The sequence below is a fragment of the Oreochromis niloticus genome, unplaced genomic scaffold (assembly GCF_001858045.2).
Source record: "Oreochromis niloticus isolate F11D_XX unplaced genomic scaffold, O_niloticus_UMD_NMBU tig00002517_pilon, whole genome shotgun sequence".
Classification (NCBI taxonomy): Eukaryota; Metazoa; Chordata; class Actinopteri; order Cichliformes; family Cichlidae; genus Oreochromis; species Oreochromis niloticus.
Window position 1 is genome coordinate 15501 of NW_020327652.1, and position 72089 is coordinate 87589.

A 72089-nucleotide genomic window follows, 5' to 3' on the forward strand; every position below is an offset into this window, starting at 1 on the left:
AGTAGTTAGACGGCAAAAAACGTACGGAAGTCCCAAGAATAATAAAGAACTAGAAAAATTTGCATTTCCTGCGAAAATGCTGTGTGGATGCCTTAACGGTGAAGCTGTCTGCTGAAAAAGCTGAAAAAGTTGAAAAGTTGCAAAAAGTTGTATGGTGGTGAAAAAAAAATTTCACCCTGAGCAGGATTCGAACCTGGCCCTCCTGATCTCAAGGCAGCTACTCATCTCACTGAGCCAAACTTATTCTCACAAAGAGAAGGTGGACAGACTGACCATTCTGCTGAAATGAGCAGAAGCTGCTGAGAATTGTGCTGATAAGAGGTTAAAAGGCTGAAAATTTTGCAGAAGAGGTGAATAAGCAGAATTTGGGCTGAAAAGAGGTGAAAATTCTGCTGAAAAGAGTTCAATCAGCAGAATTTCTGCTGAAAAGAGTTCAATCAGCAGAATTTCTGCTGAAAAGAGTTCTGCAGAACTCTTTTCAGAATTCTGCTGAAAAGATGTTTTTGCTGAAAATAGCTGAAAAAGCTGGGATTTGTGCTGAAAAATGGTGAAAAAACTGAAAATTTTGCTGAAAAGGGGTGAAAAAGCTGAAATTGAGTTAAAAAAGTTTAACTGTTAACTGAAAGAAATGTTGCCATAAGCGGGATTTGAACCCGGGTCTCCCAGTCTGAGAACGGCTGCTTATCTCACTGAGCTAAAACACGGCTCAACCGGGCAAGGAAAACTAGTGAGGCCACTGATAGGCTGAAAAGGCTGAAAAGTTTGCAGAAAAGAGGTAAATCAGCAGAATTTCCGCAGAAAAGAGGCAGAACAAAAGAGAAAAATGAAAACAGGTTTTGCCATGACCGGGATTTGAACCTGGCCCTTCTCATCTCAAGGCATCTGCTCATCTCACTGAACCAAACTCTTTCTCTCAAAAAGAAGAGATGGAGAAACTGACAATTTTGCTAAATGAGCAGAAGCTGCTGAGAATTGTGCTGAGAAGAAGTGAAAAGGCTGAAAATTTTGCAGAAAAGAGGTGAATCAGCAGAATTTCTGCAGAAAAGAGGTAAAGAAGCAATAAGTTGCGCTGAAAAGAGATGAATCAGCAGAATTTCTGCTCAAAGGTGGCTATTCATTTCCCTGAGCCAAAGTCATTCTTACAAAGAAGAAGTGGAGAGACGGACAATTCTGCTGAAATGAGCAGAAGCTGCTGACAATTGTGCTGATAAGAGGTGAAAAGGCTGAAATTTTGCAGAAAAGAGGTGAATCAGCAGAATTTCTGCAGAAAAGAGGCAAAGAAGCAGAAACTTGCGCTGAAAAGAGATGAATCAGCAGAGTTTCTGCTCAAAAGAGTTGTCTTTTTTCTGAATACAGCCAAAAAAGCTGGAATTTGTGCTGAAAAGGGGTGAAAAAAATGAAAATTTTGCTGAAAAGGGGTGAAGAAGCTAAAGTATACTAAATCAAAGTATTTGTGCCAAAACATAGTGTTTCTGCCATATTGTGGTACTACTACATTACAACATGAATACGGATTAAAGATGAAAGAAACTGGCAACAAATTCCTCCACTACAAACCAGTCTGATACCACTTCTTTGCAGTGTTCACGTTTACTAAGGCACTACCCAAAAGGCGCCACAAGAGGGCACTCCAGCACAAGAGATGAGGTGAATGAGCAGAATTTCTGCTGAAAAGAGGCAGAAGGTTCTGTATGTAGAAAAAGAAACACTGTTGAACCATGTGTGAAATAAATAAAGAAATGAAATGAAAGAACAACCTGGTTCTGCTCAAATTCACCAATCAGAGGTACTGCCTCAGTCTGCTTCATCAGGCTGTGTACTTGTTTCTGCCATGGAGCGTTAACAAGAATCTGAGGTCCATATTAGAAAAGCTGCTAAAATCATAAAACTTTGCAGAACTGTAATAAATTAGCAATATAAATTACAGGTCTGTGATAGTGTATAAATTTGTAGTGAAAAAAAAAAACGTGGACCAAGGTGGGATTGAACCCACGACCTTTGAGCTGCAGAGCCGTGTCATTACTGATTGCGCCACCTGGAAAGGGGGCAGTGGTCTGAAAGACAGATACTTGGGCAGTCAGAAAATAGATCGCGGTGAGAGGCGAAAAACGCCGTTTTTTGGAGTTACAAAACGTCGTGTAACTCAAAAACTAGGAGGGCTAGCAGCATAATTCTTGTACTGGGTGAATCAGCGGACTTTGGTGTATTTTGACTGCGATTTTCATAGCTCGTTCTACCTCCGTCGCGGAGATATGACGAGAGAAGAAACGGCTTCATTTCCAGAGTTTGAAGACTGAGAGGAGGACAGATTTCCACCCCTCAAACAAACGTAATTCATTGCTCAACGGTAAGATAATTGTAAAAACTGCTTCCACTGTGAGTGTCAGCAGTGTCTGAAGATATATTGGCACAAGCCTCATGTCCTAACTTTGCTTTGTTAAAGAGATATGGCGATTTGAAAATGCCTCCCGTTACAGAATTTCAGCTCTGAATTGCAAAACCTCCCCATAGACTTTGAATGGGGAGTTTTCAGACCTTGTGTCACTTCGAGGCAAATTGCGACAAAACGGTAAATCTCACAATAAAGATAGTGACATTTTCTGAAAGCCAGCAAAAATACCTACGTTTTGATGTATAATTTGTGGGGGTTGAGTGCAAATTGAGCGAGTAGCAAGAAGTTGTTTAGACATGAAGAGAAAATTCAGAACGGACCAGCACTCACTCTGACTTAATTGCATAGCAACCATAGCAACGCATGTATTTTCTGAAAAATCACAATTTTGCAACTGAAAACTTAAAGAGAGATAAGATTAAAACGGTAGAAGATCTGAAAAAGCTGAATCAGACAGGAATAGCCCAATAAGTTGAGAACATTTTAAAGTTTGAATGGAGTTTCTAGGTGAAAGTATGACAAAGTAGTTAAGTTTGAAAAGCGAGCAAGTTTTAGCAGAATTGTGGAAGTTTCCCATTCATTTCAATGGGACAAATTAAAGGAAAAAAGTGTAATATTTTAAAAAGTATAAGAGTAATAAACACCAAAAGATATAGCAGTCGAAAGCAGAAGTAGCAGAACAGTTTAGAGTTTGAACGGTGAAAATCGGCTGAAAACTGAAGGAGTAGTTAAGCGGCAAAAAAACGGAGCAACTAGAATAATAAAGGATAAAGAATAAAGAGAAACAGGAACTCAGTAGTGTGGAAGCCCTTTAGGGCATCCACACAACTAGAAAAAGTTTGCATTTCCTGCGAAAATGCTGTGTGGATGCCTTAACGCCGAAGCTGTCTGCTGAAAATAGCTGAAAAAGATGAAAAGTTGCAAAAAATTGTATGGCGGTGAAGAACTGAAAATTCTGCTGAAAACAGGTGAAGAAGCACAAATTTTTGCTGGAAAGTGGTGAAAAGCCAAATATTCTACTGAAAAGTGGTAAAGATGGAGAAATTTTTGCAGAAAAGTGGTGAAAAGAAATTTTGCCATGAGCAGGATTTGAACCTGGCCCTCCTGGTCTCAAGGCAGCTACTCAGCTCACTGAACCGAACTCATTCTCACAAAAAAAGAGGTGGATAGACTGACAATTCTGCTGAAATTATCAGAAGCTGCTGATAATTGTGCTGATAAGAGGCGAAAAGGATGAAAAGTTTGCAGAAAAGAGGTGAATCAGCAGAATTTCTGCAGAAAAGAGGCAAAGAAGCAGAACGTTGCGCTGAAAAGAGGTGAATCAGCAGAGTTTCTGCTGAAAAGAGTTTATTTTCTGAAAACAGCCAAAAAAGCTGGAATTTTTGCTGAAAAGGGGTGAAAAAAATGAAAATTTTGCTGAAAAGGGGTGAAGAAGCTAAAGTATACCAAATCAAAGTATTTGTGCCAAAACATAGTATTCCTGCCATATTGTGGTATTTGTGCCACAAAAGTTACTACATTACAACATGAATACGGATTAAAGATGAAAGAAACTGGCAACAAATTCCTCCACTACAAACCAGTCTGATACCACTTCTTTGCAGTGTTCACGTTTACTAAGGCACTACCCAAAAGGCGCCACAAGAGGGCACTCCAACACAAGAGATGACCTATGTACACTGATGCACTTAGTAACGGTCAGCCTCCTACTTAGCCATTACGTAATACAGCGATATTACAGTGTACAAATTCACATAAATTTGCAGGGGGAAAAAAACAAAGCAGGAACAAGCCCAAAACAATCAAATAACTGGGCTGCCATAGCTATTGCTAACTAGCACATACGCTAAAGGTAACTAAAACCAATACCAACCAATGTTTTTGCAGAAACACTGTAATTTCACTCAAATACTATGAAATAGCAGTAATACTATGATTTGGCAGAAATACTATGTTTCAGTACAAATACTATGACAAAGCAGAAATACTATGACTTAGAAGTAATACTATAACAAAAGGGATTCCTCAAAATTACTATGAAATTGCAGTAATTCTATGATTTTGCAGAAATACTATACTTCGTACAAATATAGTGCTTTGGTACAAATACTATATTTTGATTTGAATACTATGATTTGGCACGAGTAGTATGATTTAGTACGAATACTACGAATTGGCAGAAATACTGTGACTTAGTAGTAATACTATAACATAACAGATATACTGTGATGTTGCAGACATAGTATGTTTTTGCACTACTCATTTGTAGTGAAAAAAAAACATGTGGACCAAGATGGGATTGAACCCACGACCTTTGAGCTGCAGAGCCGTGTCATTACTGATTGCGCCACCTGGAAAGGGGGCGGGCGTCTAAAACACAGAGACTTGAGGAGTCAGAATTAGATCGTGGTGAGAGGCGAAAAACGCCGTTTTTTGGAATTACAAAACGTCGTGTAACTCAAAATTTAGGTGGGATAGAAGCACAATTCTTGTACTGGGCGAATCAGCGGACTTTGGTGTACTTTGACTGCGATTTTCATTGCTCTTTGTACCTCCGTCGCGGAGATATGACGAGAGAAGACTGAGGGAGTAGTTAAGTGCCGAAAAACGTACGGAAGCAACCAGAATAATAAAGAACTAGAAAAATTTGCATTTCCTGCGAAAATGCTGTGTGGATGCCTTAACGCTGAAGCTGTCTGCTGAAAAGCTGAAAAAGATGAAAAGTTGCAAAAAGTTGTATGGTGGTGAAAAAAACAAAATGCCGCCCTGAGCAGGATTCGAACCTGGCCCTCTTGGTCTCAAGGCGGCTATTCACTTCACTGAGCCAAAGTCATTCTGACAAATAATAGGTGGAGAGACTGACAATTTTGCTGAAATGAGCAGAAGCTGCTGAGAATTGTGCTGAGAAGAAGTGAAAAGGCTGAAAATTTTGCAGCAAAGAGGTGAATCAGCAGAATTTCTGCAGAAAAGAGGTAAAGACTATGCAAGCAGAGGCAGCGAGCACACAGAAAGAGATGGAGAAGTCCCTGAGTGATACGACTGACAGGCTGACAACATTGGAAAAGTCCTATATGTCTCTAAAGGCAGACTACAAGAAGCTACAAGAAAAATGTACTGACTTAGAAGATAGAAGTCGCAGACAGAATATCAGAATAGTTGGCGTTGCAGAAGGTGCAGAGTCAAATAACATCACCACTTTTGCTGCAAAATTTCTGGCGGAGGTCATTGGAGCAGACAATTTTGATTCCCCTATTGTTATTGATCGAGCTCACAGAAGCCTCATCTCTAAACCACGTACGGGCCTCGGGAACGACCGAGGCCCATCATTGTCCGATTGCATTACTTCACAGAAAAGGAGAAGATCCTGAGATTATCTCGTAATAAAGGAAACTTACACTTTGACGGGTCTCCAGTTTATATTTTCCCTGACATAAGTCCTGAGGTTGGGCGGATGCGAGCAACCTTCAGTCAACTGAAGCAGAAACTCCGCAGCGCCAATATCCAATACAGCCTGTATTATCCAGCCAAATTGGTGATTACGGCAAATGGCTCCAGATACACGTTTACCGATGCACAAGCGGCGGAGAAATTTATCTTGTCCAACAAGCTGATCACATCGGAAGAAGAAACTGAATAGGAGGCGTTGGCCAGCTGATCGAGAAAGACATTACTGGACGGTAACACTCACTGACTGAGTTGACAAGTTTTTCATTCAGGTAAAATATGTTATTATGTTGTTGAGGATATTCTTATATCTTTTTCCTTTCTTTGGTCTGTTTTGAGAAAATGAATAAATCTATAGAAGGAGAATGAATTAGTATGCGTTTGCAAGTAAATTCACAGTTAATATTTAAATTGATTAATATTAAGGTAATTTAAGTTACAAGATGATACTTATTCTCTTACCAATGTAATCTTTCCTTGTATGTAAACCATCATAAGAGGGATTAAGGTCAATCGCAGAGCCTGAATTACTTCTTTTTTCTTTTTCCTTTTATTTATTATTATTATTACTGTGAGTGTACTTTATCAAAAATTTATCAAAATTAATCTAGATATGAATAATTTTTTTTCTTTTTTTAGGAGCTTAGTGGTAAGTCAGATGTTCATATCTCTCTCTGAGTTGAGACTTAAATACTTTTGTTGTATGGAGTCCCCTCTCTGTCCAAGTTCTGTTGGACTGTTTTGGTCAGGGAGGAGCAGAGAGGGAGCAGGGACTGTTTTTGAGGGGGGTTTTGTTTTTGTTTGGGTTTTCACCTGCATTTTTGTTTGTATTTTGTTTGGAGGCCATCTTATTAAAAAAGGAGGTAAAAAAGGGTTTATCTGGGTCGCAAATCTTTATTTATAAGTTAAATAATGGTTATTGATAATTATAAAAACCTAGTAAATTTTGTGTCACGGAATTGTAAAGGACTCAATGGTGCTGTTAAGCGGGGCAACATTTTAGCACACCTTAAAAAACTGGGGACAGATATAGGATATTTGCAAGAAACTCACTTGAAAAAACAGGATCATCAGAAGCTACGTGGAGGATGGATTGGGCAGGTATTTCATTCTAACTTTACAGCTAAGAATAGAGGTGCCGCCATAATTATCAAAAAAGGGATCCCCTTCATAAAGTCAAAAGTATTATCAGACCTTTATGGACGTTATATCATAGTTACAGGGAAACTTTATAACAATCAGGTTACACTAGCAAATATTTATGCCCCTAATGTTGATGATGCAGATTTTATTAAATCATTTATATCTTCTTTACCTAATATGGATACCCACAAATTGATAATTGGCGGTGATTTTAATTTCGTTTTGGATTCTAGTCTTGATAGATCATCACAAAGATCAGTATCTAAATCAAAATCTGTGAAAATTATCCAGGAATTTATGAAGACATATAAATTGACAGATCCATTTAGAGCCATTTCCCCAAACTCTAAGCAATTCTCATTTTTCTCTTCTGTTCATCACACTTATTCTAGAATAGACTTTTTCTTAATAGATCATGGATTTCTTACACAGATCCAAAGCTGTGACTATAAGGCAATAGTTTTATCTGACCATAGTCCAGTATTGCTACAATTAGCAATAGGAGATAGACCTAACGCATCAAAATGGCGATTTAATAATGGTTTGCTGTTAGATAACATTATAGTAAATGAAATAAGGGATCAAATTAAGCTATTTATTTCAATAAACGACACACTTGAAGTTACGAGATCCACACTATGGGACACATTAAAAGCCTACTTGAGAGGCCAAATTATCTCATTGACTAGCTATAGGAATAAGCAAAGAAAAGAAAGAGAGTTAAATATAACAACGGAACTTTTAGAAATAGATAAAGAATATGCCATTTCTCCTTCATCCAAACTTTATAAAAAGAAGATCTCATTGCAGACAGAACTTAAATTGCTTTATACAAATGACACAATAAGATTACTTACACAACTTCGACATAAGTACTATGAACACGGGGAAAAAACAGGTAGTTTATTAAGATAAGATAAGATAAGATGGCCTTTATTAGTCCCACAGGTGGGAAATTTGTTTTGTTACAGCAAAAGTGCAAAGTTATGTAGCAGAAATTAGAAAACACTGGAATGCAATAAAATACAATAAAATAAAATAAAATAAAATACTATATACAATAGAATAAAATAGAATAGAATAATATATACAATAGAATAAAATAGAAATACAAATACTATATACAACTGAGTAGGAAAATACAAAAACACAACTTCGTCAGAAGAAGAATTAGCAAGGCAAATTAAAGAAGTTGCAGCATCAAGACTGATTACAGAAATAAGAACTAGTACAGGACAATTAACAACTGACCCAAAGAGAATTAATGATGTATTTCGAGAATATTATAAAGCACTTTACTCTTTAGACTTAAAAAAAGATCCAGACAAAATCGAAAGTTTTTTCGATTCCATTCAAGTTCCATCTATTAATATAGAACACAAACTATTGTTAGAACAACCAATAACATTAAGGGAGATAAATCAAGCCATTCAAAGTATGCAGTGCTCAAAAAGCCCCGGTCCAGACGGGTATAGTATTGAATTCTATAAGACCTTTAGCGAACAGATTTCACCCGTTCTTTTGGAGGTATATAACGAAGCTTTAACTAAAGGATGCTTACCCTTAACCATGTATGATAGCACTATCTCTCTAATTCACAAACCTGGTAAGGATCCTTTGGAACCTGGTTCGTACAGACCAATAAGCCTATTGAACGTAGATAATAAAATATTGGCAAAAATTTTGGCCATGCGATTAGAGATAGTTCTCCCAACTGTTGTGTCGGAGGACCAAACGGGTTTTGTAAAAAATAGACAGTTATTTTTTAATATTAGAAGGCTATTCAATATTATATATACACAGAATACTTATGATCAATCTGAATCTGAAATACTACTCTCACTAGATGCAGAGAAGGCCTTTGACAGGGTTGAGTGGGATTTCCTCTTCTCGACCCTATCAAAGTATGGCATAGGCCCTAATTATATCTCCTTTGTTAGACTGCTTTACACAAAACCTCAAGCCTCGGTTAATACAAATAATATAATTTCTAGCCCTTTTCTCCTTCACCGTTCTACAAGACAAGGGTGCCCTTTGTCCCCATTGCTATTTGCACTCGTTATAGAACCCCTCGCCATTCAATTACGCTCAATAAAGGATTATAAAGGAATAAGGAGATTTGGTGTAGAACATAAGGTGTCTCTCTATGCAGATGATTTGTTGTTATATATTGCTGACCCTACTAAATCATTGCCAAAAATTATGACAGTTTTAACTGAATTTGGGAAAATTTCTGGATACAAAATCAACTTAACAAAAAGTATATTGTTTCCTATTAGTTCTTTAGAAAAATTAGATAGTGCCACATTGACCTCGTTTCCTCTTACAATCTCAAACACCTTCAAATATCTTGGAATAACTGTAACCCGTGAATTCTCTGGCCTGTTCAAACATAATTTTATTAATTTATACCATCAAACTGAACAGAACTTGGAAAGACTGTCTAAACTGCCCATCTCACTTGCTGGCCGAATAAATATCATTAGGATGAGTACTTTACCCAAATTTTTATTTTTGTTTCAATGTATTCCAATATTGATAACAAAAACTTTTTTTAAGAAAATAGATCAGTTAATTTCTCAGTTTATCTGGAACAAGAAGACACCCAGAATAAAAAAGGTTTTTCTTCAAAGACCTAAGATTACAGGAGGGATGGGGTTGCCCTGCTTTCAGTTCTATTATTGGGCCTGCAATATACGTTGTATGTCATTCTGGGATGGGGAAAATAGACCTGATTGGGAACAGATGGAAAGTATGACTTTTTTCCCTAATACTCTTAAATCGTTGGTTCATTCAAACTCAGATACGAGTAAACATAAATATAAAAACTCGGTAGTATCTAACTCACTAAAAATTTGGTCTCAAATTAGAAGGCACTTCCATTGGCATCAATGTTCAATCTCTACACCATTAATTCATAATCAAGCATATACATTGCTCTCAGGATCAACATTCCAGCTATGGAATTCCAAAGGGATACACACAATCAAGGATTTGTTTATTGATAACCTTTTTCCTTCGTTTCAACAACTCCAGAAAAATTTTTCCATAGAAAACAGAGATTTTTTCAAGTATTTACAAATACGTCATTTTATTAAAGAAACATTTCCATCTTTTCCCAATGAACCACAAAAACCAGTCTCAGATGATCTGTTCCTAATGAACCCACTAAAGAAAGGAGCTATTTCTAAGATCTATAACCAACTTTTGCAAATAGACAGTACAACTACATTGGACCACTTGAGAAACGCTTGGAATGAAGAACTGGGTATTAACATCACCGAAGAACAATGGACTAAGGCACAAGAATTGGTTCACTCTACTTCCGTCTGCTGCAGGCACGGATTATTACAATTTAAGGTCCTACATAGGCTCCATCTGTCTAAATTGAAGGTTTCAAGGATGTTTCCAGGAGCAGACTCAAGATGTGATCGATGCGGCCAGAATTCTGCCTCATTGTCACATATGTTTTGGACATGTCCTAATATTGCTATATACTGGTGTAAAATATTTAAAACTTTGTCTGATATTTTTAAAAAACAGCTCCCCCCAGACCCAGTAATGGCACTTTTTGGTGTAGCTACAGTCAAATACTTAAATAATAAACAAGTTTGTGTTTTGAGTTTTATAACATTGCTAGCAAGACGCCTTATACTTCTAAACTGGAAAAATAAAGCCCCCCCAACTCACTCTGCTTTATTAAGAGATACAATGTATCATTTACAGTTGGAGAAAATTAAATTTTCATTGAGAGATAACGTTAAACAGTTTTACCAAATTTGGCAACCCTTTATAGACTACTTTAATAAGTAAAACTGGGAGGGATGGCCTCCTCCCATATCGGCTTTAAGATTATATATATTGGTTTGAGCAGGTGTATTGTTCTTTTCAGGGGGGGAAGGGGGTTGTTGTTTTTTTTGTTTGTTTTTTTGTTTGTTTTTGTTTGTTTTTTGTTTGTTTTTTTGTTTTGTTTTGTTTTTTGTTTTGTTTTTTCTTCTATCCCCTCCTTTGTATATACTTATTTAGGTATCTAAATGTAAATGTACAGACATATGTGTATGTATATATATATATATATATATATATATATATATATATATGTATATATGTATGATTGTTTATATAATGGTAATTATACTTTATGCAAAAAAGGAGGGGGAGAGGAAGGAGGGGGAAGGGAAGGGGAGGGAGAGGGAGGGAGGGAAGGGGAAGAAAAAAAAAGCGCATGTATTTAGTGCATGTGTTTTTCTAAAACATATGGGTTGTACAGCACTTGTTTCCTGAACTGAACAGCCAGGTTGTGTTTTTTATTTTTTATTTTCGCAGGGTATTTGTTTCTAGGATATAAAGCTTTGTTAAACAATGAAAAAAAAACGAAAAAAAAAGAGGCAAGCAATAAGTTGCGCTGAAAAGAGATGAATCAGCAGAATTTCTGCTCAAAGGCGGCTATTCATTTCCCTGAGCCAAAGTCATTCTTACAAAGAAGAGGTGGAGAGACGGACAATTCTGCTGAAATGAGTAGAAGCTGCTGACAATTGTGCTGATAAGAGGTGAAAAGGCTGAAAATTTTGCAGAAAAGAGGTGAATCAGCAGAATTTCTGCAGAAAAGAGGCAAAGAAGCAGAAACTTGCGCTGAAAAGAGATGAATCAGCAGAGTTTCTGCTCAAAAGAGTTGTCTTTTTTCTGAATACAGCCAAAAAAGCTGGAATTTGTGCTGAAAAGGGGTGAAAAAAATGAAAATTTTGCTGAAAAGGGGTGAAGAAGATGAAGAAGCTAAAGTATACTAAATCAAAGTATTTGTGCCAAAACATGGTATTTCTGCCATATTGTGGTATTTGTGCCACAAAAGTTACTACATTACAACATGAATACGGATTAAAGATGAAAGAAACTGGCAACAAATTCCTCCACTACAAACCAGTCTGATACCACTTCTTTGCAGTGTTCACGTTTACTAAGGCACTACCCAAAAGACGCCACAAGAGGGCACTCCAACACAAGAGATGAGGTGAATGAGCAGAATTTCTGCTGAAAAGAGGCAGAAGGTTCTGTATGTAGAAAAAGAAACACTGTTGAACCATGTGTGAAATAAATAAAGAAATGAAATGAAAGAACAACCTGGTTCTGCTCAAATTCACCAATCAGAGGTACTGCCTCAGTCTGCTTCATCAGGCTGTGTACTTGTTTCTGCCATGGAGCGTTAACAAGAATCTGAGGTCCATATTAGAAAAGCTGCTAAAATCATAAAACTTTGCAGAATTGTAATAAATTAGCAATATAAATTACAGGTCTGTGATAGTGTATAAATTTGTAGTGAAAAAAAAAACGTGGACCAAGGTGGGATTGAACCCACGACCTTTGAGCTGCAGAGCCGTGTCATTACTGATTGCGCCACCTGGAAAGGGGGCAGTGGTCTGAAAGACAGATACTTGGGCAGTCAGAAAATAGATCGCGGTGAGAGGCGAAAAACGCCGTTTTTTGGAGTTACAAAACGTCGTGTAACTCAAAATCTAGGAGGGCTAGCAGCATAATTCTTGTACTGGGTGAATCAGCGGACTTTGATGTATTTTGACTGCGATTTTCATAGCTCGTTCTACCTCCGTCGCGGAGATATGACGAGAGAAGAAACGGCTTCATTTCCAGAGTTTGAAGATTGAGAGGAGGACAGATTTCCACCCCTCAAACAAACGTAATTCATTGCTCAACGGTAAGATAATTGTAAAAACTGCTTCCACTGTGAGTGTCAGCAGTGTCTGAAGATATATTGGCACAAGCCTCATGTCCTAACTTTGCTTTGTTAAAGAGATATGACGATTTGAAAATGCCTCTCATTAGAGAATTTCAGCTCTGAATTTCAAAACCTCCACATAGACTTTGAATGGGGAGTTTTCAGACCTTGTGTCACTTCGAGGCAAATTGCGAAAAAACAGTAAATCTCACAATAAAGATAGTGACATTGTCTGAAAGCCAGCAAAAATACCTACGTTTTGATGTATAATTTGTGGGGGTTGAGTGGAAATTGAGCGAGTAGCAAGAAGTTGTTCAGACATGAAGAGAAAATTCAGAACAGACCAGCGCTCACTCTGAGTTAATTGCATAGCAACCATAGCAACGCATGTGTTTTCTGAAAAATCACAATTTTGCAACTGAACACTTAAAGAGAGATAAGATTAAAACGGTAGAAGGTCTGAAAAAGCTGAATCAGACAGGAATAGCCCAATACTTTGAGAACATTTTAAAGTTTGAATGGAGTTTCTAGGTGAAAGTATGAGGAAGTAGTTAAGTTTCAAAAACAAGCAAGTTTTAGCAGAATTGTGGAAGTTTTCCATTCATTTCAATGGGACAAATTAAAGGAAAAAAGTGTAATATTTTAATAAGTATAATAGTAATAAACACCAAAAGATATAGCTGGAATTAGCAGAAATAGCAGAACAGTTTAGAGTTTGAACGGAGAAAATCGGCTGAAAACTGAGGGAGTAGTTAAGTGCCGAAAAACGCGAGCAACTTGAAAAAGAATAAAGTTTAAAGAGAAACAGGAACTCAATACAGAGAAACAGGAAAACAATTGTGTGGAAGCCCTTTAGGGCATCCACACAATAAAGAATAAAGAGAAACAGGAAAACAATAGTGTGGATGCCTTTGAAGGCATCCACACAATAAAGATTAGAAGAACAATACTGTGAATGCTTTTTCAAGCATTCACACTAATTAGAAGAACAATACTGTGAATGCTTTTACAAGCATTAACACTAATAATTGTACTTTGTGTGAAGTAGTTTCAATAAAACAGAAAAAAATAGTATCTTTGTTTTTTATTCTTGATCTGTTCACAAGTACATAAAAATGAAATGCAAACTATTTACATGGCAACACACAGCTGGCATCAATCTTGAACCACAAAATGAAACATTACAGGCTATTTAGAGCAGCACGTTGTTTGGAGAAGTATTTCCCAACAAGTTCAGGAAGACACACTTTAAGAAAGAAGTCTTGTGCTTGCTTTAAACGTGGTTCCCAGAAATCCACTTCAGGGAAGATGCGTATCACAGCAAGGTCTCTCTGTGTCCACTCAACGAGGTCACAGTGGTTGGTGCCAGTAACAAAGATTTGTGTTTGTACCTGACAGTAGTGTATCCAGTAATGGTGACAAATTCTCCAGCGTTGCAATAGGAATCTGCCTCTCAAAGGCAAAAGGAGGGTGTGTTTATGTTTTCATCAAGACCACGTTTTTGGGCAGCTGCTGAGGAGAAGTCAATGTTATGTGCAACCTCGGGCTGTATCTTGGTCATATTTCCGGGCAATACCCAATATGCTGGCTCGTCTATTACAGTTCTGGTGCCTCTGATACACACTGTAGCCTCGACTTTAAACAAAAGAGCAGCGACATGGGTGCAGGTCTCTGCAACTCCGGCCATGCATGTGCAGTGAGCAGCCTCAACCCTCTCATTGGTGCTCACAATGACCCATGGCTGTAATGCAGTTTCATTCAGTCGTTGTGAGTGCAGTACCTGAAACACACAAAAACCACTTTTAATAAAAGGTCTGTAATGAACCAAGGCTAATATAGATGGGTTGACTGTACGTGCAAATCAAAAACTGTAACAAGGAAGTTGTTTAGAAAGTTCAAACCGACTTACCTATGTCCTAACGACAACGTACTCGCAGCGTGGAGGCTTAAAGACGGACAAATCTTGCACCCAGCCATTCGTGAATTGGATGTGGGCCTCCAGGGATTTATAATTAAACTGGTTTGCTGTGTATGCGCTGACTCCACAGACAAGGTATGTGAAGATCGGGATAGGACAAAGGCGGTAGGTCGTCTGGGTTTCCACTCTACTTCCTTATTTCATACGGGTCCACATTACCGATGCACGCAATTTTTTCAAAGTACCATCTCTTGGCGTCTGGGCGCAATCGGTCGCGATACAGCCCTTTGTCTTTTGCGCTGATTTTAAGCATGGTTTTGGCAGTAACGCTTCCAACACAGTGTGTTTGTTTTGATTTGTTACCTTCTGACATGGCGCCGCGATCCCACAATGCACTGCGGCGTGACATCAACTCCAAACCCCTATAGAGATTGAAAATGTGACTCATTCTAGGGTAAAACCGCAAAGGATTCTGGGAACACGTGGCAAGCAGTACTAGCGCACACAGGCTTTCACATGAAAACAGTCGCACAGCGATAAAAAGAAACACAAAAAATGGCAAGAAGGTGTTGTATTATTAACTGCAATAGCGGGTCGCATGACAGCTATGGGAAGCCGACGGGTAAAGAGATCGGTTTTTATCGGATTACGTCGTGGAAGAGAAATTGTTCAAGCCATGTTTCCGAAGTAACAAAGAGCCAACGGATGGCCTGGATTGCAGCCATTCGAAGACCAAATATAATGTCCCAGAACACTCCAGCTCACATGTTAGTCTGCTCCAAGCATTTCCACAAAGGTACGTCTTCTGTTGTAGTTATTACATAATTTATCATAACATAATTGTTGATGTAGGTAGGTTACAAATAAATCTTATATTGATTTGAATTGAATTCGTTGCGCTATGCTGCTTTGTTCACTGTGGTTTTGTGGGCTAATATTTGTTGTGTTTTGTAGGAAAACCAGCCTACAAAATGCTGGAATGCGATCCAGACTGGGCACCCTCTATCAACCTGGGTCATACAGAGTTTAAAGCTCCTACCACAGCGAGATTTGATCGCTTAAGAGAGAGAGCGATATCAAAACAGCCACGAAACGTCCCGCATATATGTGCCCAAGGGTTGCATTGAAGCAATCAAGTGATGAATAACTGTTTTCCAGTATGTTGTTTTGCAATGTTTTTTTGTTTTTTTTTGGTTGCATTGTTGATTTGTTTTTTACCGAAGCAGCTAATAAAGCACAATGGAATACAATTTTGCCTCTTTCTTGTAAGATTCTATAATAGAATGAAACAATAATGCCAGTTATAAATAAAGACAATAAATTAAATGAATTACGAAACACTCATTTTATTTCTATTAGATCGGAAAATGTTGTGTAATACTACAACCTGAAACGACAAATAGATTATTTCCTGTACAGGCCAACGCAAAGGAAAAAAATTTAACAACAGCTGTGAAATGGAACAGTCCAAATCACCAAAGTAAACTGGACCTGGGCTTGTTGCAGGGATCTGAAGTTAATAAACATTTTGTGAGTGTATGCACTCACACTTAGGACCATATAATAATAAATATGTGCGTGATGAAAGTTGGGCAGCACGCTAACGTCCTTACTCCACTCTGTATGCTCGTATGGGTCTAACCCAGGGGTCTGCAACCTTTTACACCCAAAGAGCCATTTGGACCCGGTTTCCACGCAAAAGAAAACACTGGGAGCCGCAAATAGTTTTTGACATCTAAAATGAAGATAACACTGTATATATTGTTTTTTATCTTTATGCTTTGTGTGAACAACTAAGGTGTGTTGCTTATGAAATCCATGAAGTGCTACAGAGAAAATTAAATTATATTTATGTAATCAACACATTTTGAACTCTTAAAGAAATATAACAAAAGGAAAGACACCCAGCTGAACTAAAATGATCCATGTAGCAAACAAAAACTGTTATCAGCCGCCACCCTTATATCGCCTTTGGGCTGTTGGAGCCTTGACCTGACTCTTAAAAAATAATTGGAAAAAAGCACTATGCTGCTGAAAAATGAAAAATAGATATTTGCAAAATTCTGCCTAAATATGTATTTTACCTGGTTAATGCGTGCGGCGGGGCGTGGTTTGCAGCGCCGCTGCAGGGGAGGCGGACGCACCTGAGCGACACCCGCAATCACGCCTCGCTGCCTTAACATCTGTGCTATCTGTGCTGTTGTGTTGTTGGTGGTGTATGTCGGGCTGTGAGCTGAAAAGCTACAGCCGGCTGTATGCGTACAGGAACCGTGTGTGAAAAGTGCTCAATAAAGAGATGCTCAAAAGCATGCTCATGGAAACATCGTTGGGTCTGCCGTGATTTGTTTACAATGGGACTTCTGCTCCTGAACCTCTGCGCACAGTCCGCAAATCGGGGCTATACAAGTCAGTTTACGCAGGACTGTAAGCTGTCATCTGTCAGGCGTGAGCGGTGTTTGTCTTTAACATAGTTCATGGTGGAGAACAGCTGCTGACATAATGTGGATCCGAAGATCCATAATTGGCCTACCTGGGGTTGAAAGTCTCGATAAATGCACGGCGTTTCAGCGGGTAAACCGGCTTCCGCGAGTGTGACTCTTATTTTGAGCGATGAAAAAATAATAGAATATAATTTTATTTTTATATTTCAATATCACAATAATCTTCCAATTTAGAACTACGAGTTAAAAAGAACTAACATAAATAAAATACACTTCAGCTAAATACTTCTAATTTATTTGCCCAAACCACGCGGAGCCGCACTATAAGGACTAAAGAGCCGCATGCGGCTCCGGAGCCGCAGGTTGCCGACCCCTGCACTAGCCCCTCATGACATGGGCGTCACTTAGCCAGCCTGTAAGGGCTGGCGTAATGGTATTTGAGCTTCTGATGAGGTCACGCAGGAGGCGTTCCCATAGTGAGACACTCACTCATGCTACTCAGAGAACCGGGGTTATATACATAACCTTAAGTTTTTAGCTGAGCTGGAAGCAGAAGAGAGTGGGCTCTTGGACCAACATCTCTAAAGATGTTTCCAGAGCCTTGTTCAATCAATGCCACAATGAATTAAGGCTGAAGGCAAAAGGGGTTCCAACTTGGTACTCAAATGTACTATCCTCACAAATACAGCTGGGACCTATTTTTATTTTATCTCTTAAGTTTTGCACGTTGTTGGCAGGTTTCACTTCTTGCCAGTCGGACTGCAAAGCACTTGATGCAGTGCTAATGAAGTGGCTTGTGAGTGAAAAACTGACACATCTCCAAAGGTCTTTGTGAAATGGCTTGTTGCCCTCTCTCTCTCTCCTCTCTTTAGAAGCAGAAGAATCAGCTCCAACAGTTGACATCCAGTGTCAACTGTTGGAGGATGAGCAAGGATGAGCCTCTCTCTGCGTCACAGCAGTCAGCTTGTGTAGAGGCAGGAGGAAGCTTCTGTGTCAGTAAACATTCGTCTGAGTAATGTCTAGTACTGAAAGGTTACAAATAAACAAATTTTTACATTAAACTACATGTAAAAACATTTATTCTTGGGCAGCAGTGACCTACATTTCATGTACGGCTCTTGCTGTAGGCATAATGAGTGATAAACCAGTGGGTTAGGCCACAGAGGACGTGTTTATCTTTGGTCTTCATCACTCACATTCAATTCAAATCTATTTATGCAGGACCAAATCAGGACCACTTCAAGGTGCTTTATATTGTAAGGTAACAACCCTACAATAAAAAAAACAACAACCCAACAGTCATACCAACCTCCATTGAGAAAGCACTTTGGTGAAAGTGGGAAGGAAAAACTCCCTTTTATCAGGAAGAAACTTCTGACAGAACCAGGTTCAAGGAGGGAGAGTCATCTGTCACAAACAACTGAGGGTAGGGGAAGAGAGACAGGACAAAAGACCCACTGTGGAAATGCAGTGTGGTGTAGTTAAAGACATAAAGCGTGTTTCTGTGTCTTTTGGAACGTGCAGGCTTCTTCAGCTGTGACTGTGTGTTAAACACAAAACATAAAAGAGCTGTAACTTATTTGGTCTTAAAAAGGGACTCTGTCTGAGGCGAGGATATGAAAATCTGCACACACTTTTATTAAATCAACAAATTTTATCTGTACAGCAAAATCAAATCTCACAATGATAGATGTTACATTTTCATAATACATGGCATATTCCAAAAAGAACAAAACTGCACAGCGATGAAATTTGTCCACATGGAGACTTCCGTACAAAACTGGTTTTGATAGCGGTCTTTAGTTTTCTGTCAAATCTCTTATTCAACATCTGACTTCAGACACATGGAAACAAAAAGGTTGTTTAGAAACGCTCAAAGCAGCGATCTGTTGTCTCCTGCCAAAAGATATTTTTCCTATTTCTCAGAGTGTGTTCACTTTTTGTTAATGAGCAGAAATCTTGTGCATTTGTTGCACAATATTCATCTTTGTGACTGCTTTCATATCACTCATGGGAAATAATTCACCACAAAAAGCTGCAAAGGATTTGTTTAAAAACAAATTTGGTTAATGATGAAAAATATTTTCAGAAATTAATAAATGAAGCTCTGTAGATGTGACTTAGATCAGATAAAGTGCAAAAGTTAACATTTGTTACCGTTTTTAAGAAGAAAAAGGCTAAATGTTTGAATCTTTTCATGTTATTTAACTGCAAAGCAATAATTTGCATGGCTCAAATTAAAAAAAGACTCATAATGATTCATAGTCATGGGATTTTGATGTAACCTCAACATTATTTAGTTTTGATCGAGCTCTTTAATGCAAAATCTATGTTAGGAGAACTACATAAAACTGTCATGCTGCTCATCAGTTGTCGTTTGGGTGGAAAAGTTACTGGACGTCTCCTTTACCTGGTAGGAATGACCCAGTTCTGAGGTTCTATGATACAAAGGACACACCCACTGCAGCCATGACCAATACACTTTTAAATCACTACCACTTTTAAATGTATCAGTTTTAGACAGTTCTGGTTCATGTTTTAAGTTTAAGACATGACCCAGCACCGGAAACCACTGTGGTTTTGATAGACTGTAGATAAAAGACGGTCTCAAAGGGAAGCCCATGTAGAAACATTCTTTGTAGATGTAGTTTTTTTTTTTTTAGACCAATACCAATTCTGATAATTGTCAATTTAAAAATCTGATATTCCGATATACCTGCTGATATTTTTCTTTCAGATAAACAAAGCATAAACAAATTTCCCTAACATTTGCTGCATGTAGCTTATTTATTTACTTGTTTACACTCCCGACTCTTCTCAGAGCAGCAGGTTGTTGTGTTTGTGGTGCTCCAAACACATGCTGTCAACACCAAAGTTGCAGACTGCCCTCTGGTGGACAAACTACAGAATGTCAACACTCAAAAGACTCACTAGTTAAATGGTTGAAGGGTTTCTCTCCTGTTGGTTCTTTACTTTTTAAAACATTTAATTTATCGGGCATTATAAGTGCCAATACCAATACATCGGTAAATAGTTAATATTGACTGATATTATCAGTTAATATTAGCTCTAATACTTTGCTAATAGTCCAAAGGGGATGACGTCTCATGATGTCTGGTTTCAAATTGCCAAGACGATGAGGATGTTTAAAATACTCCAGTCAAAACAGGATTTCACAAAACGAAGGGTGACATCACCACAGCGACATCCATCTTTAGTGGTTTTAATGGAAGTGAGTAACTAATGGTGTTCTCTGGTACATCACCAATGCCATTCAACCACATCCCAAATTTTGAAAAACATTTCTTTGACCACAACAGGGCAGTGCTTTACCAGCAGGTCTGCTGAAATGTGGAATTGACGGGTTCTGTTGTTGAAGTTTAGATTTTAGTGGGGGAATGGTTCCTGTATGTTGCTGTCACTATATGAAATTGGTAGTAAAGAGGCATACAGTGCTGTACAGTTTGTACCAAAGTCTGTAAACACTCCCCAACTAGTCACTATTTTTTTTTTTAAAGATTACATTTTATTTATATAGTGCCAAATCACAACAACGGTCACCTCGAGGATCTTTATATTATTGTAGGGTCTTTACCTTACAGTATAGAGTAAAACCCCAAAAATCAGGCAACTCCTTATGAGCAAGCACTTGGCGACAGTGGGAAGTAAAAACTCCCTAAACTAAGTGGCTGTAAAATGTAAAAGAGTGCGATGCAGACCATAGACAGAAATCAATCGCCTTCAAGACGTAAATGTTGCGTCTTGAAAAGTGTTGGTTTCAATGGTTACGCACAACTTTTACTTTGAAGATAAATGGGTTCCGTTTCCTGTTTGTGTTACACTTTTCCAAGTTTCACTACCACTTTGTGGTTAGCTATCAAGAGTTTGCAGACAAGTTGGCAAACACTCTGGGCAATCGCAGCATTCTGCTAGTGACCGCAACACAAAGTAAGCTTTTGGACCAGGACCTCATTGTGACTGCCGGCAACCTATAGAAACCATTCACCAACCAGTTACCAGAAAGTTTTTGACTGGTGTTGAGGCCTATGACAAAGGCCTTAGTTACCCGCTCATTTCCTGAAGAGGTTTTGCTTTTTGCCTCGCTACCATGGTTTAACAAAAGTAGCATCATATGGTGCAAATGAGTATTACATGAAAAGTACAGTCCAGTCCTAGTTCAGCTCTAGCTGACATCTCTAAGTCATAGCAGTTCTTTCTTTGCATTCTTCTCAACCTTTTAGTTAACTTTGGAAGGTTTTAAACCTTTTACAATTAGTACTTTTAAAGCTCCATCATACACAGCTGTACTTCTCTGCATGTCTCACTGTAGACTACAGAATCTGTATTTAGCTGGATTTCCAGGAAAAAAACATAAAAGATCAATCAAACTCAAAAGAAACTAAAACATCATCGGACAATAAATAAGGCATAATGTTAAAAAACAAACAAACAAAAGTGCAATGAAGTCAGCATTTAAATTAAGTTTTAAAAACCATGTATGCAGGACAATCCAGTTAATGACAATATTGAGAGCAGCTGGACCTTCATTTTCAGTCAGTAACAAGCGAGATGGATCTGAACTGGAAGAGAGGATGGGACTTTGTGACTGATGAGAAAATGTTTCAAAGCAACAGGAAATTCAACCACAAAGTTTGCACACAATATTTTCATGTGTGACTCAGGCTGCTGCAGTCACTTCCAAAGAAACGGTTTCCTGTTGCGCCGCATGCTCCAGTCTCCATTAAATATCACAAAAATAAAAGCGTCAGGACTGAACGAGGGGGGTAAAAAAGCAATTCTAGCCCCAAAAGCGACAGCCCTCAGTCACATCAAGAACAGCGGGGGTCTAGAGGTGGGCACTGGTGTTGGCACTGTGCAGGCTGGCTGGTTACAGATCGGGCATCTGAGAGAGGAGGACAAGGAAGGTAGGGGGAGAGGTGCAAAGACTCAGTTCTTTCTGAAGCATCGGGCCACTCTGTCCTCTATCGGTCCTTCAGTTCTCTCGTCACTCGCTTGGTGATTCGACCGCACAGCAGCCCCACCAGGAACAGGACGCACACGCTCAGTGCGATCATGAACAGGATGTAGTTCTTGGAGGGTGATGTCATTACCTGCACGGCCAGGTCTGAGAAGCCTTCTGCTGGTGCTACCTATAGCACAGAGGGAGGGGGCTAGCATCAGCGTTTGCCTGGTTAGAGTGAAGTATCTTTACGCTAATAGAATGATTAGTGCACAAATGTTTTGAGGTATTTACGGCAACTAGATTACACAACCCAACAACTCTTCCTCGGATGCTACCTGTGTGTTGGCATCAGGGCGGAAGCTCTAGTCCCAACTGTCACTGTAATCTAACTCTTGACGTTTACCTTTGCAGCATAGCTCCACATGTCGATGCGGTCTTGAAGCCTCTTCTTACACTCAGGCTGAAGGCGAACTCTCTTGTCCTGTAACGCCTCCATCAGACACGACATCTCTGCATGGAGAGGGACAGAAAAATCTAGTTTTGGTGACCAAACAGTGAAAAGAATCTAAGTGAAAGACATTCAAACCCCTCAGCCTCCTAGTAGAAGCACCTATGGTACCAATTTGAAAATCCTAGGTGACCTCCGTCTTAATTTAACGCATTCACACTATTTTCAAAAAAACCTTGACCTCTGAGGTCGATGTTAAAGTTGAGGTCACTGAGATATAAACTTGTTCCCTTAAGGTATCAATTTGAAAATCCTATGTTGCCTGATTCTTGAGTTTTTGTTGGCATGGCAACAATAATACCCCATGAGCCTTTCAGGCTGAGGTAAAGATGGACAAGCAAACTTTATTAGTAAACAGTCATTGATTGGGGAGTGGACTCTGACTAGAATCCTTTCATGGCTCCATCTTAACCAGCCTGACAGTTCTGCACAAGAAGAAAGATTCTGTGTGAAAGCACCCACGTCGTCCTCTGCCTGGCGTGATGGCGGCACAGTGGTGTTTCAGGTCCAGAGCACAGGCTGTGTGGAGGACCGGGTCCACAAAGATGTCTGCCTTACTCTCCTTTAGCATGTTCAGGACTTCCTGCAAACACAAACAAATAAGCGAAATCTGAGTTTTCACATTAAGATTCAGTGAGCATTTTTTGTTGTTGCTGTGAATCTTAAACAAACAAAAACAAAAAACATACAAGGTTACCTGAAAGTGTAACCAGTGGCTTTTGGTGGCTAATGTTAGACTTTTTTTGCTAAACTTTTTAAGTGTCCCAAATTAGCTAATGAGAGTTTTCAGCCATTTTTCCTCCTTCTTCTATGATACTATGAATGAAAATAATGAGATCATCTAGAAGCAACAGTCACAGTGACGGTAATGTTTCTCATTTGTGTGTTCAGACTTTGGCTCCTTTCATATTTTGAAGCCTTCTGAAACACACTGTACCAGTACAGTAATCTACACACTGTAAAATGTCCATGATATTTTTAAACCAACAGAAATATGCTAATAATCAAGTTCATCTAATGTTGTACTGTGGAAATGTACCTTTTTACAGGCTTCCTGTCTGATTTTAAGCAGGTTGACTTTCAGACACTCTTCCACCTGACCAGTCTGCTCCTGGGCAGCCGCCTCCTCTGCACACAATCTGGAGATCTGCAGAGGCAAAAAAAAAAAAAAAGGAGGAGAGAATTGTTAATTTGTTTGTCTTTGTGTGTGTGTGTGTGTGTGTGTGTGTGTGTCTGTGTGTGTGGGTGTGTAAGCACGGACTTCTTCTGAGCAGTGCATCTGCAGCTGTCGGTCCAGTCTGTAGTCGAGCGCAGACTCCTGGAGAATCACTCTGATCTGGTCTTCGCAGTCTGAAGACAATCTCTAAACCAAACCCCGGTCAGAAAACACACAATTTAACAACAATCAATCACAATGTTTTAGATTTTCCTCTTTCACACTGTTGAAATGCATACACTACAATTTACAGCAAAAACAATGTCTGCCTGTATCTTTGAAACCAACATGACCGTAGTGTACTTTTCAGCAGAGTTGTGCTTTAACCTGGTCAGCATATTTGAGTTTGAGGCAGGCGATGACCTGACCCTCCAGTTCGCCGTCCTCGCTCGCTTTGTTCAGGATGGACTGGCAGAACTTTGGGATGTCGGCTCGACACGCCTTCCTCAGCACTGGGTTCAGACGGTAGTCTGAAGGGGGAGGAAGAGAAGGATGAGGACAGAGGACACTACGGTCTTTTTTACGGGACTCTGTGTGGTTCTGTGTGCACACCTGTGTTCTGTGTGATCTGCCTCTTGGTGATCATCTGTTTACACTTGGGATCCATCAGCTCGCTGTTCTTATTCTGCTTTAGACACTGGAGCACATTCCTGGCATCTGCTTCAGTACAGAAGCGCTGCAGGAGAGAGTAATGGTGTTTGTACAGATAATGAGATCTAGGAACACGCTGACAATTTCTCCAAAAAGACCATAAAGCCATAGTTTAGTCACACTGTGTTAAACAGTTAATGTGAGGCTGTAAAACTGTACATATAAAAGTAAATATGCAGAAAAAGTAACTAAAAGGTAAACATGTGTGCAAAATAACATGAAGTCCAGAACGTGGGTCATCTGTGAAGAGGAATTAAGTCCATTTACTCATTTCAGGTTGTAAAACACTCAAGTTTTTACTCCTTTAAATCTTTCTTAAACATATAGCTACTTTTTGGTTTACAATTTATATAAAGAATATGTGCTAAGATTATAAAATGTAAACCACTGCTAAAATTAAACCAGTAGAAGTTTCCTATCAAAGTATCTCAGCAGGTTTTGCAGCACAACAAAGGTATAGATGAGAAAAAACTTTAATAAAAGAGTGAGGTTTCACAACTCTCAGTCAAAAACACAGCACCACAATTCAATCCCAGTGCTTTTCCCCACAATCTCCTCTCCCTTCTCCCTGCCTCGATCACCTTGATCATCTGTTTGCAGACTCTCATGAGCTGGTAGTCGAGCTCGGGGTCGCTCATCTCCACCTCCTGCAGTCTGAAGATCCGCTGGTGGCAGCGCTGGCTGAGCTGCTTCTTCTGCTCCTTCAGACACTCAATCATCTGAGTAGCAGCAGAGGGGCAGGACGAGTGAAGATGAGAATGATAAAGAGTGGAGGCAAACAGCAGAAAAGAACAATACAATGCTTCTATTCTTACACAACACTCGGCATTCCCTACCTGAGCATTACCAAATGCTACGTTGGGACACAGACGACTGATGTCTGACTTACAGGGCTCGTACAACTCTGGTTCCAACCGAATATCCTCGGACTGAATGAGAGCGGAAAAAAAAGGAAACTTTTGTGTTTTTCTTACAAACACTTTTACAAAACTGATTTTTGACAAAAGGAAACCAGATTTTTTTACAGATTAAATGTCCTGTGATGCTTTTCTGCATCACAGTTCACACAGAAGTGTGTTATTGTCTAGTTTTAGAAATCCTAAAAGAGCTTATGCAAACTTACACTGCTGATTAGCTTAGGCTCCAAATACAGTGGTGTAAATAATACTAAAACATGAAAAAGAAAACACTAAATTTAATGCTGGTCTATAAACTGTAGGACTTAAACATTACTTGGTGGTTCTATAGCAGGGGTCCCCAATCCCAGTCCACGAGGGCCGGTGTCCCTGCAGGTTTTAGATCTTACCCTGGGTCAACACACCTGAATCACATGATTAGTTCATTACCAGGCCTCTGGAGAACTTCAAGACATGTTGAGAAGGTAATTTATCCATTTAAATCAGCTGTGATGGATCAAGGACACATCTAAAACCTGCAGGGACACCGGCCCTCGTGGACTGGGAGGTCATAGAGACCTCCCAGTCATAGAGACCTCTTCTCCTCTGCCTTTGGTGTAAAACGTATGCGGCTGGTCTCTAGACACATACATAAAACATCTGTTCAAGATGATGGAGCGCCCACCTGCCACTAATGCATTAAGTCTAAGTTTATAAGAATGCGTCTGTTTGTTGGAACAGTAACTCTGTCCCTCATTAGCAGGTCATCTAAACTAGGAATGGAAATTGGTTTTGACTAGATTAGGTCAATATCATATGAAATTTGATATTGATACTCTGTCAGTACTGGCACAGAAGGTCTACAGTTAGCTATTTAGCTAACGTTAGCTAATAGGTGTCACCACTGTTTTGACAATAAGGAGGCTTTTGACTTTTTCCCACACTGCAAGTTTATTGACCCATCCATCAAAAATACCTTTTTACACTTTGATGTTGGCAACAGTGTGAGGAGCATTCATTAGCTAATGACTTGTGAATAAACAAGTCATTAACCAAATTTAAAGATAATGCCAGCTGAAGACACTTACATGTTGGCTTCACTTTTCATACCTGGATGCTATGTCCATCTTTTATATACAGTCTAAAATGAAGTTTAAAGTGCTGAGATCAAATGACATAAGCAAAACATTGTGTTGTCATGGATACGTTAAGGGTTAGGTAACACTGTGGCTGTGAGGCTGTCTGAAAGAAGTCTGAGTGTGTGTGTGTGTGTGTGTGTGTGTGTGTGTGTGTGTGGTACCATCTCCAGCTCCTCCACCCGCAGCTGTTTACGACATTTCAGAGACACCCTCTGCTCCCTTGCCTCCTGCAGTGTGTCATTCCTCACTGTGGTGCTGAGGCAGATGACAACATCCACTCTGCAGGGTCACACAGAGAGTCACTTATGTCCAATTAAATCAGTTAAAATGTTAAAACAAAGCTCAACCTCAAGGAGACTTTGCACTATTCTCATTGGTTAGCAGTCATAGAGTCTCACTTTTTCTTGATGTTTGGACACAAGCGTAGAACATCCTCCTTGCAGGCCATTTTGAACTTATAGGAAAACCGGAAATCTTTCATTTGAATCTGAGAGAGAAGCACAGGGATACTACGGTGATAGTATTATCCTTTTTTCGTTTTTACTATTATTTGCATTTATCCTTGTTGTCACTATTGTGTAACTCAAAAACAATATTCAGATATTAAAGCTTCTCTGAGTCTACCGGCTGTTTGAAGATAAATTTCAAAATCAAAGACAAGAACAACAAGAAAAAGAAACTGGTATCAGAGAGTAAAGAGAGAAACAGAAACAGAAAACAGAATTTCATGATCACTCACCAGCTGGAAGTGTGTAACCCCAACTGCACATTTGTCATTCATCTCCTTCTGGTGTTTATTCTGAACCAAACACTCCATCAGATCGCCTGTGTCGATCTGGTTATCAGCTACATCCTGCACACACAAACAACAATGCAAACATCCAAAATGTTTCTATTTACGTGACATTCAGGGACAAGAACGCACAACACCACCACGGTGTCATTGTTCAGTGAAATAAATGAAAATACTCCGGCTATACTCCGGAAAATTAAAAAAAATGTTCGGTGCGTTCACACTGAATGCGATAGATGCGACCAGAGCTTCAGGTTTACATGTAAGGTCAATGGAGGAGCGCGATGAAGCGCGACTGGGGGTCGCGTGAAACTTCAGAAGCAGATTTGCGTCGCGAAAACGCTTCTCTGCCTGATTCGCGCAACCAAGTAGCGCAACTGACACGTTTGAAGTGCAAAGTAAAATACGCGCTGCAGTTTGTGTGGTGCATTTTGTGCATTCGCGCTTACTGCGTCTACCGCTCGAGTTGGAAAAACCTGAACTCCAGCGTCAAGTCGCGCCACAACAACCAATCAGGAGCATGGTGACATGATGCTCTGACCTAGTTTAAAGGGGCAGGTCCAGCCAAAGCCATTCATTCTAGCAATCAGTAGTTTTCTGATGAGGCAGCAGGCTCTCCAGGGCAGAAACAATGTTCTTATTTTTCTCCTCCCTCCTTCTCCCTGAGGCTCTTCCACTTTAAGCTGGGTCCTTTTTATTCCTGTCTTTCTGTAAATAGTTATATTTTATATATTTATGTTTAATGTTTTTCTGTTTGAGCATCTTAATATTATTTCAAATAAATTTTTGTAATGACTAATGTGTAAAGCATCCTTTACACCCCTGCTCTGCTCTCCACAGTGAATAGAGAAGGGAGACTCTCTCTTCAAACGCTAGATCGACAGCTGCCGTCTTGCGAACATACCATCTAGCACTACTTCCTCCCACATTTTCCGCTTCACGCGGGGGAAAATTGGATATTTTAAAGCGCGACCAGTTTGCTTTGGACGCGCTTCGAGGTGAAAATGTGCACGCGACCAGCTAGGGGCGTGTGGCGCTTTTTGGTCGCGTCTATCGCGTTTGGTGTGAACGCACCGTTACACAAAAGAACAGATACTGATCCTGTTGATGGGTTAAGGACCTCGTACAGTCTTGTCCAGCTCTCTAAAGTAATTGTCTCTCTCCTGGATTAACAACCCTCTGAGCTATTAAACTAACCAGATCAATATTCTAGAGTTTTCAGTGACTTGATGCTTTAGTCTAAATAAAAAGTGTTCCTTCGATTATTTTAACGAGTATATTCTCTGAGGTACCACATTGAATAACATTTATTTTAGTGCAGGCAACAGAAAAGAATGCATTAGTGTTGGCCAATGCATGTGTAGGCGTGAACACAGTATGCAAAAAAAAGACCAAAAGCACTGTGAGCAACTGAAACACATCTTTACGTACCCTGCACATCTTTAGGATTTGAGGATTGAAGACAAAATGTTTTAAAGTCTCTCTGACACCATGCCCACTCTACATAACTTAGGTAATGTAACTTAGGTAACTTTACTTAAGGTAAAGTCAAATATGCTCACGTGGCAGTGTGCCTGGATGACGGGCTCACAGGCTCTGATGAGGAGAGCGTCGATCTGGATGTCCTGAACAACGAAACAGACAGCGACGGGTCACAAATGTGAAGGTTAGACAAGAATCGCTTGTGTCAACACTGTTTCTCTAACAGCTCCCGCCTGCTTTCGGTTTAGCTTTGCTAACCTCTGACTCCAGCTCTGTCAGGTTGCCCACGACGTCCTTGCAGCCAGAAACTAAGTCCTCCAAATGATCCTGCAGACACTCCAGCTCCTGGACAGAGGCACACATTCAGCAGCAAGAACAAAAGTAAGCATTTCAACCATTACTGTACTTGCGGCAGCCCCTAATGGGTGAACCTCTGCATCTATAGGCCTGTTTACATGTGAACTAGACTAGTCCCAGTATTTTCCAACCGCAGGATTAACGACACTGTGTGCACATCAAAGGCCACAGGCTGGCAGAATGGCGTCAGAGAACTCTAGCAGATATCAGCAGCAGTAACAGCCGCTGTGTAGCTCACCTGTCCAGCATCCGTCTTCTCGCTGCACCACTTGCCGAGGTCGGTCATGCAGCGTTTCTGCAGCTCCGGGTCCAGCTTCACATCCAGCGCCCTCTGGTGGAGAATCCTCTGAACTTCCACCTTACAGTCCCGAGATAACTAAAAACAAACACATACATCACCAGTCACAAGTTTGAAACACACACCCATTCAGAGTTTTCTTCTGTGAGGACCCATGGTGATGTGTTGATGTGTATTAAGTAGTTTAGTAAGTGCCAGGTTCTGATTTATATTGAACATCATTGTCACAATCATTTGTCTTTTTTCCCCAACAGAACTGCAAGGACCCTGCTGGCAGAGAACGCCTTTTACAGGGTTTTATGTTTGTCGCTGTAGCTGGTTTGTTATTTGTTTGCTTACATTCTCAGTCTGCTCAGTTAGTCTCTCTCTGGTTGGGACCTTAACCGGACTTCGAGGTTTTATCACTATCATGTTATTTTGGATGGAGGAAATGGATAGCTAGTTAATTAAATTAAATGTAGATTAAATGTGTTTCAAAGAGGTATAAATTGTAAACTATATGTAGCTGACTAGATTGAAAGGGGGGTATTATGCATGATTCATAGTTAAAAACATGGTTACCTTACACTAGGTGTTGATGTAGCCTCTCAGTTCATCGTCTACCTGATGCCTCTCGCAAACAGAAGATTTAAACAGCGGGTGGTTGCTCTGAGATCATACAGAGCCGGTACTGTGCCAAAGTCCTGAGCCACCCCTCATTTCTTTGTATTTTGCATCCAGAGTGAGTTTCTTCTACTATTTTTTAAAGTGGTCCGGCGCAACAGTTCTCCAGCCTTTCAGAAGATCTTTCAAAGTTTTTTGTTTGACTTTTGCTGTTTTTCCCTAATTTTTCATCCAGTTTTTGTACAGTCTGTTTTCAGAGGATTGTTTTTACACCTAACTCCAGGGATGATGCAGTGTTCTGTCTATACAAAACAGACAACTTAGCAAGGGGCCAATTTGAATTTGTCTTGGAATGGTGTGAAACTTGTCCCTCAAAAATCTGAGGAAACTAGTGGCAGACCTAAAAAAACAGACAAGCAATATAAGAAAGTCATGTCCTTAAACAAGGAAAAAAAACAAACAGCAAAGCACCTGAGAGAACTGTCCACAAAGACTAGACTGACTGACTGACTGAAGAAGCTGGCCATGAATTTCCATTTATGTTTATAATACTTTAGTTGACCAGTTTCCCATTCCCAACTGTGTGAAGAAATAAGGGCTGCTCGAGGCTTTTGCATAGTACTCTATAGTAGCAGTCTGAACCCTGAGCTTGAGATTGTTTGTACTGATCTAATTTTTTGGGGAACTTTTGAACTATACAACACAAAATAAGGAAAACCATATGACAGTGCTGTGTTGCAGGGCTACCTGGTGACCAAGGGATTAAAGCCCAGACTGGCTATACCAGCTAGGAAGCCTTAGGATGCACCTGCTGCTTGTCTGCCCTCGTTTATCACGAATTACCTTTCAGAGCTGATATAAGCTGGAGGAGAGCAGCTTGGAGGGTGGGAGAGGCTTCTGGTGGATTTCCTCCGTGTGTTTCTGTGCTGGTCTAGCCTAGGTGTTGGAAAAGGCCCATTGTGTGTGTTTGACCAGCCCACCGTGCGTGGCTCCTTGTGAGTAGCTCCCAACTAACCATTTTAAAAATCTATAAAAACCTGAATTCTCCCTGCTACTATACTGATTTACAATAACACAGCCTGCATTGATTGAGGTCACCATCCCCATTCAGTGCAGACTCTGAATGTACCATGACACATTACTTAAACCTCAACTAAGGTTGTTTACTCGTGTGGCTTTTTATCTCTGTGGATCTGTTCATGCTGCCTACAGTAAAACTCCATCACGAAGCAGAACTTATCTGCATTTGTAGAAAAAACGCATCATGCATGACAGCAATTTCAGGGCAGTGCTTTCAACCTGCAATGAGCCACGTGGCAATCTGGATGAACTGCTTTTAAAGCGCGAGGGATTTTAGATGTATAAGTTAAACAGAACCTCACAACATGGACTGAATATGAAGCACGATTTGAAGCATTTTCTTACGAGCCAAGTTATTTTTCAACTTCTGTTTTTTCGGGGGGTTTTTTAACTATGATTAATTTCATGACAAGTATTCATCTTTAGTGTTTGTATCTGTTTAGTGGTACCTCTTGTATCACATACATTTGTTTTCCTGCAGCTGCTCAACAGTTTCAAGTTTTAATCCAAGCGTGTTTAGCTTGCCAGATGGCTGTGCATTTACACACATAGTAAAGGCTTTTTTTGTGTGGATGAAACAGCTAAAATGCCCCACCTTTCCGAACTGGCGCTCACACTCAAGGTTTGTGACACATGCATACACCATGATTACTGAGACCATATAATTATATCAAATCAAGCTGTCAAGGGTCTTCTTTATAATCAGTGTAATTACCCAAAATCAGGGCGAAGTGGACCTTCCAACTCATTAATTTTTGGGAAAGGGAGAGAAACTGATTATATTAACTGATTTCAAAGCCAAGCAGAGCAGTCAGGGTTCATCATTTGAACCGAAACTGTGACATAGAAGAAGGGTACAAGCCAGCGCTACAGTAGCAATTTGTGTCACGAGAGTGAACAACTAAATTGAATCCTGCTCCTAGATTAGCTTTCATAGTTTTAATGATGGATTTTAAAATGTGTTCCTGTCCTCTGAAGGACTTGCTTTTACCATCTATATACCAAAATTAAGAGCACTTTTGCATTAGTTTAGGTGTCTTTTAATTTTAGGTTCCTGTAGTGTCGGCAAGATGCGTAAGACCAAAAATCCAGATACTTTTCATAACTTAATGCAGACACATCATCATTCACACTTTTAAACATTTGAAGTTCCATAGAAGTAAAATTTGACATTAGACTGACTCTGATCATGCCCCAAGTTGTTCTAGCGCCACCACAGGGTTAGCAGTTTTATTCAGCCTTGCTCCAACCAGCACCATTACTATCATCATCATTATCATCATCATCATCGAGTTAACTCCTCACCAGGATCAGCATGAGCTGATTTAGGTAAAATTAGAGTTCTTACCTGCTTTTCCGATTTCACCTGTTAAATTTAAAAAACAGAGTTATGCCTGCTGCTATGACCAAATATAACCCTAAACCAACCAAAATATTATACCTAAACAGCTTAGTGTGGTCTAAAGTGTTTGCTTCTGCTGTCAACATACCCGTCTTCCCTGCTCCTCTGTGCGGTAGGCATGGCGATAGAGGCAGGAAAAGACGGCGCCCGGTGGCATCACCTCATTGGTCTCGTTCCAGCCATGTGTGTGGCAGAGGCGGGCGGCGTCAGCCTGGCATTTCTTGTAAAGGATGGGGTCCAGTCTGGAACACAAAGACTTAATGAATACTAAAACACACCCACAAAACAGACCTCCTTCCAGTCCTGTTTCCTGCTGATTCAAGTCATTCTATTGTACAGTTTCAACTGTTTCTTTCTCATGTTACCCATCACTACTCCCAAAATCATCTGCCTGCCAAATTTTCTGATACACTACATGGATAAAGTTACTGGGCCACCTGCACATTACACCTACAGGAGCTGCTTGGGCATGGAAACCCACACCACAAAGCTCCCAGCACTCAGTTTTTGCGCTGACGTTAATGCCAGAGGAGGTTTGCAACGCTATAGTTCTTCGTTAGCAGAGCAGTGGCGATTTTTACCCACTGTGCACTTCAGCACTCTTTACCTTACAATATAAAGCACCTTGAGGTGAATGCGGCTGTAATTTGGTGCTATATAAATAAAACTGAATTGATAAAAATCACATGAATTCAAAGGTTAAGAGGTGTGGCCCAATACTTTTGTCCATAAGGTGTATATAAATGGAAAAAGTTTTACCCCTTCTGCTATAACAGTGCTACACAAACTGTATCATCAACCCTGTTGCATTTTGCGATGTGAAAACTCTTGAACTTCTGAAAATTCCTCTTGGTATTCATGCTAAATGTCCAAGATAAGACAGGATACAACACAATGCTGAGATTAAAATGAATAAACCTCTTCTGTTTTCTTCAGACCACCTGAAACTAAATCTCATAACTAAATTAATTACCTTCACAAAGCCCTAATACCCTTATACAGGATGTGGGGAATGAAATGTAGTGGCAGGGGACATACTAATAGCATTGGCTCCTGCGTCACGAGTAGAGCGAGTGTGTGAGTCACCCTCATGATAATTTCTACCAGGTCACGAGGTCTTTTGCGTGCTGATGAAAAAAAAAAGAGGCTAACTATCTAGCTGGACTTAATATAAACCAGGAAAACAAGCTTGAACACCAGAGAAGGTTCTACTGCTGAACAATGTCGATTTGTCGCATTCCCATCAGCATCAGCGGGCACACTCACTTCCAGTCTCTGGATATGAAATACTGAAGCTCTAACAGGCGGTGTTCACAGTCCTCCACCATCTTCTCTGTATACAGATGCTCCATCAGGCATGAAAGGATCCTGCACACCGACACACACAGACATACCAGCGCATGAACCGGTGTTTACCAGGGAATCCGAAGAATGAAAAAAAGGCAGATTTTGAAAGCAGACGTCCTTCTCCTGCAGGTCTCCCTTGCTGTTTTAAGCCCCTTCCATCAGATAAGCGTTAACATTTACATGTGATGCCTATGGGATAAACATATGCTGGGTTTTTTTTGGGGGGGGGATCAAACCCCAATCTCCCAGGTCAAAGTCCTACGTTTGAGCTATCACCGCACTGCATCTTACCTGCGACGTGGATATTTTCAATCTTTCATGCTACAGTTTCTAAAGCCGAAAAGCAGGAGCCAGAGAAGGTGCAGGAGTCTAAGCTCCCTCTAGACTACTTGAATTACAATTTGCTGAATGGTAATTACGCAATTTTCAACACAGTGCGGCTCCCCTTAACTTCAAGCACATACCCGATTAAATCGTGGTCGTGGTAATTAAGACAATTAATTTTAGCACTTGTGTCTGTTTTGGTTCCTTTTTTTAATATTATCATTATGACAAAAAAGCAGCGTGTCACTGTTGTACTCGGTCATGATAACTGCAGCGGTGAAAATATGAATGCTTATGTACTTATGTAAGTCTTAATCAAAACTAAATTTAAAAAGGATCATCTGATTATCATTTAAAATTCCAACTAAGCTTAACCTAAAAGCAGTTGCATGTGTCTGCACGTGTGTAACCAACTCACATTGGGTCTCCATTGCGGATGTGTTTGCAGGCAGTCTGGATAACGGACTCGCAGGCCTCGTTGAGTGCCCGGTCGATCCGATAGTCGCCTCCTGGATCAGCGGACTGGATCAGAGTCTGGAGCTGCAGTGAGGAAAAAGAATATTCAGGAAAAAATTTAATGGCAAGAAGCTGGATTTTATTTATGTCTTTATTTTATTGACAACCTATCAACCCCCAGTAACTGCAAATCTGATCAAACAAAATTCTGCCCGACATGACATGACAACTCAGAGGACCAGTCACAGTGTCTGCTGTTTGTGAAGTATTTAACCATTACAAAATCTGAATGTTCTTCACTGACAACAACATCTTTGATAACTAAATTTGCAGTTTTATTTCATGATGACTGATTGAATGAAGGACTGATTATTTCATTGCAATGGTCTTACAGCGTTCTGGCAGACGCTGTCGATCGCATTGCTCCGGTCACTGCGACCTATTCTCATCAGACAGTGCAGTGTGCGGCCTTTGCGGTGCAGGCCAGAGCACTGAGCCTCGATCTCCGTCCGGCAGTGAAGCACGATCTCCGGACTGAGAGAGAAATCCTCCATCAGCATCCGCCGGTAGTCCAGCATCTCCCCCTGGCATTCTCCACTGACCGGATGCCCTGCACAGCACAAGAACCAACTATTACTAACACAATTAACAATGAATGCACATGAAATGTAGATAACTTAACACCCTATTCATTATGTTTGCAATTATATTTATAAAAAAAGAAATACTCTTAACTTAAAGCTGTGTTCATTTACTTTTTGGCTACTCTGGGATTTCAAGGTCTCATTTAACAATATATTCTAAATAAATTCTACATAGAGAGTTTAAGTCCACCACATAAGGGTTAAGTCCAATCTTTACTTGTTAGATACAGGAGATTGATATTAAGAAGATTTTTGCAACCCAGAGTTAATGACCAGTTTGTCTCTAAACACATCCCCCACCACCACCACCAACAACACCACTCACCACGGTGCACAGCAGCTTCGAGGCACAGGAGCAGGTATGACAGTCGGGCTTCACGAGCACGCGGCAGGCTGGTGTCCAGGCTGCAGCGCTGCTTCCTCAGGTCCAGCTTGCAGGCTTTAGCCAACGAGTAACTAACTCTGTAGTCCTGAGAGATGAGCTTCTGACGGGTGGTGAGAGCATCACGGCACTTTGAAGGCGAAGGAGGGGAGAAAGGTTATCAGAGACCAAACAAGTTCACTAAAGCTTACTCAAAAGCCCTACAGAGTTTCTTCAATCACGATCGTGCAGCCCTGTCAGCCACGCCAAGGAACAAGATGAATAAATTAGATGTTTGTACCTTTTCCGACATGGCCTCTTCAAACTTGTGATTGAACAGACACTTGTAGACTTTCCCTTCTCCTGCCTGAATCTGTGGAGAAAAGCAGAAAAGGGTTTCCGCTCTGAGATGTTAAAGGGATGTGCCAGCCCCACACAGCTTGTGTTTCTACAGTTGGAAACCAAGAGAAACCAATTAATGTATAATTTCCATATTTTCTGAATGCATTAACTGTTTGTGGCTGATCACTGGAAGCATGAACATCATGCAAGCAGCGGTAGAGCCTCCTTACGTTCTGGCAGAACCTCTCGCGGTCGTCTCGGCAGGAGAAGTAAAGGTGTCTGTCAAGGTGAAAGTCGTCCGAGGACAGTTCCGCCACCCGCAGGATCGCTTTCTGACACTCCTCTTTGATTGGATGAGCACGATCCTGTTGCTCCACCTCCCTCACTAACGCTTTCTCCAGGCAAGCGATCACTTCACCCTGGGAGTGGATGTCCTGTAAAGAGACATCAGGGATTCAGAGAGAGGGCGATGACACTCTGAATATGCTGATGATCTATAGCAGGGGTGTCGAACTCCAGGCCTTGAGGGCCGGTGTCCTGCAGGTTTTAGATATCACCCTGTTTCAACACACCTGAATCAAATGATTAGTTCATTACCAGGCTTCTGGAGAACTTCAAGACATGTTGAGGAGGTTGTTTAGCCATTTAAATCAGCTGTGTTGCATCTAAAACCTGCAGGACAGCGGCCTTTGAGGCCTGGAGTTCAACATCTGTGATCTATAGGCATGGTGTCATAATGTAGTGGTTTACACATTCCATTGGCAAGCAAAGGGTTGCTGGTTTGATTCCAGCTGACTTACAAAATTCTTGCAGACCAAAGAGTGGGTTGACTTTCACCTCCATACAACGAGAAAGAAATTAATGGGATTTGCAAAAACGTCCAACTATATTTTACCAAATGGAACTTAACAATGTAATGTGGGTACAGTACAAGACTCGACACTATTCATATGTTCGAAAATAACAGTAACAAGTGTTGCAAGTGCATAACTGCTAAAAATCTTAGGATTAGTTTAGCCCGTTTCCTGGTGGTTACTAGGCAACATGGTTACAATATAATATGTAATATAGATAAGAACCTTTGTAGGCCTAAGATGTACTTTGGACTTTGTAGGAGGACATCATAGACAAATGGAAATTTTGTGTATTATAATAAGCACTAAATATCCTGCACTTGCCACTTGGAGAGGTGGGTTTCCTCTGGTTACTCCACCTTATTATTTTTTTGGTTTAACCCAAAAAGCCGGTAAATGAACTTTTCCAGATTTATGGACTCCTTTTTATGATTTATTAACTTCTGCATATATTTGCACAGTCCTGACCTTGTGTCCTATGTTGATGCTGCCACAGCGCAGGCTGTTGATATCTTCTTTGCATTTGTCCATGAAGCCACAGATCAACCTGTAGTCGCTGAAGATGATGCTGGTCATCTTGGTGATGTACTGGTTACACTGGTACTCACTGATGTTAACACGGTGATCCACCAGGCAGGACACCAGGTAGCCCCTCCCTCGCTCCACCTCATTACACTCCTTTATCTGAAGGTGCGGAACATTTGACAGGTCAGAGCAGAGCAAAGGACAGACTGAATGAGAAACACCTAGAACTTCCCTGTAGAGTCAAAGGCAGACTGACCTCAGTGATGGTGCTCTTACAAATCTCCATGGCCACAGATTCAAATTTTGGATCTGTGGTTAGATTGAGTTTGTAGTTCCACAGAAGCTGATTGAGGGGAAAAAAAAGTTAGGATTTCAATTTCAATCCAATGTATACGTTAATTAGAAATGAACATGACTAAAATACAAATTTAAAAAAAAAAAAAAGCCAACTCATTAACTACAACTAATAGCAAAGAGTTTGTGGTGGTCGTATAAAGCATTGCATTTAATTAGATAATATCTCTTCTTTATTTTGGGGGGAGGCACAACTGTTAAAAGTTTCTCTTGAGAAAGCCGCTTCTAAACTCACACAGTTTCTTTGTGAATGTGATGTTGAAATAGTCCAAATCTAAGTAATCTATCCTGAACACTTTTACAAAAGAATAGTTTATTCAGAGAGAACTACACCTCCCACGATCAGACAGTCCCCATCCTGAAGACTGATGATTTTTTTAAGGATTTTAATGATAGAAATAAAACCTTCCAATGTGCTCTTTTTATTGTTTTCTGATACTCTGTGTATCACTTTCTTATCAGAGTGGTTCCAGCTGCAGCATCCACAAACAACAGTCGGACCACCCAGAAAATAAGACTGCTTTCCATGCTGTAATAAAGACAGTCCAAGTGCTCCATTAGCCTTGTGAGGGTTTCATAAAACTGTCTGCTGTTAGCAGCCCTGAACTCTGACTATTGGAGGTTTATCATCCAGAAGACACGGAGACGAGCTTTAGGAAGCTCTTAACGCAAAAAGAGGTGAAACTCCTAATTTAAAGTTAAATGGTGGTGATGTCAGTGACGGTCATCAGCTGGCTGTGTGGAAGCTGAGGGTTCTTCAAAGCTAGTATTTAGAAAATGTGAAAGGACCTTTTTAATGTTAAACAGAGGAAAATGTTAAACAGTTTATTCATGGTCAGCAGTCGCTGCTAATTAGACTGCTTTATCTTAAATTCTCTAAATGTATCCAACAATCTCTCCAATTATACAGTGCATTAAAATATGCAGGTCTGTGACACCACTCAAAAAATATACTGAATTGAATTGGTATGCACAGACTGCTTTTCAGACAGATATTGCATTAGATTCTACATTTCTACTTGTTTACTATTTATGGCACTAAGACATATTTCTAAGATAATATAATCCAGTTTACAGTAGTGGTTGTGGCCCTGAGTCAATAAACATACTAACATACTTGCAGAACGTTTACCATGTTCACTCCTTTATATGCATATTAATATTATATAAATACATTTCATGCAAGCAGTCATCTCATTGGACTTTATATTGTAAGGTAAAACCTCTAAAATATTAGAGCGAGAACTACAACGATCCCCTATAAGGAAAACACTATAAGGAAAACACTTGGCAACATGGTGAGGAAGAACTTCCATTTATCAGGAAGAGATGTCCAGAATCAGGTTCAGGCAGGGGCAGACCTCTACCATGACTGATTAAGGAGTGAGAGGAAAGAGCAGACAGAAAAGTATAGAGATAAGCAACAAATAGGACAAAACTAAAACCAATTATATCTGCTCTAGTTGGGGATGACATAAATGTTACAAATATTTGTTATGAATAAATTAAAGGCATAACGCAGTGATCACAAGACATGGATGGAAAAGAGTCGTCAGGTGACAAAGGTTCGTAAACTCAGATTGCCAGAAATTTGAGTGTAAACTTTTCAGCAGTTGGTACATCACAGCTCAACAGTAAGTTGTGAAACTAACAGTGAAAAGTTGATCTCTGTGTGTGTTAGGATGTTCTGTCAACCTTTGAAATGACATATTTCAATATGTTTGGTTTAAATTCTTTAACAGCAGGGGCAAATAACAGTAACTTTGACTTAAAAATCTGTCAGGTGCAGTGAAATAATTCCAGCAGTCCAAGCAGGACAGGTATGTACCACCCTGCATATCCAAAAGGCTAATTATCACATTTGATTTCTTGGTGAGTTAACTTTAAGCCAAACAGACTTGGTTAAAATTTTGATTTGGCCTGACAGCATTAGCCGAGTATGAAGGCATGCCTCTGTTATATCTTTCTTTCTCTCACACTTGTACTGTTTGATTAAAAAGTTCTGTGTGAATTTGTGTGTTTTAAAAGAACTACTCACATGGTTGCAGTCAGGAGCAATATCAATTTCCTGCAGAAAGACAGAAAGAGCGAGAAATGTGAATTTTCAGTAGATTTAAACATCTTTCAACACTCTAGTTTAATCTATGCTTCCATCAATGAGACACAAATACTCATTTGTACTTTAAGGGCTACCTTGGTATTTTTACTACCATGTTTTGTCAACATGCTGCAACAATGAGATTTCCAAGTTCGGCAACACCCTAACCTAAACATGCATCAGAACCAAAAACCAACTCTTAAAAAAAACTCCAACTTTCAACCAGCACCATAGCCAGAGATAAAAGAAAAAGCTCCAGCACCTGCTTGTATTTCTTTGTGCACTTGTTGAACAAACTAGATTATAATAAGATAATAAGTGTGTTCAGAGGTGTCGGAAGGTTTTTTGTTTTATTAGTTCTATGTATATGCTAAACCTACTGTAGCATGCGTTGGTTAATAAACCAACAACAAGACTCAGCAAAGGCACGGTTAGTTACACTGAAACCCATTAAAATTGTTGAGCTTGTTGGCAAGCAGCCCATTTTGCTAAAGCCATGTGAGTATAGGCAGAGTTTCCAGTTAAATGTTGCTAATTTTCATTATTTATATGATGATTGTTAAGACTGATACCAAGATTTGATGATTTAAAAATCTGATATACTGGGAAATGCTTTTTTCATTAAGACACATAAAAACAGATTTCCCTAAAATTAGTTTATGTGCAGTTATTTAAGAGTTTAAGACAGTTTGAATTAATATATGCATTTTTAAAATAAAGTTTGTTTTACTATCAAAAGTTGTCGACTACTGCTTTACACTATGCTCAACTATGCTTGGACTTGTTTCCAGTAGAGAATAGTGCCCTCTGATGGAAAACTATGCAACATGAACACAATAATATTGTGGCGTGTTGGGGAGCAGCTAGTTCTCTCCCATCATGCCTTGGGACATGTGCTGCTGTTTAGATGTTCTTGTTTTATTTTTTATGGTTACGTTACTTTTAACTGTCATCTTTAATGTTGTGTTTATACTACGGTACAAAGTCACTGACAGTTATTGTTTTATAGAAAGAATGCAGTACCATAAGTGAGTTCTGTTATGCTGTTATTGACCCTTGAAGCACATTGTAGCACAAGCGAGTGTTTAATAAAGAGCTCCCCCTACCAGCTTGGGGTTGAAAGGCAAGCTCCAACTTACTGTAGAGCTTCTTTGCTAAGATTTCTCTGCATGCCACAGTGGTGTCAGAAGTGGGATTCCAAGAGCATGGCCACTATTCTGAAAGAGGAAGAGGAGCTGAGGAAGATTGAGGAGTTTATCACCCGTCTGGAAGCGGTGAATGGAGCACGACCGAAGAAGCGGGGAGACCCCAAGGCAGTAGCAAGTCAGCCAGGGGAAGTTCTGTTGGGCTTCCCAGATGGAGCCTCACACCCCCACCCACTGGGAAGCTGTCGGAGCCGCCAAGGCATGCTGCAGGCTCCAAGACCACGAGCAGCCAGCCAGCCTCCACTCATGGTGATGCCTGGGAGCGGCACACCCTCATTGCTGGCAGCTGAGGGGGACAACGCCAACTGCCTCCTGGACCAAGTACAGCCAGCACTGCCATCAGGGGCTCCTGTCCGGGGGAGCATGAAGCTACCACGCTATAATAGGGAGGCACCTCCAGAGACCTACCTTATCCAGGTACAGCTGGCTGCTCAGCTAAATGGATGGTCAACAGAGGAGACAGCTGTCCAAGTCGCTCTCGCCTTGGAAGGCAGGGCCCTGCAGATCCTCACAGATCTTCAGCCAGAAGAGCGTTTAAGTTGGCCTGCTGTCGCCAGAGCAATGCAGAGTAGGTTTGGCCTCCGTACCCATGCAGATGATGCCCGAGATAAACTTGCCAGCCACCCACGGAGACAAGAGGAGAGTCTGGGTGCCTATGCTGCAGACCCTCGTCTTAACGCACGAAGAGGGTACCCTGCTTTTGATGCTGCAGCACAGGAAGAGCTTGCTCTCCAGGCTTTTGTTTGGGGTCTCCAGCCAAAACGACTACAAGAGCACATCCGTCTGCATGCACCAGAAACCCTGGCAGCAGCTCTAACTGAGGCAGAAAGAGTGGAGCATGTGCTGTGCTCAGCTGCATGCAGCCCTGGCACAAGTCACCGAGTGCGTCAAACGGACTACGAAAGGAGTGACCAGGAGGAGAAGGCCCTCCAAACCACCCTCACACCACCTTGGCGATCTCGGCGAGGGAATAGACGAGCAAGTGGCCAATCCAGGGACAACTGCCATCGATGCGGAGAACCAGGGCACATCGCACGCTACTGTCCAGCACTGAGCCCATGAAGCCTGGCACCCCAGCTGCTGTTAAACTAAGGCGAGGTGGCACAACGGAGGAACTGCCCCCCCACCACCAATCTGTCCACTGAATCACACTTGCGGGTTGGCCTGCTGGGCCAGACACGGGGAATGTATCTGGACTGTGACCTTGCTGGCACCACCTGTAGAGCCCTGATAGACACTGGATCCACACTTTCCTTGGTACGGGCCGGAGCCCTCCCTGGTACTGATGGCCCAAGACCGGAGGGTTGGCAGCCTACTCGGCTCCACATCACCACAGTCATGGGGGAGCGCGCCAGAGTTAAGGGGAAAAGATCCCTCCTGGTGACTGTTGCTAACTGCACTGTGGACCACCGGTTCTTGCTAGCCAGCATCCAGGACCAATGCATCATTGGTCTGGACCTGCTGGCCAAATGGGAGCCCACAGTGGATGTGTCCAGAGCAATCCTTTACCTGGCCACGGAGGTTGTGAAGCTCCACACCACCAAGGAAGTCCCGCTGCCTGCCTCCGCTTTTTCAGCCAGCGTCAGGAAGCCTGAGGGCCTGTCGCCGCTGGCGGTGGGAGGAGCCTCTCCTTCACCAGCAGTACAGCAACTGTCCACAGAGACCAAGCAAGCTGTCGAGGACCTATACCAGAGGAGCTGCGAGGGTCTCCAGGTTGATCAGCAACGGCAGCTGCGGGAGTTACTCGATTTGTTTGCCGACATCTTTGCAGCCAAGGATGAGGACTGCATGCAAACCAGCCTGGTACAACACGAGATTGACACTGGGGATGCATGCCCCATCCGCCTCCGCCCTCTTCGCCTTCCCCTTGCCAAGCGTGCCGCAGCAGAGCAGAAGATCAGGAAAATGGCAGAGGCGGGCATCATTGAACCCTCAAACAGCCCCTGGGAAGCCCCGGCCGTACTGGTTCAGAAAAAGGATGGTACCTGGCGGTTTTGTGTCGACTATCGTCTAGTCAACAGCATCACACGCAAGGACTCCTACCCATTGCCCCGGATTGATGAGGCCCTCGACGACATTTCTGGGTCCTGCTGGTTCAGTTCCCTCGATTTGCGCAGTGGCTACTGGCAGGTGGAGCTGATGTCAGAGGCCCGCCCAAAGACTGCTTTCTCCATTGGCCAGGGACTGTAGCAGTTTAAGGTGATGCCCTTCGGCCTCTGCAATGCCCCAGCCACATTCGAGCGCCTAATGGAGAGGGTTCTGGCTGACATTCCCCGCGACCGCTGTGTGGTCTACCTGGATGACCTCCTCGTCCACGCGACAAACTTCGAGAAAGCCTTGGCTAACCTGACTACTGTTTTCCATGCTATCCGCCAGGCTGGCCTTCGTCTCCACCCCAAAAAGTGCCACCTCTTCCGAAAGGAGACGACTTTCTTGGGTCACGTTGTCAGCGGAGCAGGGGTTTCCACTGACCCTGCGAAGGTGGCTGCTGTGAAGGATTGGCCCATTCCGGGCAACACTGCTGAGTTGCGGAGCTTCCTTGGCCTGGCATCATACTACCGGCGTTTCGTCAAAGACTTTGCTACCATTGCAAGCCCCCTGCACTGGTTCACACAGAAGGGCCGGGAGGTCCACTGGAGTGAGGACTGCGCCGTGGCGTTTGATCGGCTCCGATCTGCACTGGTTGAGGCGCCAGTGCTAGCCTACCCATACCTGCAGCTTCCTTTTGTCGTGGACACCGATGCCAGCAACACCGGTGTGGGGGGTGTACTGTCACAGGAAGGCCCTGAGGGAGAGCGGGTCATCTCCTACTACAGCCACTCCCTCAGCAGACCGGAGAGGAACTATTGTGTCACCCATCGAGAGCTGCTGGCCATCATCCTGGGTCTCCGCCATTTCAGACCCTACCTCTATGGGAAGAAGTTCCTCCTGCACACAGACCATGCGTCCCTCACTTGGCTGCTCAGCTTAAAGAACCGGAGGGACAGCTAGCCTGGTGGTTGGAGACGTTGCAAGATTACCACTTTGAGGTTCGTCACCGGGCGTGACGTCTCCACACCAATGCAGATGCCCTCTCCCGATGCCCTTGTGAGGAAGAACAGTGCAGGTACTGCCAGCGCCTGGAGGACCGGGAGGGGATGACTTCAGTGATCGCGTCACCACAGGGCGGCCATGAGAATGACTCTGTTCCGGGTGGGCACTGTAGCAGTCTTCAGGTCCAGTCTGCCGCAGGGGATACCGAGGGTCTGGAGGCCATGGATCCCCAACAGCTGCAACGCGACCAAAACCAAGACCCTGCCCTTTCCCAGGTTCAGTGTTGGATTGGAGCCGGTCAGAGACCATCATGGCCAGAAGTATCTGCACTGGACCTCGAGACCAAGGCTCTCTACTCCCAATGGCCCAACCTCACAAGCCAGAACGGCCTCCTCTATCGCCGCAGGCAGGCTCCCGGGAGTCATCGTGAGGTTTACCAGCTCCTGGTACCTCAACAGTTGCGGTCCAGAGTCCTCCAGCTGGTCCATGGTGCGGCGGGGGCAGGACACTTTGGAGTTACCAAGACTCTACGGCGACTTCGGTCTTGGTTCTACTGGCCCGGGTGTCGCCAGGACGTAGAGCTTCATGTCCATCGGTGCGATGCCTGCATGCACCTTCCCAACGCTCTCATGCCCCCTTGCAGCAGTATCAGGTGGGGGCTCCCATGGAACGGGTTGGAGTGGACATCCTGGGACCCTTCCCCACCACTGACCAGGGGAACCGCTACATCCTGGTTGCCATGGACTATTTCACCAAGTGGCCTGAGGCCTATGCAGTCCCTGACCAGAGTGCTGTTACCACCGCTGGGCGTCTGGTCAACGCGATGTTCTGCCCGTTTGGGGTACCAGAGGAACTGCACAGCGTCCAGGGCCGGAATTTCGAGGCTGCGGTGTTCAAGGAGGTCTGTCAGCGGCTGGGTATCAGGAAGACCCGGACGATGCCACTGCACCCCCAAAGCGATGGGTTATTGGAACGCTTCAACCACACCCTGGCCACCCAGCTTGCCATCCTGACCTCCTGCCAGCAACGCGACTGGGATCAACACCTTCCCCTGGTCCTAATGGCCTACTGTTCGGCGGTCCAGGAATCTACTAAGTGCACTCCAATGGCCTTGATGTTCGGGCATGAGCTTCGCACCCCAGTGGACTTTGTGTTCGGATCCCCCCCCCCCAAGCAAGAAGTGTGCGGGGACCCCGGGTTGGACTACCTCCACAATCTCCTGGCTGGGCTACGGGAGGTGCACCAGTTGACCAGGCAGGCTCTCCGAGATGCAGGCTCCCGGCAGAAGCGAGCTTATGATACCCGCTGCAAGGGGGAAAGACTGTCGCCAGGTCAGCATGTGTGGGTCTACAGCCCGGAGAGGAAGAAAGGGCTTTCCCCAAAACTGATGAGCCAGTGGGTTGGATCCTGCACTGTTCTCGAGAGGCTGTCTGATGTGGTCTACAGGGTGCGGCTGGTCAAACAGAACAGGGTGGTCGTACTCCATCGTGATCGCCTGGCACCCTATCAGCCCTTGAGTCCACCCAGGGAGGAGTCAGGGTCCCAGCTTCAACTGCAGGCCCCCAACCTGGCCTCAGAGACGGCTGGGGGACCCACGGAACGTCCTCAACGACGCCGTCGCCTTCCCCAACACCTCAGAGACTTTGCTATGGACATGCCGGTTGCTGGGGACAGCTAACCACTCAGGTGGGGGCCGTGTGGCGTGTTGGGGAGCAGCTAGTTCTCTCCCATCATGCCTTGGGACATGTGCTGCTGTTTAGATGTTCTTGTTTTATTTTTTATGGTTACGTTACTTTTAACTGTCATCTTTAATGTTGTGTTTATACTACAGTACAAAGTCACTGACAGTTATTGTTTTATAGAAAGAATGCAGTACCATAAGTGAGTTCTGTTATGCTGTTATTGACCCTTGAAGCACATTGTAGCACAAGCAAGTGTTTAACCCTTTAAAGCCTGTCGGAGTGGGCACGCTCCGTTTTGCGTAACTATTTTTAAATCCCTGTAGAACCGGAACCACGTAAGCTAGCGCAATTTTTTTTTTTGCATATGAAACCGGAGGAGTTGTACTTACATCTCATGCCATCAGCTTGTCCTAGGTCACGTTTTCCTTCCACATATAGCTTTGCAAAAATTGCATAAAAAGCGCTTGCAGCAACGAAAACATAATATTCCAGAAACACGCTTTGCTGATCCGATCAGCTGTTCATAACACTTCCTACATTGAAATAGACGTCAGCGTGGCGGCATGCCCGCCATTACCTGCCCGAAACCGGAAGTGACGTCATTTTTGCGGAAAATGTCGTTTTTTATTTATAGGCCTTATAAGCCTATACTGGTGTTTTTAAAAGTCATGTTAGACTTCATGCTTTTCTGAATAGTTTCTGGGATGCTTAGAACTCAAATTAAACTGCTTTAAATAGTTTATTTTGATGCACATGCTGTTTTCTTTGCAAATTTGCATTATAGGATTTATTTTTGTTTCTTCTGCAGTATATAAAAATTGGTGTATCTCAAAAATAAAACTATGAAGACACTCAAAATAAATTTCCTGTTGTTGTAAACTATTTTTTGCAACTTTTTTGTATTTAAAGTTTTGAGGGATAACCCTCTTAAATTTCTCTAAGTAGAAATATATGTAAAAAAAAAAACCAAAAACAATTTTCAATTTTTTTGTAGTTTATTGCACTTTTTTGCAATTTATGTAGTTACTATGGACTTAATGCATACATATTATTAAAACTTGGGCTATAACAGTTGTATTGATGTATAGCAACTTGAAATGCTCCCAAAAATGGCACTACAGCATGTAAAAATATAAAGTAAGCTCTGGCGGATTTGGTTCTATGGTAGGTCTTAAAGGGTTAATAAAGAGCTCCCCCTACCAGCTTGGGGTTGAACAGCAAGCTCCAACTTTCTGTAGAGCTTCTTTGCTAAGATTTCTCTACATGCCACAATATGGTTGAAGGGTGTTTCTCCCCTTGCTTCTTTACTTTTAGTTAGTGGCCATTATAAATATTGGTACCAATAAATCAACAAATAGATAATATTGGTTAATATATAGGCGGGTGTAAAATTAATTGGTATAGGTCAATTAAGTTGGTCAATATATACATCTAAGGAGCAAAGCTATATTTTTATTATCTTTTATTATCTTCACCCAATGTAGTTTAATGTTAGCATGACATCTAAGAAAAGGGCCACAATGGAACTGAACTACTGAACTATTAACAAGCTGATTGGATACTCAGGTAAATTTTGCTACTAGTAAGTAACGTAGCCTAAAAACTAAATTTTCGCTTTTTGTAAAGCTACTTTTTACAATTTAGGATTGTTATCACAAGGTAGAATTCTTTCACAAGGTAGAATCTGCATATAAAATTATTTAATGTTGCTATCTTGAAAGATGATTTTAAATGAACAAATCTGTGCTCTTGTAGCCAACAAAAGAGGTTGGCCAAGTACGATTTGCAGAAACGTTGAGCTACATAATATCAGCATGTTTGATGTTGGCTCGAATGTGTGCTATGCTGAGCTGATGTACCTTGTGGTTCAATGTGGTATTACTTAAAAACTACTGTCTGACCCTATTTCAACTTCAGTCAGTCACTTTTCAGAACAATATACATAAGGCTTAGATAAACTATAACATTTAATTTCTTGAAATTCTGTTGCCTTAGTCAATTTAGATGGCGTTACACTTTTGTTCAACAAGGGGTTTTATTTTAAGTTTTTTATAGCTCGCAAAAACATTTTTGCAAAACCAACCTCTGCAAAAATAAAGGAAAGCAGTGCAGACAAGAAATGTGCCTACTGACTCGCCTACTACGTAAAACCTAAACTCGTGCTCCATGGCTATATCGAAGGTAGGATTTTAGTGCAACTGAGTGAGATGGAAAATATATAGAGTGCATTTTTGGAACACTCCCTTTCGCTTCAGAAAGAACGGTTCAAAAATACCACCAACATTGCCCTAAAGCAATGAGCAAAGTAATGTTTTTTTCTCTCCAAAACGCAGCAGTTTAATATGAACAACGCAGCAGAAGCTCTTCATAGACTCGCCCACAACATTCTTGACTATCAGAGGAAAGCCAGCAGCAGAAGGTCTTCTTACGTCTCCACATCACTTTGCTGTAAAAAGACATGAAAGCACTTTGTGATAAGTCTGCTGTGCCCACGGGAGCAGAGACAAAAGGCCTACTTCTGATTTTAAACTCTCATTTTCACTAAATGCTTCAGACACAGAGAAATTAGTGTAATGAGGATACATACCCTTGATGGGTTCCCAGATTTAAAAAAAACAAAACAACAACAATTAGTGAGACTATGAGTTAATAATTAATGAAGAGGTGATCCATTCACATCAAAGGCTTTTGAAAAAAGACCATATTAATCAACTAGACTGATCAAACTGAAGGGGTAAGGATAATTGTGCCTTGGTAAGGGGCAGAAAGATAAAACAAAATGGGGCTGATGTGTTCCACTGAAGACAGTATAGTACAACTCTATACATGTATAAGGTTAAAACTAGCCTGGCTTTTTTCTGCGACTAAGTCATTCAAATAACTATACAGCAGAAACTACTCATGGAGATGAACCCACTGAGAGATATCACTAATTCCTTAATGCAACTAAACTTTTAGGGATCTTTTTATGTGTCCTTGTAGAGGCAATGCTTACAACTTGACACTAGGAGCCCCAAGAAGAGATGAGAACTTGTCAGCTTGTCAGTTTGGGACAAGCATTATCTGTCATACAGATGGCCTCACATTTGACTCCAGAATATTACACTGTACAAAGGGGTTCATGATCGACTTAATAACTGCAAGGTGCCTACGCCTAAAAAAATAAGCTTAAATCGTCACACCTCCACCACCGTTCTTGACATTAACATAAGAGGTGTGGTTTTTTCCAAACTTGATGCTCTGTACTTTGGTCTCATCTGTCCAAAAGGAGATTGTGCAGATGCACCTTTCCAAACCTAAGCCCTTCCAAACCTAGAGATGCTTCACCATCAATTTAAACAGAAACAGTTTTAATTGTCCATTGTATTACTGACCCGCCTGGGGCTGTTTTTGTATGACAGGATCAACGGTAGCCTCTTTCTCTGTGACTACATCAGCGTTTCCTTTAAATCCTGAACTTTACACTTAGGACAACGATGTTACTATAAGCAGAAACACTGAGTAAAAAAGAAGTGTAGGACTGCAAATGCTACCCATAGCTACACAGCATCCTGGCATGCCATCTCCCCATAGTTACTATTTGTCACAATGCCTTAATGACCACAGGGCTAGAAATATCCCTGGCTGCTTTCTGCTATTGCAAAGTGACTTGCTGTTACTTTATAACTGCGTTGCTGTTTCTCAGATGTCTATCAGCTGTCAGATTTCAGGGCTTACACCACCACAAATAGATTCTCAGACTGGGTGTACTGAAAGCTCATGCTGCTCAGCTGCCCCTGTTACTGCCACTGTGTGTGTGTGTGTGTGTGTGTTTCTCTGGAGAAGAGGCAGATTTATAAGAGCCATTTACCTCTTCGGGAGGCCACAGCTGTTATAGAGTCAAAGCAATGTAATTATCTCTGTAAAGAGGGCATCGCTCAGGGCTGCTGGAGGAGGTGTCTCGTGTGTGTGTGTGTGTGTGTGTGTGTGTGTGAGTGTGTGAGAGAGAGAGAGAGAGAGAGAGAGAGAGAGAGAGAGAGAGAGAGAGAAAGAGAGAGAGAGAGAGAGAGAAAGAGCAGATGAAGTTAACATGATGATTAAAAAAAAAAATACACACAAGGGAAACTGTTTCAGGGACAGTACGGGTTGTGCATCCTTTCAGTATATTCACATTGACTTTGTAATTTAACATTGGTAAGCAACAAACATGTAATAAATGGTTTGCAAGATAGCTCATTTAAAATATTCTTTAATGTAAAGCAATTAGAATTTCTTATTGGCTATGAACACATTATATGTTAAGTCTTTTATCATCATCATTTTGTCCTCCATTATCTATTTATATAGAACCATGTAACTGTGTATATCTGTAGAGTACAGTGCAAAATGACTGAAGTGATGCTTTAAGCTTTTGCTGTATTTGTGACAATGACTGAGGTTGATAAAAGACATGGAAATCTATTATTACAGTACAAAATGTCTTTTAAATGTATTAAGTCTATCAGTGAAAACGTGTCATTTTCTATTGCATTACATTATATTTTTTTCATTATTTTGCTCTATATTGTATATTGGCCAACTTGTGTTTACCAGACACTTGATTAGGTAGACCTGTTAAAGTGCTTATTAATGGAAATATCTAATTAGCCAATGATATGGCAGCAACTCAAAGTATTTAGGCATGTAGCAAGGCTCAAGACAGATTGCTGAAGTTCAAACTGAGGATCAGAATGTGAAAGAGAGGTGGTTGAGTGTCTTTGAACGTGGTGTGGTTGTTGGTGCCATGCTCTAGTCTGAGTGGAAGGCAACAGTTATGCAAATAACCACTTGTGATTGCAGGGATTGCAGGGTATCTCTGAGCAAAAAACACATTGATCCTGGAAGCAGATGGGCTACTGCAGAAGAAGCCCACATCAGGTTCTTGTCAGAAAGGGAACCTGATTAGAATTTGCATGGGCTCAGGAAAATTGGAAAATAGGAGACTGGAAAAAGTTTCCTGGTCTGATGAGTCTTTAATACAAGATTTGTTGTGGTGGAGTCAGGATTTGAAAACATGGATGCATTCTTCCTTGTGTCAACAGTGATGGTGATGCTGTAATGGTATGGGGGATATTTTCTTGACACACTATCAGCCCATCGACTGATAGCTACTTCCAGCAGAAAAATGCACCATGCCAAAAAGCTCAAATCATCTTAAAGTGGTTTCTTTTTTGACTGGACTCAAACATTCTCTATGAACAACAGATTTTAATCTAACAGAGGACCTTTGGGATGTGATGGAACAGGAAATGCAGATCATTCATGTGCAGATAACAAATCTGCAGGAACTTGTGATGCTGTCATGTCAATATGGACCAAAATCTCTGAAGAATGTTTCCAATAACTTACTGAATCTATGCCCCAAAGACTTAAGGAAGCACGGAAGGCAAAAGTGATTTAAACTCAATATTAACAAGATGTTCTTTAATGAAGTGACCAGTGAGTGTGGATGTAAATAACAAGATAGATTCTCTACCAGCCTCCGTCCTTTTTGCTACACCTAGCTAAATGTTCAGTGTAATACAACTCTCTCATGCTTTCCTGAATGTTACCAAACTACAAAGTGTGGGGTAATGTTGGTAAATGGGCTGGTTCTTACAGTATACAGCCCTTTTCTACTCTAACTGAGCACTCAAAGTGCTTTTATACAAGGAAAATTGCTGTTGCATTTTTCTGAAATGACAGAAAGCTAAATCAGCACCTCTCTGAAACCATTTCATCGTAAACTTTATGAAGAAAAGAGAGAATTTATTGTCTTATTACTCTGCATTTTTCTCAGGTTTGTGTACCAAATTTCCTACTGGGAAAAACATTTATACATAAAACTAAATTAAATTCAGGTTGTTAAAAATGCTTACAAATAACTTAAACATCAAAGTAAATCAAAAGTGAACACAATCTATACATCTGGCATAACAGAGAAATGTCTTCTGCTTGTCCTTTAAAATAATAGAATCTAGTACGATACGAATGACAGAACAAACTCCTTATATGCTGAATCTTTAGGTCTCACTTTGGGCCGCTGAATTTGGTTTTCCTTTTAAATATCTGATACAGGTGAAATATTGGAATAGATCTAAATTTGTGATCCCAAAACCCCCACAAAAAAAGCCAAGTAAAATAAAATAACATGGTTCAAGTCAGTATTTCCAAATCCCTTCATATGGTTTTAAAATTTTTATGGTTGTTTTATAAATATGAGCTAGTGTAAAGAATCTTATCTGGAAGAGATTAATGAGTAATCTGACCCTGTTTTTAAGTTGGTGTGTGTGTGTGTATGTGTGTGTGTGTGTGTGTGAGAGAGAGAGAAGCCTTTTAATCAAACTGATATGTTTTTCTATGTTTTTCTTTAGATTTGAATCCAACTTTTTAAAGCAGAGACAAAAAAAGCAAACATTTACAATATAAATGAAAAAAACATATGGCTGTATGTATGTATAATTATTTGTTGAATTTAAAGCATTTTTCAACTAAAACCATCATGAAATGAACTATAGTCACATCACAACTTCTTCAGAAATGCTTTAGTGTTTTACCCAAAGATGTTCAATTTAAAAATGACACGAGGCAGGAGACTTTGCTTGAACAATGACTTCTAATAGCTGCAGTGCAGCTTAGGACAATTTGCATGAGGAAACACTTTTAAAAGAATTAAATAGGAAAGAAGTGAACTGACCAAAAGATAAGATAAGCAAGATAAGAATCTGGAAAAAAAAAATCAGATACAGACAGACTGTAAACACTGTATGAAGATGTTTATCATATGGTCTGGACTGTGGTCTGGACTCATTAATTTAACAAGTGAGACCGAAGAACTGCACGACTGCAGCGGTTACTGATTAACAAACAAATAATTTGATCTCTAGTTGTAGTAGTGTCTGTTTGTTTATTGTTTATTTATGGAAAGAAATTAGATAAAAATAAGAGAATCTGTGCATGTAGGTGGCCAATCTGTAAACAGGCACAGAGTGTGAAAGTTGGTTGTGTTCTTCATCGCTATGGCACAAAGAAACAAGACAGGAATCATGTTTAACTGGGGTTTAACTTCAGCCTGCAAGTCACCTGACAGCTGGATGACACACACACACTTCACACCTCACCAGGTTAATAAGTACTGCACTGAGGTGGTAAGAGGGGTGGTAAAAGCACAAAGCACATTAAAACCTCTCCCTTAAACTACAGAATGCAGTTGAGACAGCCCTGCCAGGTGCAGAGGTCGAGAAGGGGGTGAAGTTCATTCGGGCCGTCACGTGGAATAAATAAAAAAATGAATAAACAGTTAATCAGGTTAAGGCTGATATTTTTGGTAGAGATCAATCTATTTGTTGTTTAAAGACAAATCAGGTTTCATTTAGCTAGTTGTTCTTCAGCCTACAGCCTAATTCCCCAAGCACAACCAGTTTAAAAGCATTTACAACAGCAGACATGATTTTTAATTGTGCTCGTGGAACATCAGTTAAGGCCACACAGAGTAGTGTGGATTACTACAGGCGATACCTTTTATTTACTCATGGGGCCACTGGGCAAGAGCCTCTGTGCTGAAGTGTAAACATTCCTAGATTGAAATATTCACAATTTACTTAAACTACAAAAAAGTGAGCGGATTTTCAGGGTGAGGGGCTTTTCACACAGTCTCATCAACTGATCACAAGTAAGAAAAAACCAACAGGTAGATATCAATTTGGGATAAAATCTACACTCAGCACTTGAAGACCTTCAAATGTCGTTTTTTGAATGAACTACGTTTTTTGTTCATTTTTGTTAAAAAAACAAAACAGAAACAAAAACAAAATACACCCACACGCACTTTTAAAAGCACTAAATACGCGACCATCTCTGTATGCGTGTGTGGATGTCGGGTAAATCGTGGATTTTTGACGTCCTAAAAGACAAAGTGTGTTAAAACGGCTGCCCACACTTATGGAAGTGCAGATGTTCACCTCTGCATCATAGCCATGCTGACAACCAGGGTGACTAAACCCATCGGGGCGACACACCCAGCAGATGCTCATCACCTCACCTGAACTCAAACAGTTTACCGGGAGGGGGGCGCCTACCTCTTTGCGGTCCTGCAGACACTCCAGCACGGCCAGGTTGTTGGTCCAGGTGTGCTTGGGACAGAGGCGGGTCAGGTCCTCCCGGCAGGCCTCCTCCTCCGACAGCTTCCAACCGGTTGCCCTTCGAGGCTGTGAGGCCCCAGCGGCTGCGGCTGCAGGTGCATCCTTCGCCGGCGGATCAGCGGGTCTGAGGACGAGCGGGTTGTGAAGCTCAGCCGGGCCGCTGGCAGCCTTCAAGCCGTGAACAGAGCCGAAACCGCAGAGGCACACGGACGACAACAGCAGTAGCAGCTGAGCGCGACTGTACGCCGCCATCTTCACAGCACTGTCAAGCTAGTCCTAATACATGACGACATCATTTCCGGTCAGCGAGGTAACGGTGAGCTTTACTTACCGAAATAAACACACAACTTCCGGTCACTTGAAAAATAAATAAATAAAGCTTTACTGTAGTACTTTAGTAACAGCGTCAGTGTACCCATTGTTTTTACATTGTTGTTTACTCTAGTAAACAATAAGACATGATGATCACTTTACATGATCTCCAGCCCTAGTTTAAAGCTATTTATTTCCATTTAGCATCAAAAAGAGAATCAACTAAAAGTAGGAAAAATAACGCGAATAAACTTACTGCACTACCTTTTTTTGTGTGACAACAAATACAGTATTTCTTTGGCATCCATTGTACAAGGACAATGCAAAGTCAAAATATTCAAACAATTATTGGATATATATTGGTGGCTGTAGCTCAGGTGGTAGAGCAGGTCCGCCACCAATCAGAAGGTGATCGGTGGTTCGATCCCAGGCTGCCTCCTGGCTGCATGCCAAATATCCTTGGGCAAGATACTAACCCCATATTTGCCTACTGGTGGTGGTCAGAGGGCCCGGTGGCGCCAGTGTCCGGCAGCCGCGCCCCAGGGCAGCTGTGGCTACAATGTAGCTTGCCATCGCCAGTGTGTGAATGGGTGAATGACTGAATGTAGTGTAAAGCGCTATACAAATGCAGGCCATGCAGGCCATATACCGGGATAGGATTGTGTGTGGCATCGGCTGACATCCGCACCTTTTTCAGGACTGGCTTCTTAAACCTCCCATTCAGATCCTGAATCTTCAACTTAAGGTCATCGACCTGACAAAGAACACTGTTGTTCAGACATATGTGTATAAGAAAAAAATCTGTTTTGTTCATGGATAACAACAAAAAACATTTTAGAAATTTTTTTATTATTATTTTTAGACTAAAAAAAATGTCACTTTGATTAAAGAGCTTGCCAATACAGAAAAAAATGAAAAATGATTTTGGTAATCACATATACTGTTACTTTAGGGCAGCTGTGGCATAAACCTTACATCGGGAGGTGTTCCATTAAATTTGTTAAGCACTGTATAACTATATAACGGCAGAAGAAGCTTCTGAATACAACACCTCCTTGTTGGATTTTGCCACTTTAACCTCCATGTCGTATCGCTCCTCATCCACCAAATCAATCTGCTTGTGAAGTTTTCGACACTGCTCCTGGAGTTTCAATGTATTTACTGAATGTGATTTGACAAATACAAACAGGCTGGTAAAGACCACAGGCTGTGAATGCTCCGCATGTGTAAATCAAGATGAACTCGTTTTATGAATTCCAACAGCAAGAAATGAGACAGAAGTGTTAAAAGGCAGCTGAAAATTTTTTTTTCTAAATTCGTCCAGTTCATTATCAATAAAGTTATTTTTTTTTGGTAGGGTTGTCGGTCACGTGAGAATATGCGACGTCACGAAAACCCTGCGATACACTGGTTGTGGAAGTAAATCAGTAGTAGCAACAGAGGGCTGCTTTTTTGGTAATATTTCCAGATAAATATCTGTAAATAGAACAAAACCAACCGCTTTAAGTCGCTGAATTGCCCTCCCTCAGAGCCAAAATGACAGCGGCGGTGTTTTTCGGCTGCACCTTTATCGCCTTCGGCCCAGCCATCGCGTTGTTCCTGTTTACCATTGCCCGGGAGCCGCTGAGAGTCATTTTTCTCATAGCAGGGTGAGAGTTAAACATTCACTGGTCATAGCGGACGGCAGTTGACTTAAATATATAATAATTTGGTAATTACAGATGCTACTGCCACGTTATATTGAATAAATCCCAACCTTTAGACAGTGTTAGCTTACTAGCTAACCGATCGCTTCGTTTGTTAGCTGAGGTGCTACCATTAGCTTCTGTTTTCTGGTATTGTGGTCTTACACTTAGCTGGTGTTTTCTTTAGCCATACGTCACCAAATTCCGATTTACACAGCTTCATAAATACACCGACCTCGGTTATACGCAGACGACAGACAGTTTTAAAGGCCCAGCAATGCCTGATATTAGCCCCCCAATATAGAAAGAGCTAGCTTAATGAGAGCCTGAGGGCTTTTCTTAGTTTTGTTTCTTATGGTTCCTGCAGAGAATACATATTGGAGGCAAGTAGTTAGCTAGCATTATGGCGGATTGGCTTTTGAAATAATTCATTGCTATTGTAGTGGTATAGGGTTCAGATACGGTCTTGACCCACATAAGTGAGATATAAGCTTGTGATCATAATTGTGGTTGTTGATTGATAACATACATCTTACCTGTTAATTTGTAAAAGTGTCGTGACGTTACGTTTGTGTTCGTTGACATTTAGTCTCCTTGTTATGGTCAATTAATTCTTACTATTTGAAGTAAAAGTAACTAAATAGTCGTCTGGTATCTCAAGATAATCCTGATTATGTTATCACTTCGGTGCTGCTCCTCAGTTCCTCCTCAGTCTGAACCCTCCCTTTAAGCCAACTTTCATCTAATTGGCTGACCCTCGCAAATAGAACTGTTGAAAAACAAATGAGTCGGGCTCACAGCAATGCTGGAATTGCTGTGAGCCCAGAAGCTTTGAGATAGCAGTGTGGGTAATATCTGTTTTCTTTGTTCTCATTCTTTCAGGGCATTTTTCTGGCTGGTGTCACTGCTGCTCTCCTCCCTGGTGTGGTTCATCTCGGTTCAGATCAGTAATAAGGAGAGCGCAGCTCAGCAGAAAGGCCTGCTCATCTTTGGCGTGGTGCTGTCTGTGCTCTTGCAGGAAACCTTCCGCTTTGCTTACTACAAGCTGCTAAAGTAAGTGGCTGCCACCATCTTTAACCGTGTTATATTTTATATAGTGTGACTCCAGAGAACTGTTTGTTACTAGAAGAGTTGAACGCCCATACCTCAACTTTTTCAACATGTATTCACTATTCATTATTTATTTAACTAACAAATATTAAAGCATGACCTCTGAATTCTGCACTGTATTGTTGTTGTCCCTTGATGAGTGTCTGTCTCAGTTTCACACTCTTCAGTGTGAACTTGTGAAATTTTCATTTTCATCTCAGATTATCTTCCACTAAATGACATACTTTCATAACTGACATATTTTCTATTCATGTTCTGTAGCACACAGTGAGACTCAGGACCAAAACTCTGTGTGTGTGTGTGTGTGTTTTCCTGCAGAAAAGCTAATGAAGGCCTCCTCACTCTCAGCCAGGAGGAGACCATGCCCATCTCCATCCGACAGCTGGCCTATGGTACACTTAGTCTGCACATCATCTGTGCTTCATATCACCTACTGGTAGCATATTCATTCACCCAAGATTCTGCCAGAAGACAGAACATTGAGCACCTGTTACCTCTTTACAACTTTGTCATTGTTTGTTTTTGGTTTTGGAACCTCAAACTCACTTTTGTACTATTCTGTAAAAACGTTTTTTAAAAATATACAAGAAACATTACCATGAAAATGGAAAATGCACTGTATGGACAAAAGCACTGGACCACATGCATATTATAGCTATTGGAACTGCTCAGCCATGTAGACCCATACCATGAAGTCAATGCTAGTGGTGTTAATGGGGAGGATTGGAACTCTGCAATGTCACTTAGTGTTGATCATGTAATATCTATAGGGAAATTTCACAAAGAGACTAGTTGCAGTGATCATATCCTATTACGTTACTACACTCTAGTTCGGTGAGATCTTTAGAGTGACCCAGTGTTTCACAAACATTTGTAAAGCGAGACTTCATGGGAAGATGCTTGATTTTACAAACCTGTATTCAGAGATTAAGAGGTGTGGATCGAAAACTTTGGCCATATATCATATGAGCACAAACTGTGGAATTGCTCATTCTTCCCCACTAGGCTCTAACAAAAGATGCTATCAAGTAGCATCAATAAATTTCTGAAGAAATTGTTAAAAATGAACATCCAGCACACTTTGGACATGATCTCTTATTTGCAGGTTGTTTAAAGTTGCTTACGGTTTACAGTAAACAGTATTTTTCTGTACAGTGGTCCCTCGCTATAATGCGGTTCACTTTTCGCGGCCTCGCTGTTTCGCGGATTTTTTTGGGTGCAATTTTGCATGCTTTTTTTTTTTTTTAAACAGCGCACTGTGTTTTGCGTCCGGATCAGCTGTAGACCACTGGCAATCAATCTCCTCCGTACCGTGTCTCCTGTACAGTACAGAAAGTGTTCAGCTTGTCAAATTTACATAAATCTTCGATCGCTTGCAGTGTGACTCTGAAGTGCTGTAAGGTATGTTTGTAAGTTTTCCCTCCAACAAACACAACAATGTTGACGAAACGTTTTGCACCATCAAAGTCACCTGCGGTAGCACCCAAAAGGCAGAGAAAGATGCTAACCATCGCACAAAAAGTTGGACTTCTGGACATGCTAAGGGAAGATAGAAGTTACCATATTTTTCGGACCATAAGGCACACCGAATTATAAGGCACATTAAGCGAAACAAAACAGATAAGTCAAACTTCTTGCTTCCTCTACTTCCGTACCATTGATTCATTAATGTTGAATTCTCTGGCAGCTGCTGTATTCTCATGTTCTGGACCTGAAAACAGGGCTTGATCTTTGTTTTCATTCTACAATACTGGACTTATTTTTCTATGAAGATTTGAACTTTGAGGGTGTTTAAACAAGAGAGAAAAGTGTTAAAATGTTCATACCTGTCTGAGAAAACTGTCTAAAGTGTAGAGGGAGGGGTTTTACAGCCTTAAAACAGCTATAATAGTTGTAAAAAATAAAGTTGGCTACTTCGCGGATTTTACCTATCGCGGATTATTTTTAGAACGTAACTCCCGCGATAAACGAGGGACCACTGTGCATTCTTCTTGCATAGTGGCCGAATGTTGCTTTGGGATTAGCATCGCATAGTACAGTCTTTCTTATGTCTCAGCTTTCTTCTCGTGCTTCCTTTATCTCAGTATCTGGTCTCGGCTTCGGCTTCATGAGTGGAGCGTTCTCTGTGGTGAACATCCTGGCTGACTCAGCAGGGCCAGGGACTGTGGGGATCCATGGAGACTCGCAGCACTACTTCCTGTCCTCAGGTAACAATTAGCATGTACTTGTTTTTTGTTTGTTTTTTTGATTGTCAAAAACTTTTACGTTTCTGCCGTTGACCGAGTCCTTAGATTTGTAAAAACTTTTTCTTTCTAGTGTTCTCTTCCATTTGTTGTGTCACTTGTTTTTAAATAGACATAAGACCTAAAAACCTTTTCAGTTGCTGTTTTACCCTTTATACCACTATTTATTGACAGTATTCATGCACATAATGCATTTAAGCTAAGCCGTACACTACAAGCTCCAGCCATGCTCACAGTGACCCAGCATTCATTTAATAGCGTAGGACCTCTTTCTTACACACACACACACACACACACACACACACACACACACAGAGTCATTCACCAGATGAACTACTTCCACTGGTGGAACCAGAGTCCAGACAGGGAGACTGTTTTTCTACTTTAGAGTATAAATGATTGTGTGTGTGTTTGTTTGTTTTTTTCACTTTTGAGCCAGCTGCCACAAACAAACTGTATGTATTTCAGGGTTTTGGACTTGTACCTGAAACAATACAGAGCACAGCCTAAATGTATTGTTCTATTGTGTGGTGTTATTGAACGGCATTCTGGGAAATGTTGCATTAAAACTAATCGCCGTGAAAAGTGTAACTATATTAGATTTATATGTAGAACATAATTTGCTAAAATTGCACTTCTCTTTCAGCCTTCATGACGATGGCCATCATCCTGCTTCACATGTTCTGGGGCGTTGTTTTCTTTGATGCCTGTGAGAAGCAGCGGTGGTGGGCGGTGGGAGCTGTTGTCATCAGTCACCTCTTGGTCTCCTGTCTGGTGAGTGTGGTTTGTACTAGAGATGGACCGATCCGATATTACGTATCGGTATCGGTCCGATACTGACCTAAATTACTGGATCGGATATCGGAGAGAAATAAAAAATGTAATCCGATCCATTAAATATCAAAAAAACACCTCACAAAACTTGCGACACGGCGTAACTCTCATAACCGTAGCACGTCGGAGCAGTATGCGTCACGTGATAGAGCGGCTGTGTGTATTTGTAGCCTCGCTACCAAACCAGCATTTCATCTCCGAGGAAGTTATCCTAGAGAGAAGTAAAGCAAGTGTGTAAGTTCATCTCTGAATGTTTGTAAAGCATTCCCATGTTAAGCTTAACAACCGATATATGGAGCGACTGCCTCTCTCTCTCCCTCCCTCTCCTGCCGCTACTTCAATCGTGAAACTGATCATTGATCAGTTGATCGGCTTTTCTGTCGCGAGTCCGTCTCTCTTCTTTGTTTTTGGCCCACTTTGCACCAGAAAGAGGAAACCAGCGGCTGAACAACAGCAGCACGTTTAAACTTGATAAGCTGTTGTTAGAATTTATTTAATATTACTTTCTAGACCAGGATCCTTTTCTACGTAGCTGACGGCTGGTAACTGTGCAGGGGCGGATCTAGCAAAGTTTAGCCAGGGGGGCCGATAGGGCATTAACAGGGAAAAGGGGGCACAAAGACATACTTTTCTTTCTTATTCTCATTTAAAATGTCTAGCTTTTAATAAATAATTATCTGAATCTTACACCCAAAGTTTTAATCTGATGTAAAATGTATAGAAGTCCATTACTGTATATAGTAACTGTTAAGTCTAATATACCCTAGTAAGCTATAGTACTTTTTCCTTTGGGAAGGTACCATCTGTGAATTCTGCAATTCTGTTGAAGAAAGATGTTGAATCTATTTAATTATTCTTGAAAAATAGTTTATTTCTGTGCATTTTTTTCACCCTGCATCAAATTAAAGTTGATTACATCGATTAAGCATCATGGGGTGGAGGGTGGGGGTGGTTCCCTATTTTTTTTTTTTTGCTGGGAGTTTGCAACCCTATTAGTTAGGTTGCTTAACCACAATAGGGATGATGGAGTAGGTTTAAGTTTATTAGATTGATCAGTGTTGCTGAAATATGAAATATTTTGGGCGCAGTGTATTTTTTACATACAGGTATAACAGAATAGCTTTAGTGTTGTTGTTTATTTAAACTTGAGTATGAACTTATACAAAATGCAGCAAGATATTAAAAAAACAGTTTTATTGATTAAAAAACACACTATATCAGATTCATATCGGTATCGGCAGATATCCAAATTTATATCGGTATCGGTATCGGACATAAAAAAGTGGTATCGTGACATCTCTAGTTTGTACAGAATGTGGACTTGGGTCTGTGTGAAGGCAGGGGAAAACCACTAATAGAGCTCACAGTCAAATAACTATACAAGGAAAGTATTTTTATGTCTTAAATGTCTGAGTCATTTTTCTTTTTTTAATCAAACCTCTTAAGCCTCGTAAATGTTCTCTTTTTATTTTATTTTACTATAAAAATATGTTTTTTGGGGCACGCAGCGCTGCTCGGACAAACAGCCATTTAACAACATCAACTTGGCGACTCAGATTTGTAATGAAAGTCTCTCTTGCGCTTTCTTTATATGCCTGTAATTAGTTACTTTAAAGAATTGAAATCAAATACGAAACGGTGTGCGCTGATGTTTGTATCTCCTCTTCTACTGCAGACCTTCCAGAACCCCGAGTATGTCGCAAGCCTCGTTCCCACCTACGTCATCCTGTTCCTAATGGGCGTCTGGGCGTTCTACTCCGCCGGCGGCTCACTCAGGAACCTCAAACTCTGCCTCACCTGCAAAGACAAGGACTTGCTGCTTGCCAACCACAGGCCTAGATAACGCAGCACACCTAGCAGTGTGCAGGACTCTTTATACAAAGATCACAGAGATCCCACACAAATACACACAAACACATTGGATGCAGTGAGGAAGGAGTGTTAACCTTGTTAAATATGCTGTTTGATTTAAGACTTTCATCATCTTGAGCATTAAAACATGTAAAAGGTTTTGTGGGAACAAAGATGGGAGATTGTTTTGATTCCAGTCCAGCCAGGAAAAGGTTTTTATTCAACAGTATAACATATCCATTTTGGCTAACTGTGTGCCCTTTTTGTGGTCTGTACTGTAAGAAAAAACAAACCCACAGAAGATACTTTAGATTGGGGGCTTAAAGCAGCAGCACTCTTTATACATGCTCTCAGATGCTTCAAATCTTTCCTAGTGTTTTATTATTTCTAAAGAAAATGTGTATATAATTATGCATTTTTGAATTCCCTAATGTGTAAATATTAAAATCTTTCTTCAAGGTGCGATATGCTGTCTGTGGTCTGAATATGAATCTGCCTTTGATTCTAAATGCATGGAGGAGAGGAGACACGATTGCTAATTGTTTGTCTTAACCCAGTAATCTTGACGTAATAGCCCCTTGAGCAAATAGAAAGTAGAGAATCTAAATCATGCAAAATTGTTTCTTTATGTTTGTCCTCGTGTTAAATCACAATTTGATCCACTCTGAGAGGTCAGACTGAGTGTAAAGTCAAACGAGAGGCAAACATGCTGAAGAGCAACGTATTTTAACAATGACAAAAGAATGGGCTTTGAAACTTCTGATACAAAGTATGCGGATTCATCTGTCTGGTCCCAGCTTCCTTACAGGTTGTACTTCCCCCCACTTCTCTTCTAAGTGCAAAAATGCACCAGTAATATGAGCAGCTGGATGTATTTGCAATGTGATCTTTGAATGTTCACTTCTTCTTTGGCTTCCTTGTGTGTTTTGGTTGTTTTTATGAGTGCAAGGATTTAGGATAAAGAATTATTTAAAAAGATTTTGTTTTTGTACCTGATTTTGTTTTCGATCATCTTTTGTATTTGTAGATTCAGTCTGCTCTTTCTCACAAGGATGGGAAGGACATTAGAGATGTAAATTGTATCCATGTTTGCATTCGGTGCATTACTTTTCTGCCTTGTGTTGGCACTTTGCTTCATGACAAAATGTGATTTGGCATGGTCTTATAGGTGGAGATGAGCCTGTTAGCTGGTCAGTTTGTTTGGTACACCAGGCTGAAACTGATACAACAATCCTGCAATAACTCTTACCTTCGTGATGTCATGCTGTTTAATCCTACTGTAATGTAAAGAGAAGTGTTTCTTTTGTGAGCTATATCAAAGAAATGGGGAAAGAAATTATTTGTTGTGTGCTTACTTTCAGTTTTCAGTTCATATTGTTAAACACATTCAGCTCTCCCTCTGCATTAAGTTAACTTTAAATTTTTTGTTTATTTTTAGAAGGTTAAATTTCCTTTTATCACCATTGTTGGATAGGTTTTAAATGTGTACAATACTTCGATGACTAAAGGAATAATAATAAAAAACTAGAAAGCGAAAATTTCTGAAGAAATTTTATGTGTGCCTATGCCGCTGCTATTCAGTGTAGTTTGCCATTCTTACGGCTGCTTAGGGCAAAACTCAGAAGAGCAGCCATTCTCCACCATGAACTATGGTAAAAACAAACACCGCTCACACTTCACAGATGACAGCTTACAGTTTTGTGTAAAGATGAAGTTGCTTTGTACAGCCCCGATTTGCAGACGCTGTGCACACAGGTTCATGAGCAGAAGTCCCCATTGTAGCACGGCAGACCCGACAATGTTTGCATGAACACGTTTTGAAGCATTACGTTATGGACCACTTTTCACACATGGTTGGTGTACCCACACAACCGGCTGTAGCTTTTCAACTTACACACACCCAAAAAACAGCCGAGAGAGCACAGACAACGCCCGAGAGGCGTGATTGCAGATGCCGCTCAGGTGGGTCCACCTCCCCTGCAGCGGCACTACAGACCACGCCCCGCCACACACATCAAACACGTAAAATAAATATTTATGCACTTTCGCATTCACTTTTTGTCTTTTGTTATTTTTACACAGTGTTCTGAATGATGAGCAATGGTCTACAGCCAATCTTGTGTATTATTATACAAACTTTGGTTGTGAAATTCAGATAACTATTTAATAAAAGCTAAATATTTTATATGAGAGTAAGAAAGAAAAGTATATCTTTGTGTCCACCTTTCTCTGTTAATGCCCTACCTGGCCCCCTGGCAAAAGCTTTGCTAGATCCGCCCCTGCACAGTTACCAGCTGTCAGCTACACAAAAAAAGGAGCTTGCTGTTTACAGGGAGTGCAGAATTATTAGGCAAATGAGTATTTTGTCCACATCATCCTCTTCATGCATGTTGTCTTACTCCAAGCTGTATAGGCTCGAAAGCCTACTACCAATTAAGCATATTAGGTGATGTGCATCTCTGTAATGAGAAGGGGTGTGGTCTAATGACATCAACACCCTATATCAGGTGTGCATAACTATTAGGCAACTTCCTTTCCTTTGGCAAAATGGGTCAAAAGAAGGACTTGACAGGCTCAGAAAAGTCAAAAATAGTGAGATATCTTGCAGAGGGATGCAGCAGTCTTAAAATTGCAAAGCTTCTGAAGCGTGATCATCGAACAATCAAGCGTTTCATTCAAAATAGTCAACAGGGTCGCAAGAAGCGTGTGGAAAAACCAAGGCGCAAAATAACTGCCCATGAACTGAGAAAAGTCAAGCGTGCAGCTGCCAAGATGCCACTTGCCACCAGTTTGGCCATATTTCAGAGCTGCAACATCACTGGAGTGCCCAAAAGCACAAGGTGTGCAATACTCAGAGACATGGCCAAGGTAAGAAAGGCTGAAAGACGACCACCACTGAACAAGACACACAAGCTGAAACGTCAAGACTGGGCCAAGAAATATCTCAAGACTGATTTTTCTAAGGTTTTATGGACTGATGAAATGAGAGTGAGTCTTGATGGGCCAGATGGATGGGCCCGTGGCTGGATTGGTAAAGGGCAGAGAGCTCCAGTCCCACTCAGACGCCAGCAAGGTGGAGGTGGAGTACTGGTTTGGGCTGGTATCATCAAAGATGAGCTTGTGGGGCCTTTTCGGGTTGAGGATGGAGTCAAGCTCAACTCCCAGTCCTACTGCCAGTTTCTGGAAGACACCTTCTTCAAGCAGTGGTACAGGAAGAAGTCTGCATCCTTCAAGAAAAACATGATTTTCATGCAGGACAATGCTCCATCACACGCGTCCAAGTACTCCACAGCGTGGCTGACAAGAAAGGGTATAAAAGAAGAAAAACTAATGACATGGCCTCCTTGTTCACCTGATCTGAACCCCATTGAGAACCTGTGGTCCATCATCAAATGTGAGATTTACAAGGAGGGAAAACAGTACACGTCTCTGAACAGTGTCTGGGAGGCTGTGGTTGCTGCTGCACGCAATGTTGATGGTGAACAGATCAAAACACTGACAGAATCCATGGATGGCAGGCTTTTGAGCGTCCTTGCAAAGAAAGGTGGCTATATTGGTCGCTGATTTGTTTTTGTTTTGTTTTTGAATGTCAGAAATGTATATTTGTGAATGTGGAGATGTTATATTGGTTTCACTGGTAAAAATAAATAATTGAAATGGGTATATATTTGTTTTTTGTTAAGTTGCCTAATAATTATGCACAGTAATAGTCACCTGCACACACAGATATCCCCCTAAAATAGCTAAAACTAAACACAAACTAAAAACTACTTCCGAAAACATTCAGCTTTGATATTAATGTGTTTTTTGGGTTCATTGAGAACATGGTTGTTGTTCAATAATAAAATTATTCCTCAAAAATACAACTTGCCTAATAATTCTGCACTCCCTGTATGAGAGTAAGAAAGAAAGGTATATCTTTGTGTCCACCTTTCTCTGTTAATGCCCTACCTGGCCCCCTGGCAAAAGCTTTGCTAGATCCGCCCCTGCACAGTTACCAGCTGTCAGCTACACAAAAAAAGGAGCTTGCTGTTTACAGGGAGTGCAGAATTATTAGGCAAATGAGTATTTTGTCCACATCATCCTCTTCATGCATGTTGTCTTACTCCAAGCTGTATAGGCTCGAAAGCCTACTACCAATTAAGCATATTAGGTGATGTGCATCTCTGTAATGAGAAGGGGTGTGGTCTAATGACATCAACACCCTATATCAGGTGTGCATAACTATTAGGCAACTTCCTTTCCTTTGGCAAAATGGGTCAAAAGAAGGACTTGACAGGCTCAGAAAAGTCAAAAATAGTGAGATATCTTGCAGAGGGATGCAGCAGTCTTAAAATTGCAAAGCTTCTGAAGCGTGATCATCGAACAATCAAGCGTTTCATTCAAAATAGTCAACAGGGTCGCAAGAAGCGTGTGGAAAAACCAAGGCGCAAAATAACTGCCCATGAACTGAGAAAAGTCAAGCGTGCAGCTGCCAAGATGCCACTTGCCACCAGTTTGGCCATATTTCAGAGCTGCAACATCACTGGAGTGCCCAAAAGCACAAGGTGTGCAATACTCAGAGACATGGCCAAGGTAAGAAAGGCTGAAAGACGACCACCACTGAACAAGACACACAAGCTGAAACGTCAAGACTGGGCCAAGAAATATCTCAAGACTGATTTTTCTAAGGTTTTATGGACTGATGAAATGAGAGTGAGTCTTGATGGGCCAGATGGATGGGCCCGTGGCTGGATTGGTAAAGGGCAGAGAGCTCCAGTCCCACTCAGACGCCAGCAAGGTGGAGGTGGAGTACTGGTTTGGGCTGGTATCATCAAAGATGAGCTTGTGGGGCCTTTTCGGGTTGAGGATGGAGTCAAGCTCAACTCCCAGTCCTACTGCCAGTTTCTGGAAGACACCTTCTTCAAGCAGTGGTACAGGAAGAAGTCTGCATCCTTCAAGAAAAACATGATTTTCATGCAGGACAATGCTCCATCACACGCGTCCAAGTACTCCACAGCGTGGCTGACAAGAAAGGGTATAAAAGAAGAAAAACTAATGACATGGCCTCCTTGTTCACCTGATCTGAACCCCATTGAGAACCTGTGGTCCATCATCAAATGTGAGATTTACAAGGAGGGAAAACAGTACACGTCTCTGAACAGTGTCTGGGAGGCTGTGGTTGCTGCTGCACGCAATGTTGATGGTGAACAGATCAAAACACTGACAGAATCCATGGATGGCAGGCTTTTGAGCGTCCTTGCAAAGAAAGGTGGCTATATTGGTCGCTGATTTGTTTTTGTTTTGTTTTTGAATGTCAGAAATGTATATTTGTGAATGTGGAGATGTTATATTGGTTTCACTGGTAAAAATAAATAATTGAAATGGGTATATATTTGTTTTTTGTTAAGTTGCCTAATAATTATGCACAGTAATAGTCACCTGCACACACAGATATCCCCCTAAAATAGCTAAAACTAAACACAAACTAAAAACTACTTCCGAAAACATTCAGCTTTGATATTAATGTGTTTTTTGGGTTCATTGAGAACATGGTTGTTGTTCAATAATAAAATTATTCCTCAAAAATACAACTTGCCTAATAATTCTGCACTCCCTGTATGAGAGTAAGAAAGAAAAGTATATCTTTGTGTCCACCTTTCTCTGTTAATGCCCTACCTGGCCCCCTGGCAAAAGCTTTGCTAGATCCGCCCCTGCACAGTTACCAGCTGTCAGCTAAATAAAAAAAGGAGCTTGGTGTTTATTTCTCTCAGAAACAGTTCATAACTTCCCTTCAACTCATTCATGTCACCTAAAAAAAAGGTAAACCTGTTTCTCCATCACCAGTTCAGCTCTGATGATTCAGTAAGGTCATCTCCTGGTTTCGACCAGCCGCTTCTACAGCTGTGGCTCCAGCAAACATCAGCTGATACTAGAAATTAAAATCAAATGAATTCTAACAACAGCTGATCAAGCTTAAACGTGCTGCTGTTGTTTAGCGCGATAAACAAACAAGAGAGAAAAGCCGATCATTGATCAGTTTCATGACTGAAGTTTGAACAGGCGAGAGAATGACAGGGGAGGCTGTCATAAAGTTCAACATCAGTAACTTAGCGCGCACACAGCTGTATAGAAACTCCATCGTGCTAGCTACCACGCAGTACGAGTTATTATAACTGATTGTAAAAAGTCAGCACAACGAAAATAAACTACACCTAAACTCGGTTTATATCTGACCCAAATAGAGTGCAGGTCATAACTTCTTACCTGAAATTCAGTTCACCTCACGCTCCGACCGGCAGCCGCCTGCTTCTCCTGCCTTCGGTTTCCCTGATCCACGATCTACCACCGGTCGATCGGCGGTCACCTCGCCGCCTCGTTCCCCGCATGTTCTTTCTGACACACACCGGTGGATAGCTGCCCTCGGTTGTAGCTCCGCGTCAGCGACTACCAAACAATTCAGTTATTTTTTCCACATCGACCAGCATCTGGACAATCCACCGCCTTTCACTGTTTGTACCGTTACTAAAAAAAAACCCTCATCGGCTCATAAAAACGAAAAATAAGTCCAGCTATGACCCTGAGTCAAAAAGACAGCCAGCTCGGGTTAGCTAGCTACCTGTCTAGCTCTTTGCAGGCACCGAAAACATCAGAGCTAATATGGGATGTCTTGGTAACACGAGCAGATATTTGAAGTTTACATCTGGCCAATCCACCACCTTTCACTGTTTATACCGTTACTAAAATGAATAAATAAATAAATCATCGGTCCATATAAACGAAAAATAAGTCCAGCTAAAACACATACTGTCGGCGAGCGACCGGGTGCTGACACGAGTTTCACCCGCCTCAATATAAGCCAAGCCTGGGTGCTTTTTCACGAAGGGTCGCTAGCGGTGCTAGCTAACTATGCTAGCGGCGCTAGCTAGCTAGCCGGCTATCAGCAACACATAAGAGAACTGCTGCTAAATAAACTACACCTAAACTCGGTTTATATCTGACCCAAATAGAGTGCAGGTCATAACTTCTTACCTGAAATTCAGTTCACCTCACGCTCCTGCCTTCGCTTTCCCTGATCCACGATTGACCTCCGCGTTAGCAAACACCGGTCGATCGGCGGTCGCGGCATGTCCTTTCTGTCATACACCGGTGGATAGCTGCCCACTGTTGTAGCTCCGCATTATAGCACCACCAAACAACTCAGTTATTTTTTCCACATCCAGCTGTAACTCCGATTCTGTGCGAGCATTTGCGAGAGACCGGGGAGGTGAAACGACAGAGAGAGTCCCCTCGCTATCCATTTGCAGCCAAGTGCGGCAGCTAGCTAGGTAGCCGGCTAGCTGTCAGGCAGGACCAACGTCGTCAGAGCACTGTCGCTAAATATGGGATGTCTTGATAAAACAAGCAGATATTTGAAGTTTACACACCTACATTCTCGCCTGAAAATATCTTAAAAGTTTATTTTGTGACCTAGAAACACGAATAAAAGACATATAAAACGAAGTGGTGGCCGCCATTGTTCACTCTGTAGAGGCGTGCTATGAATTGTGGGATATGGAGTTTTCAACACAAGGATAAATCTTTTCGGCTGTACTACTCCCGGTATACCACTAGAGAGAGCCAAGACACCACAAATGAAGTCTGTTTATTTGGCGCCAAAAGATGAATTGGCCTAAATTTGTACTAAAATATTAATATTTAAAAAACTATAAAAGTCATAAACACCAAAAGTCACAACATAATAGTCCAGCTCCAGCCGCACAAAATGAGGTAACATATATGAAGCTTGTCTCAAAACTGCGGGGCGTGATACGTGCCGAAATTTAGGCGGAAGATGGAGAATAATAATAACTAGAAAGCGAAAATTTCAGAAGAAATTTTATGTGTGCCTATGCCGCTGCTAATCACTGTAGTTTCCCATTCATACGGCTACAGAGAGCAAAACTCAGAAGAGCAGCCATTCTCCACCATGAACTATGGTAAAAACAAACACCACTCACGCTTCACAGATGACAGCTTACAGTTTTGTGTAAAGATGAAGTTACTTCGTACAGCGACGATTTGCAGACGCTGTGCACACAGGTTCATGAGCAGAAGTCCCATTGTACCACGGCAGACCTGACAATGTTTGCATGAACACGCTTTGAAGCATTACGTTATGGACCAATTTTCACACATGGTTGGTGTACCCACACAGCCGGCTGTGCATTCACTTTTTGTTTATTGTTATTTTTACACAGTGTTCTGAATGATGAACAATGGTCTACAGCCAATCTTGTGTATTATTATACAAACTTTGGTTGTAAGATTCAGATAACTATTTAATAAAAGCTAAATATTTTATACAGGGAGTGCAGAATTATTAGGCAAATGAGTATTTTGTCTACATCATCCTCTTCATGCATGTTGTCTTACTCCAAGCTGTATAGGCTCGAAAGCCTACTACCAATTAAGCATATTAGGTGATGTGTATCTCTGTAATGAGAAGGGGTGTGGTCTAATGACATCAACACCCTATATCAGGTGTGCATAATTATTAGGCAACTTCCTTTCCTTTGGCAAAATGGGTCAAAAGAAGGACTTGACAGGCTCAGAAAAGTAAAAAATAGTGAGATATCTTGCAGAGGGATGCAGCAGTCTTAAAATTGCAAAGCTTCTGAAGCGTGATCATCGAACAATCAAGCGTTTCATTCAAAATAGTCAACAGGGTCGCAAGAAGCGTGTGGAAAAACCAAGGCGCAAAATAACTGCCCATGAACTGAGAAAAGTCAAGCGTGCAGCTGCCAAGATGCCACTTGCCACCAGTTTGGCCATATTTCAGAGCTGCAACATCACTGGAGTGCCCAAAAGGACAAGGTGTGCAATACTCAGAGACATGGCCAAGGTAAGAAAGGCTGAAAGACGACCACCACTGAACAAGACACACAAGCTGAAACGTCAAGACTGGGCCAAGAAATATCTCAAGACTGAATTTTCTAAGGTTTTATGGACTGATGAAATGAGAGTGAGTCTTGATGGGCCAGATGGATGGGCCCGTGGCTGGATTGGTAAAAGGCAGAGAGCTCCAGTCCCACTCAGACGCCAGCAAGGTGGAGGTGGAGTACTGGTTTGGGCTGGTATCATCAAAGATGAGCTTGTGGGCCTTTTCGGGTTGAGGATGGAGTCAAGCTCAACTCCCAGTCCTACTGCCAGTTTCTGGAAGACACCTTCTTCAAGCACTGGTACAGGAAGAAGTCTGCATCCTTCAAGAAAAACATGATTTTCATGCAGGACAATGCTCCATCACACGCGTCCAAGTACTCCACAGCGTGGCTGGCAAGAAAGGGTATAAAAGAAGAAAAACTAATGACATGGCCTCCTTGTTCACCTGATCTGAACCCCATTGAGAACCTGTGGTCCATCATCAAATGTGAGATTTACAAGGAGGCAAAACAGTACACCTCTCTGAACAGTGTCTGGGAGGCTGTGGTTGCTGCTGCACGCAATGTTGATGGTGAACAGATCAAAACACTGACAGAATCCATGGATGGCAGGCTTTTGAGTGTCCTTGCAAAGAAAGGTGGCTATATTGGTCGCTGACTTGTTTTTGTTTTGTTTTTGAATGTCAGAAATGTATATTTGTGAATGTGGAGATGTTATATTGGTTTCACTGGTAATAAATAATTGAAATGGGTATATATTTGTTTTTTGTTAAGTTGCCTAATAATTATGCACAGTAATAGTCACCTGCACACACAGATATCCCCTAAAATAGCTAAAACTAAACACAAACTAAAAACTACTTCCAAAAACATTCAGCTTTGATATTAATGTGTTTTTGGGTTCATTGAGAACATGGTTGTTGTTCAATAATAAAATTATTCCTCAAAAATACAACTTGCCTAATAATTCTGCACTCCCTGTATGAGAGTAAGAAAGAAAGGTATATCTTTGTGTCCACCTTTCTCTGTTAACGCCCTACCTGGCCCCCTGGCAAAAGCTTTGCTAGATCCGCCCCTGCACAGTTGCCAGCTGTCAGCTAAATTAAAAAAGGAGCTTGGTGTTTATTTCTCTCAGAAACAGTTCATAACTTCCCTTCAACTCATTCATGTCACCTAAAAAAAAGGTAAACCTGTTTCTCCATCACCAGTTCAGCTCTGATGATTCAGTAAGGTCATCTCCTGGTTTCGACCAGTCGCTTCTACAGCTGTGGCTCCAGCAAACATCAGCTGATACTAGAAATTAAAAGCAAAAGAATTCTAACAACAGCTGCTCAAGC

The 72089-nt window shown here is 41.3% G+C and overlaps 2 protein-coding genes across 3 annotated transcripts; one reads left to right on the top strand and one right to left on the bottom strand.

The window, feature by feature from the left end:
* Window positions 1-18681: 18681 nt before the first annotated feature.
* LOC100701703 (Golgi apparatus protein 1) lies at window positions 18682-54118 on the bottom strand. Of its 2 annotated transcripts, XM_005466266.4 has the most exons (27): window positions 53755-54118; window positions 39700-39729; window positions 37564-37650; window positions 37251-37466; window positions 36159-36362; window positions 35888-35959; window positions 35551-35737; window positions 34974-35191; window positions 34544-34665; window positions 33721-33822; window positions 32543-32696; window positions 32401-32418; window positions 29310-29447; window positions 28973-29059; window positions 28795-28857; window positions 27179-27292; window positions 26838-26926; window positions 26601-26718; window positions 25241-25333; window positions 24986-25123; window positions 24306-24429; window positions 24081-24223; window positions 23799-23900; window positions 23577-23684; window positions 23000-23120; window positions 22433-22539; window positions 18682-22216 (listed from the first exon to the last, which is right to left on the bottom strand). In XM_005466266.4, exons 1-27 carry the CDS (start codon window positions 54067-54069, stop codon window positions 22049-22051), a joined length of 3438 nt encoding a protein of 1145 aa, XP_005466323.1. In that variant the 5' UTR covers window positions 54070-54118; the 3' UTR covers window positions 18682-22048. The 2 variants fall into 2 exon arrangements, with proteins under 2 accessions (XP_005466323.1, XP_003460299.1); XM_003460251.5 differs by lacking the exon at window positions 32401-32418 and having other exon boundaries at window positions 22049-22216.
* Window positions 54119-55485: 1367 nt separating this feature from the next.
* On the top strand, window positions 55486-63191 carry aph1b (APH1B gamma secretase subunit). The gene is made up of 6 exons (XM_025904558.1): window positions 55486-55778; window positions 56697-56867; window positions 57243-57316; window positions 59009-59131; window positions 59814-59941; window positions 61677-63191. Exons 1-6 carry the CDS (start codon window positions 55666-55668, stop codon window positions 61842-61844), a joined length of 777 nt encoding a protein of 258 aa, XP_025760343.1. The 5' UTR covers window positions 55486-55665; the 3' UTR covers window positions 61845-63191.
* The last annotated feature ends 8898 nt before the right edge of the window (window positions 63192-72089 follow it).

What these genes read in the sequence shown, in the direction of transcription:
- LOC100701703 (XM_005466266.4), bottom strand. Translation starts at nt 54,069, where the DNA reads ATGGCGGCGTACAGTCGCGCTCAGCTGCTACTGCTGTTGTCGTCCGTG. An exon ending in AGAAGACGGATGCTGGACAG is followed by an intron (nt 29,060 to 29,309) that starts GTGAGCTACACA and finishes GCCTCTGTCCAG; the next exon opens with GAGCTGGAGTGTCTGCAGGA. An exon ending in TCTGCAAACAGATGATCAAG is followed by an intron (nt 24,430 to 24,985) that starts GTGATCGAGGCA and finishes TCTCTCCTGCAG; the next exon opens with CGCTTCTGTACTGAAGCAGA.
- aph1b (XM_025904558.1), top strand. Translation starts at nt 55,666, where the DNA reads ATGACAGCGGCGGTGTTTTTCGGCTGCACCTTTATCGCCTTCGGCCCA. An exon ending in GCTTACTACAAGCTGCTAAA is followed by an intron (nt 56,868 to 57,242) that starts GTAAGTGGCTGC and finishes GTTTTCCTGCAG; the next exon opens with AAAAGCTAATGAAGGCCTCC. An exon ending in GCACTACTTCCTGTCCTCAG is followed by an intron (nt 59,132 to 59,813) that starts GTAACAATTAGC and finishes CTTCTCTTTCAG; the next exon opens with CCTTCATGACGATGGCCATC.